At 38.9% G+C, this 72,089-nt stretch overlaps 1 protein-coding gene and 1 long non-coding RNA gene across 2 annotated transcripts in view; one reads left to right on the top strand and one right to left on the bottom strand.

Moving 5' to 3' along the window:
- The window catches only part of LOC310895883, a 3,289-nt gene extending 618 nt beyond the window's left edge, over positions 1 to 2,671 (bottom strand). The window contains exons 1-2 of the long non-coding RNA XR_014581021.1: positions 2,164 to 2,671; positions 1 to 2,094 (exon numbers count right to left, since the gene is read on the bottom strand). The exon at positions 1 to 2,094 is cut by the window's left edge and continues 618 nt beyond it. This is a non-coding gene — a long non-coding RNA (uncharacterized lncRNA). The remainder of the gene's footprint in view (positions 2,095 to 2,163) is intronic.
- A 21,614-nt stretch (positions 2,672 to 24,285) lies between these two features.
- EMC2 (ER membrane protein complex subunit 2) lies at positions 24,286 to 65,600 on the top strand. Its single transcript, XM_083822582.1, has 11 exons — positions 24,286 to 24,445; positions 30,211 to 30,324; positions 33,490 to 33,554; positions 37,357 to 37,442; positions 40,161 to 40,218; positions 52,886 to 52,971; positions 53,138 to 53,197; positions 55,663 to 55,744; positions 56,872 to 56,982; positions 60,169 to 60,273; positions 65,192 to 65,600. Exons 1-11 carry the CDS (start codon positions 24,358 to 24,360, stop codon positions 65,276 to 65,278), a joined length of 942 nt encoding a protein of 313 aa, XP_083678708.1. The 5' UTR covers positions 24,286 to 24,357; the 3' UTR covers positions 65,279 to 65,600.
- Positions 65,601 to 72,089: the final 6,489 nt, after the last annotated feature.

Genomic DNA, 72,089 nt, shown 5'->3' with positions numbered 1-72,089 from the left:
GGGCTTCATATTTCTGGATTTTTTGTTGGTTTCTACTCCATTTAAAATCTTTGTGTTATATGAAGGATGTTGAAAAGTAAAAGAATAAATCATATTCTGTGGAAGTGGACAGACTCGATTCACTCATGCTGGGATCATGTATGGTAACAGATGAAGGTATTGCAGTCAGCCTTTTTAAACATCTTCCAAGCACAGGCAACCCAGGGAGCACAGCAGCACGTGCACTACATAAGGGTTAATTCAGCCTGGCTCAGCCGGAGCGGTAATTACAGGCGACGAAGTTACACAGGCTGTGGCTGCTGATGAGATACGCCTTTCCTGGGGTGTGCTGGAAGTCACAAGGCCAAAGGCCAAGTGACTTCACTCTTCTCAGAAGAGGCCGTGACACACATCCTGGAATGTCGCGTCGAAATTTCAGAAACATCGTACACGGACAGAGGCTTTCTATAAACACCAGTGTGAGCCTGAGGACATTTTTCACTTATGATTGTTGGTTTAATAACCTGGCACATCTCTCAGAGCAATTAGGGACAGGTACTCAGCTATTGCTCATAGATCACCCCAATACAATCACACAGCTTCATGCCTGTCTTTCTACAGCCTTCTTAGATCATCAGACAGGATTTTTTGACCTGTTTAGATAATTCCAAGTTCCAGTCTATAGAAGCTCAAGTCTGATTCTTGATAAATACACACATCTCTCTTTACACGAGGGAGGATCCCTTCTTAGAACTTATGTTTTTAGGATTAAGTTACAGAAAAAACTGCAGTCCATATGTGCAGTGCAAAGTAAGTAAAACCAAACACAGCCCGAAGTGTAATAATATCAGAAGAGCAATAATTTGAAATGAGGTGGCTTGTTACAAACTCCAGTCTATTTGGAGCTGAAGTTCAGCCCAGCTCCTTTCTCCTCAGCCCTGGGAGGCTCAAAGGCTCAATTAGTTACACCTTGCACAGTGCTGTAAGATCCTCACATGGTGCTCTGTAACGTCTTCTTCATGTTTTGTTACAAATTGGTGCTTGTCTGAAGTATAAAAATGAGGGCCAGTGGTAAAGGTAAGAAGGACACCTAGGAGCTTGGGTATTAGGGTCAATACGCAATGCATATATAGTTGTGTCTTCCGTAAAGATCTCAACTTTCAAAGAAAACAAAGTATTGCAGCACGCTATTATGATTAGTGGAGTTACACCACTTTGTACCAATAAAGGGTGATGTCCTTTTTACCTTCTTAATAAAACGACGCACTTCCTTGTAAATTCAAAATCTGACCACTGCTAGGAAAAACAAATGCATTTGGTTTTCCAAAGTCTTTCTGTCAGTAGTATGACAATCACAGTACATAAATAAAAAAAAAAAAAAAAAAAAAAAACAACTTGATCTAGACACTAGGGTGTTACTGAGGATGCAATTCATATATATCTCCATAAGAAATAAAAAAATAAAGAAAAAAGGAAAGTGGAAGAGTACAGGGCTCCATGAAATCCATGAGGATCTTCATTATAATAACTGATTAGCTTTGGAAAGCGCTGCTGTCCATGCAAACGTAAAGGTCTCTGTTGGCCGAGTTGCTGTGTTGTGTTTTTTTAACTTTATTAAAATGACACAGCCTGAACTTTCTTCTGATTAGTAGACTGCTAGTGACTAGTTTGTATAAATCCAGCTTCTGTTCTGCCAGTGCCAAGTGTACTCCTTCGCTGCAGAGTACCCTGAAGCTATAGCCCACCATATTCAAAGCGGCTCTGTGGAGGACAGGCAGCTTCAAAGCAGGACAAGTCTCTGTGAAGGTGTACTGCCCTGGGGCTGTGCTCTGCAGTGGTTTCACTCGTGCAGGGGCTCAGCACTGGTATGCTGGGCACCAGCCGTGGGGCCTGGGGGGCGTTTTCCCGGCACAGCACAAGGAAACCAAACTCTCACTGGGAAAGTATTTCTTAGCTTTGTAGAGTCCGTTCTTACTTTGTTTAGCTGTATATCTTGTTACATTCTTCAGAAATGCGATCATGTCTAAGCAGACTTAGCACGGTATCTTCTGCTGTTTTGCTGCCGTGCGGGACTGATAGGAAAATAGGGTGACACAATTACCTGCGAATGTTCACCTAGAAGGAAAGCAACAGCAAGTCTGTTGAAAAGCAACATTCCCCTAAATACTAAAGCATTTGTTTTACCTTGCTATTAAGCAGGAGCCTGCAAGTGAAGAGCCAAGAAGAATCCTCAGCTCCTGCTAACTGCTAACTAAGCTCCAGTGATTTCAGTAACATCGTACAGCAGCTGAGTGTTCCCAGGTGGGTCCTTTCCCCCTGCTCTGCTACTGACTTACTGTATTGACATTCCCAATTTATTCATTTGCAAAGAAATGGCTGCAGCTGCTTTGACCACCTTGCATTGCTTTCTTTCATGATTAAGCAGCAGTTGGCAAAATATTCGAGCATCGTAGTGGAATAAAGCACTAATAGTCTAGGGCAGCTTTTCTGTGATATGAAAATGAGCACATTAATGCTTCTGTTTCAGATCAGCCGTCCAGTTAAAATGAAAAGAATGTGCACTACCATCCTTCCTCTTAGGACAGTCAAATGTATTCACCTCTGCTTAGAGAAAATAAGGCATGAAATAACCATAAATTGCTTCAGCAAATTGCAGTCTAGACTTGCTGATTTGTTTTAACAACATGAGATATCAAACCCATATGCAAGCATTATTGTAAACTGCTGTTCCTAAATGTCTGTAAACGTATTGTCCTGTAGACTAAGTATCACTGCAGCCAAGTAATTACTTAGGTTTAATGTGGAATTTGTAACAGGAAAGGAGTATTCGCTGTGTCACTTGTAGCAGTCTGGTTTTTCTCCTCCCCTGACATCTTTAGACTGAGTGGTTGGGTCGTCACTATCGTTGGACAGAAACACAGCTCGCAGAAGATGAGAAGGCTGCTTGTGGTTAGGTAACACCAACACAGACAGTCAGCTGTGCACCTCTGAAAGGAAAATGGAACAGGAGTCAGGCTGCATTTAATTTTTAATGCTTTTTTGTGGTTGTCCAAGTTTATCTTTATAATTCATAGTACCCACAAGATGCACTCATTTCCTTCAGAACAGCAGCTGTGGAGGCATGGAGGAAAACCTTCAAGGTTTTCCCACAAATGAGCTTTGCCTACTGCTAGAAGATTGTGAAAGCTGTCACTGGCTACAGCTTGCCTCTTTTCCTTCAATAGCTTGTGGTGTTCAGACAAGCACACGCACATCACGTATAGTGCAGTCACAAATTCATAATAATTCCCAGTGAAAATAAAATGTGAGTGCAACCTTAGCTTTTCATGGGCCATGTGTTTTTACAAACCCTATCATTATAGAACAGATTGGTACAGTTAGTCAAGATTTTCAAGCCTAAGAATTTAAAGCTTAGGGCAAAGACATCTGGTTAGATTGTACCTGTGGCAGTGGTTTCTGGGACTGCGACTTACTGGTTGCATCACTGAGTAGTTAATTTTGGAAATGAGAACTCCTAAATGCACAGAGTATTTGCAATACTTAATTTCTGTAGTGAATTAGTGGCCTGTAGAATAAATGCAAAAAGAAAGCAAAACTTCTATCACACAGAAGTGTCACAAAATGGAAAAATATTGAGTAAACCTATTCCCTAAAAGTTAAATATTGCAAAAGTACATTGTGTGTGTGGAACAACTGAAACTGAAAAAAAAAGGCATTACCCCCGTCGCCACACACTCCCCCTGCAGTGTCGATTTTGTCATAGGTTTTGGTTCGCCTTTGTTCTGAGCACATTGTTCTCCTGGAATGCACATGCAGAAGGAGGAGGCTAAGGTGATGTTGTCACCCCACTGCGGCTTGCCTACATGGACCCACCCCTCAAAATGCTCCCTGTGTGCTCCAGCGTCAGACTAACTGCATTTAGCTCCTGTAGGATTTTCCACCCTCTCCCTTAGGATAAGGGAACAGTTTTGGGCACTGCGATGGGGCATTTGCAGTCTTCTTTATACAATTGCTTTTTCAGTTTCAGCTTTATCAAACTCAGCAGATAAATAATATATGCCCTTCCTATTTCTTATGTGAGATTATGAGTGAGGAGGTGCTTCTTGACAGATGTCCAGTGAATATTTTCAGAAGTGATTTTTCAGTCAGATGAAGCCATTGCAGCTGTCTAGTCAATTTAGCAGTGGCATCTCAGTTTTCAAACTTCAGCCAAGTCTTCTCATAGCTATGGCTATGTTAAGTTAGAACTTCATAAAAGGACAAAAGAGCTCTTTTTCTCTGTTTAAAATTACGTCAGCACAATTTTTATACCTTCGGAAAACTCAAAGGTGATATCTCAGCACAGGAAGGCAAAAGACCAAGAAGTTTTGATAGTCTGAAGAGAAGAATGTAAAATTAAAGTAACGTTCAGATTTAAGTACAGCACAAGTCCTAAGGTCTAGAATTACTACAGAAATACAGAAACAACTTCTCTTGGCATCCATGAGACATCACTGGTGTTTTGGTTCAAGAAAGGATTGTGGCAGATCTTCTCCTACAGAAACAAAAGCCATTCACGTTATTGAATAAAGATGGAAAATGAGAAGAGTAAAAAGACATTAGTGGAATATAAATGCATACTTCTATGACCTAGATTATTAAATGTTTATTACAAACTGTTAAGTTTCAGTTACATTTGCTTGAAGTTCATATCATGAACTGTATGTAAAAATAAAAGCAGTAAATCCACAGACATTACAAACCAAGAGTTACAAACAGTTCTTACGCCACCTCCAGCAGCCTAAGCTATGGTCTTTAGGGATTCCTTCATCTTTGTCAAAAAGTTATAAAAACATTAATTTTCTTGCTTACTATCAGGAAATAGTGCTATGGTAAAACACATTCTATCTAAAAGTTGTCCACTTGATGTAAGCTCTCTGCAAGTGCCTAAATATACCATTCCAGTATTATTTAGTGCATGAACTGTTTTTGACACGTGAGGATCACATCAGAAGAAAACGTGTCCCATAGGATGACTTAAGAAACTGTTTGTGCTGTTATATACCATGTTTTTGTAAGAAAAAATGTGGAATATAAATTGTTTGAGAGGTAAAAAGAGCACACCCTACAGCTCCAGATGACAATCCTAACACTTAGGGCAGTATTAATTAGAGACATATTGTCTTTCTTCTGATTTACTGGAAAAATTATATTGCAGTATATTACAAATTCCTGTAGTTTATAGAAATAGAAATTCACTTTATTAAGAGTAGATCAAGTATTGTAAATTCTGGACAAAACAAATCCCAAACATTATTTGTGGATCTCCTTCGTACACCAGTGAATATCAACTATTTCGTGAGATCAAACTTACTCGTTTGTCATTAGGTTGCAAAATATTTTACCTAATCTGTCAGTAAATATAAACCAAAATAAATACTACACTGAGTAAAATGAAAGATGATACTGAAGCTAACGATGAATTCCATTCATCAGTAGAAACTTTTTCTTTCATTCTGATTTTCAGAGGTAAAATATCTTTAAAGCAACAGCCTGAACCACTCAGCAGAGAAGTGATCCAGTTACAACACTTTATGTATGGTGAGGTTCACAGTAGCTACTTTTTTGACAACTTTTGCACATTTTTATTACAGAAATACTTTGTGGTTCATGTAGTGGAATAAGTTCTTGTTCTTTTTCACTTAATGACCCTGGGGTTTTTACCAGTGATACCTTTGAGAAGAATGTTGTGGTTGAAACTTTCGATTGCTGTACTAATGTATCTCTGGTACTCATTGTAGAACTACTGTGCAATTGAGGGAAAGACAGTAACAACTATTATTTTTAGCAGCCATCTATTTGCAAAGCAAAGTGCTGATGACTAAATAATTTTTTACACATGTACTGGTCCAGATTCTGCTTGTCTTTTGCAATCAAAGCTCTCCTTGATGCTTCTAGGAGAACTGAGAGTACAAGCATAGTCAATTAATTCCCCCATACATTGAAGGCCTTGTTTTTCTTCTTTTCTACCCATTGAATATGAACATACTCTGGAAATAATATGTAGGATTGTCACAGAGCAAAACTCTGTTCACTGAAAGTGAAAAAAATTCCCTTATATTTATACTGGGCTTGTGCAGGCACTAAAATTATTAAAACTTATGAAAACTCCAAAATAATAATAATAATAAACATTTTAAATGATACAGAGATGATCCATATTATCATCTAAAAACCAATAACCAATATAACTGATCACCGCTCCTGCGGTCTCAGCGATTTCTCTCAGTTTACTTGTGCTGGGGGCCCCATTCATGCTTCTAAGCAGTATCCAATAGCTACATCTGAGTTAGCAAATCAGTAAGTGCACACAGTGGTCCCAAGAGCAGGAAGGCAATGGGCTCTACTTTTAAATTGCCATACTTATCCCTGGGACGACTTTGTGCAAGGCCAGCTAGCAATCTTCCAAGTAGTTCCTGGGTGCAACTCAGGAAGAGGCACAGGCCAGAGACCTTGGTAGTTGAGATGTGGCAATCATGTTTTGGAGGATAAGAAAGTTTTAACAGTAGAGATGCAGACCATTCAATGACAGTTTTTTTTCAGTACCCAAGATGGTCCTGCACCCACAAATGTACTTGTATATGCTTATTTGGTGAGCTCCACATCAGAGCACAGCCCCTGAGATCTCACGCAGCGTACATGCACTTCTTCTTCCAAGAATTTCCGGGTACAGAATATGGCTGTCTGAATAGCACTGACCACAAGCATGAGGTTTTTTTGTACCACCACAGAAGTACATGAAGTTTTAATAACCCTCTTAATTCTCACTACAAAGGGTCTTCAGCCAGAAAGCTCTCACACTCTTGGCATCTGGGTTTGAGTGCAGGCCCCATGATTCATTCACTAGAGGCAACTCCATTGTGAAAGCATCTCAGAGATTTTTCTCTCACGACATCCTGAAGTTTGTTGTTATAGTTAGGGGTGATATGGCCATCAGCTCTTATTTCTGTCTTTATGATGCCAGTTCTTCAGAAGACGTCAGGAGTGTAAATGGCAAGAGGGTATAGCTTCTTATGGTTGAGAGGGACTGTTAAAATGTATATATTCAATTTTTATTTTTTTTCCTCTTGCCTATGGAACTAGGCTAAAGACATGTGCACAGTTTCCTTGGGTTTCCACAATAAGCAATTTCAGCAAATACGCTGTGTTCCTCTCTGGTCAAAGTTTCCATCTGCAGCTTACTTTCAGGAGCTGGAAGACAAGCAGTTGTGTTGCAAGGAAGGCTGTTGACGTCAAAGCTGTGTCTGAGGCAGGTCTGGTGTGCAGCTTGAGATTAAAACTTCCCTTACACTTTGGTCCTTTGAGAAAAGTCGTAGTTAGAAAAAAAGGCAGTTGATTATTTTATGTGGTTATAGAAGTGTTTGGGTTCCCTGCTAAGTCTGGTTGCACAGCCACTGACAATCATCTGGAGATTTTAAGACCTGGAGATGAGTGAAGCAGAAATTTAAAAAATGACCATATGCAATTCATATTTGTGTCCTTCAAACATGTTAATTTTTACAGATCCTACAGCAGAGTTCTATTTATCCACCTCCAAGGACATATCATGCATTTTTATATTCACTGTTGCCTTTTGCAAAACTTGCAGTTCCATGGAACAGCAAATGAGTAATAAAAATAAATGAAGAGAAACTATTTAATTAAAAAAAAAAAAAAAGACAATAGAATTCATCACTGGACTTAAAGAAAAAAATAATTTTTAATTTTATATTTATAGCACAATCTCATTAAAACTCAGGGAACTTTGTTTTGATTGTGTATTTGCTTGATCTTTTCCCAATGGTATTAATGTAACAAAGTCATTTATCAGTTAGGGCACTAAAAAAAAATAGAAGGCGTGTGAAAATACCTAGTTAGAGATTATGCCCTTAAATTTCCAAGAAAATTGGTTGTAAGTCTATACAGTTTTGTAGTGGCACAATATTCACTTGAATTTTGTGCTAGTGGCCTTTATCAGGAAGCTAGCAAGATGTGACAGAGGGCCCAAGAAGCACTTGCAGATGTATTTCAGAATAAGAAGCATCTTGTTAGGGAATGTAGGAAATACTTCCTCATGCTTATCAGTCCCTAAATGGAAAATGAAAAAAGTATTAGTACAGTAGCTTGCAAAGAAGTATATACTACAGCGCATTATATCAGCACCTCAAACAATTTGTTATTATTTGCAGTCAGGCTGTTATAAAGTCAGGGCTACTTACAGCCTAGGGAGATGGATAAAACAGGGCAGGTACCCCCTGGCTTCTGGCTGTGCACACCAGGTAAGCAGTGCAGAGGCTAAGCACATACAATCTTCTCCATCGGTAACTCGTCAGCTGCCCTCAGGATCAATGCAGAGAAACTCTCTGTTGGACACTTGATAGATAGAAGTCCCTTTTGTTGTAATGACAGGGCCTCACTGTGGAAGAGGCAGAACATTCTCAGTTGTACATTTCCATCCTCAATGGTATGATTATCACTGTTAGTGATTTTCATAGAATAATAGAATGGCTCAGGTTGGAGGGGACCTTAAAGATCATCTAGTTTCAACCCCCTTGCCATAGGCAGGGATGCCACCCACTAGGCGAGGTTGCTCAAGGCCCATCCAACCTGGCCTTGAACACCTCCAGGGATGGGGCATCCACAGCTCCTCTGGGCAACCTGTGCCAGGGCCTCACCACCCTCTGAGTCAAGAATTTCCTCCTAACCTCTAATCTAAATCTCTCCTCTCTTAGTTTAAAGCCATTCCTCCTTGTTCTGTCGTTATCTGATTGGGCAAAAAGTTGCTCTCCATCCTTTTGCTTATAAACAGGATGGAGAGGGGAAAGGATTTGGGAGATGGAGAGAGGGAAAGGTTTGAAGGATTCTGCTGTTGGTAGCGTTATTGTTGTTTTCCTGGGAAAAGTAAGACAGGGAAGAAAAGACAACAGCTGCTAAAGAAGTAAAGGAGATCTGAAAAATGTCAGAGATAATGAAAATATTTGCACACAGCAGTTGTGAGTTGAATGTTATCCTTGAGCATTCAACAGGACCCTGTGCTATATTGGGCCATCTGATTGACCTCAGGGAAGAGAATATCCAGAAATGTGTCTGGACTCCACCATGAAGTATAGCGAGGGATGTAGTGGAAAAGAGGAGAGGAAAAACAAGACTCTTAGGTACATATTGATGAGAAGACCTGAAAAACTGATATCTGGATGGGAACAGTAAAACAGTACAGCCAGAGGGACAACACAGAAGAAAAAGAGAATTATTAATATATTTGCCTCATGGGAGAGTGGAAGGGAGGAAAATAATAATAATAATAATAATAATAATAATAATAAAGAATAGAAAGGAGATCTGGAGATCCTGGCTCAACAAAAAGAGAATAAATACAGTGGAGATAGGAAATGGTGACAATATTTAGGAGAACATCAGAAAGAACAAAAGACAGGATGATAATCAAAAACTGGGAGAATATTAAAAAAAAAAAAAAACAGCACTTAAGACACATACTAAGAAAAGGCAGGTCTGCCTCACAGGGGAGCCCTTGTTAAAAAGTAATAGATGTGCAACAGTAGAGAACAGAAGGGTAGACCAGAAAGGTAAATATGGTGTCAGTTTCAAGCCTGGGAAGAGTAGGTCAGCAGGCAAAAGGATCCTCATGGGACCAGAAAAAGTCTACAATTCATTCTTCACTTTGGGTTAAATGTCATAGTGAATTTCCTGCTAAAATATATGTAAAATGACTGTATCATCTTAAAGAAAATATTCACAGAAGTGCTGTAAATCAAAGAAAAAAAAACAAACTAGTCATGTGGTATGAAGCAAACAACCACAGATCCATCAGAAGAAAATCTCAGAATGTGGACCAAATGTTTGTGAGGCAGGCAGATGGTCAGAGAGAAGCTGAACAACTCTGGGGAATTTTCTAAGATGTTCAAGGCCAAAGATCTAGAGCACAGTGAGAAAAAGTGAGAGATTTGGGAAATATGTTGCCCCAGGCGATCTCCTATTCCACAGTCAACCTACAAAGTCTACCCATTACTCTAGTATCAAACCACATGAACCTCATGGCCTGTGACAGCACAAGATAATGACCCGAAGGCACTCAGGACTAGTGTCTCTTCTTGGAAAAAACATTTTCACAGTGTTCGTAGTAGTACGAGTTTGTGATGCTGTTTTAGAAGTTGTTAAGCTTTGAGAAATAAATCCTGAGATCTGGCTTGCAGAGAAGGGGGCTTAGATTCTGCACTATGGTTATATATCACAGAATCACAGAATCACAGAATGGCTGAGGTTGGAAGGGACCTCTGAAGATCATCTAGTCCAACCCCCCTGCCAAGCAGGATCACCTAGAGCACATGCAGGATGTGCAGGATGGCATCCAGGTGGGTTTGAATATCTCCAGAGAAGGAGACTCCACAACCTCTCTGGAAAACCTGTCCCAGTGCTCTGTCACCCTCACAGTAAAGAAGTGCCCCCTCATATTGAGTCGGAACCTCCTGTGCTTCAGTTTGTGCCCGTTGCCTCTCACCCTGTCACTGGGCACAGATGAAAATAGCTTGGTTCCATTCTTTTGACACCCTCCCCTCAGACATTTATATGCATTGATGAGATTTCCCCTCAGTCTTCACAATACTTGATGCTTGACTTTTCATTGAAGCAACCAGTGAACAAGTGAACATAACAGTTTCTTTAAGAGCCCTGAGGACCACAGAGCAAGCTTATGAGCACCAGCCTGGGAGGCACTGGCAAGATACACCACATGTGTATTTAGAGGAGATAAGACACACAGAACCTTGGACAAGCTGAGATCTTTATTCTCTCCCACTAACAACATTTGCATTAGTGTGCAGGTGCCTCCTGTTATTTTGAGGCATTCCATCTGTTTTTTTCCTGCCAGGACTTAAGAAGCCAAATACACACAAAGTGCATCCACCCACTGCACAGCATTACAGCCAGTAATGGTTGCAGAATGGTGGTGGATTATTTACTGAGAAGGCTGGAGGCAAGAAGGCATGGTCTCCAGAGTCATTTGGATGCCAATATTACAAACACTATACATATGATGATGACCTGCGTTACCTTTGGCAACATATGGGAAACTGGAGGCTTTTTTTTTTTTCTTTTTTGAATAATACCTGGATACTGATGAACTCATTAGCTGATCTGAAAATCTGGAAAGGACTCCCCAGAGCAATGCAGGTCCTATTTCAATAGACTAGGGAAATTAGGAAAGCCACACTGGAACTTTAGTGTATAATGATTACAAATTTTTCAGGATCACTTTATGGTCAATAGCATTTTTATAGCACCTTTGTTATTGAAATTCTTTACATTTTTGTTTTTCTGCTTACTTTTTCTGCCTTCACAGAAATGCATGCGAAGGACAAAAAGTGTTTTACAAAAAGCAACAACACCTGTTTTATTACGTGAAATGTAACACATACACCTTTTTCTCCTCTGCGTCTATATGCCAAATAAATCTAGCCCATATGGCATTCAATGTATGTGTTCACGTTCATGCCACACATAGTTACCCTTTCAAGAAGTCACCTGCTAACTTCAGTGCTATTCTGCAGACTGAAAGCGCTCCTACCATTGCAATACTGCACTGAAGAAGATGCTGATCCACAGGGCAGATGTTATCCCTGGTAAGTTCTAAGTCTCAAAGTATATAAAACACTGATTTTGCTGCTGAATTAAGTATTGACTTAATTGGAGTTTTCTGCCTGCAATTTTGAGATCATGAAACTTGATTTCTGAGGCTTCTACATATTGCTTGGTGGTTTGTAATATTTCAGTAATGTCTTGAGGCTTTCTGTTTCATTGCAATTGCATTTATAGCAATAAATAGTTCAACAAACACGGAATTTTATTAAACTGGCAAATACATGTGATAAAGAAAGTTAAACAAGCCCACAGTCAGCTGTGCCAAAAGCAAACAAGTGTTTTCTTTTAAATGCTAAAATAATGTGCAAATGAGACTCAGCACAACTGAAACACAGAATAATTCCAAAACTGAAGTGTGTATAAAATTAAAGTTCAAGAGAAGAATGGTCACACCATCAGGCTGCAGTTCCACAACAGAAGGGATTCATCATTCCACAGTTAAGGAAATCCTTAGCCATTTTTTCCTATCCTTGTCTACAGTGCATTGCTTCTTCAATATGTTTGACATAACAGAGAGACCAGATCCCTGGTCCCAAGCCGGACCAAATGATACTCCTTTTTTAAAGCTCTTGTTAGGTTAGTTTTCACCTGGCTATAGTAACTGGATGAGAAGCAGCAAACAGTTGCCCCAGCACAGCTGCAGGCCTTCTGCATTCTCAGAGATGAGACAACAGGACTGGATGTAGGCAGGCAACATCTGCCAGCCTGGACTATCAAAAGAGGATAGTAGTCAGACAGGCGAACCAGGTTGCCAGAAAGCTTCCCAACCTGGTTCGCCCCTCTGACTACTATCCTCTTTTGATAGTCCAGGCTGGCAGGGATAATATTGAAGAGAGAAGCCTGAAGGCTATCAAACGGGACTTTAGGGGACTGGGATCGTTAGTGGATGGAGCGGGAGTACAGGTGGTGTTTTCATCTATCCCTACAGTGGCAGGGAGGGGTACAGAGAGGACACGGAAAGCCCACCTGATTAACACATGGCTCAGAGGCTGGTGCCAACACAGAAATTTTGGTTTTTTTTGACCATGGGGCGCTTTACTTGGCACCCGGCCTGATGGCTGCAGGCGGGTCCCTATCTCTAAGGGGAAAACGGATCCTAGCCCAGGAGCTGGCAGAGCTCATTGAGAGGGCTTTAAACTAGGTAAGAAGGGGAACGGGGCTGAAATAAGGCTTGTTGCAGCTGTGCCAGGGGGAACAATGGCAAGGCCGGGGGAGAAGGCAATGGCCCAACTGAAGTGCATCTCCGCTAATGCACGCAGCTTGGGTAACAAACAAGAGGAGCTGGAAGCCATTGTGCAGCAGGCAGGCTATGACTTGGTTGCCATCACAGAAACGTGGTGGGACCACTCTCATGACTGGAGTGCTGCAATGTCTGGCTACAGGCTCTTCAGAAGGGACAGGCAGCACAGAAGGGGTGGTGGTGTGGCTCTCTATATTAGAGAGTGTTTTGATGTTGTGGAACTTGAGGCTGGGAATGATAAGGTTGAGTCCCTGTGGGTTAGGATCAGCGGGAAGGCCAACAAGGAAAGCATCCTGGTGGGGGTCTGTTACAGACCACCAAACCAGGATGAGGAGACGGATGAGGAGTTCTACAGGCAGCTGGCAAAAGCTGCGAAATCGTCAGCGCTTGTTCTCGTGGGGGACTTCAACTTCCCAGACATATTCTGGAAGCACAACACAGCCCAGAGAAAAGCAGTCTAGGAGGTTTCTGGAGAGTGTGGAAGATAGCTTCCTGACACAGCTGGTTAGAGAGCCTACCAGGGCAGGTGCCCCGCTAGACCTTCTGTTCACAAACAGTGACGGACTGGTGGGAGATGTGGTGATCGGGAGCTGTCTTGGGCAGAGTGACCACGAAATGGTAGAGTTCTCTATTCTTGGTGAAGTCAGGAAGGGGACCAGTAAAACCACTGTATTGGGCTTCCGGAGGGCTGACTTTGAGCTGTACAGGACACTGGTTGGCAGAGTCCCTTGGGAGGAGGTTCTGAAGGGCAGAGGAGTCCAGGAAGGGTGGGCACTCTTCAAGAAGGTAATCTTAATGGCTCAGGAGCGGTCTGTCCCCATGTGCCCAAAGACCAGCCGGCGCAGAAGAAGACCGGCCTGGCTGAACAGAGAGTTGTGGCTCGAGCTTAGGAGAAAAAAGAGGGTTTATAATCTTTGGAGAAGAGGGCGGGCCACTCAGGAGGACTACAAGGATGTAGCGAGGCTGTGCAGGGACAAAATTAGAAAGGCCAAAGCTCATCTGGAGCTCAATCTGGCTACTGCTGTTAAAGATAACAAAAAATGTTTTTACAAATACATCAACGCAAAAAGGAGGACTAAGGAGAATCTCCATCCTTTACTGGATGTGGGGGGAAACTTAGTTACAAAAGATGAGGAAAAGGCTGAGGTGCTTAATGCCTTCTTTACCTCAGTCTTTAGCAGCAAGACCAGTTGTTCTCTGGATACCTGGTACCCTGAGCTGGCGGAAGGGGATGGGGAGCAGGATGTGGCCCTCACTATCCACGAGGAAATGGTTGGCGACCTGCTACAGCACTTGGATGTGCGCAAGTTGATGGGGCCAGATGGGATCCACCCAAGGGTACTGAGAGAACTGGTGGAGGAGCTGGCCAAGCCACTTTCCATCATTTATCGGCAGTCCTGGCTATCAGGGGAGGTCCCAGTCGATGGGCGGCTAGCAAACGTGACGCCCAACTACAAGAAGGGCCGGAGGGTAGACCCGGGGAACTATAGGCCTGTTATTCTGACCTCAGTGCCAAGGAAGCTCATGGAGCAGATTATCTTGAGTGTCATCACGCGGCACTTGCAGGGCAACCAGGCGATCAGGCCCAGTCAGCATGGGTTTATGAAAGGCAGGTCCTGCTTGACGAACCTGATCTCCTTCTATGACAAAGTGACGCACTTAGTGGACGAGGGAAAGGCTGTGGATGTGGTTTACCTTGACTTCAGTAAGGCTTTTGACACCGTTTCCCACAACATTCTCCTCAAGAAACTGGCTGCTCGTGGCTTGGACTGGCGTATGCTTTGTTGGGTTAAAAACTGTCTGGATGGCCGGGCCCAAAGAGTTGTGGTGAATGGAGCCAAATCCAGTTGGAGGCTGGTCACTAGTGGAGTCCCCCAGGGCTCAGTGCTGGGGACAGTCCTCTTTAATATCTTTATCGATGATCTGGATGAGGGGATCGAGTGCACCCTCAGTAAGTTTGCAGATGACACCAAGTTAGGTGCGTGTGTCGATCTGTTCGAGGGAAGGAAGGCTCTGCAGGAGGATCTGGATAGGCTGGAGCGATGGGCTGAGGTCAACTGTATGAAGTTCAACAAGGCCAAGTGCCGGGTCCTGCACCTGGGGCGCAACAACCCCAAGCAGAGCTACAGGCTGGGAGATGAGTGGTTGGAAAGCTGCCTGGCAGAGAAGGACCTGGGAATACTGGTTGATAGGCAGCTGAATATGAGCCAGCAGTGTGCCCAGGTGGCCAAGAAGGCCAACAGCATCCTGGCTTGTATAAGAAACAGTGTGGCCAGCAGGACTAGGGAAGTGATTGTGCCCCTGTACTCGGCTCTGGTGAGGCCGCACCTCAAGTACTGTGTTTTGGGCCCCTCACTACAAGAAGGACATGGAGGTGGTCGAGCGAGTCCAGAGGAGGGCAATGAAGCTGGTGAGGGGTCTGGAGAACAAGTCTTACGAGGAGCAGCTGAGGGAGCTGGGATTGTTCAGCCTGGAGAAGAGGAGGCTCAGGGGCGACCTTATCGCTCTCTATAGGTACCTTAAAGGAGGCTGTAGCGAGGTAGGAGTTGGTCTCTTCTCCCACGTGCCTGGTGACAGGACGAGGGGGAATGGGCTCAAGTTGTACCAGGGGAGGTTTCAGTTGGATATTAGGAAGAACTTCTTTACTGAAAGGGTTGTTAGGCATTGGAATGGGCTGCCCAGAGAAGTGGTTGAGTCACCATCCCTGGAGGTCTTTAAGAAACATTTAGATGTTGAACTTAGTGATATGATTTAGTGGAGGACTTGTTAGTGTTAGGTCAGAGGTTGGACTGGGTGATCTTGGAGGTCTCTTCCAACCTAGACGATTCTGTGATTCTGTGATCTCCCGTAAGCCTTGTAGCCTAATCTTAAGTATAGCACGAGTTTGTCCCCCCTGGAAGTACTGTCTTTCCCCTTTGCTTTCTTTCCCTTCCCATCCTTTTTCCAGTGAACTTGAGTGAAAGAAGAGAGGACGGCCTTGGCCTCTCAGTTGCTGAGATTGTTCAGCTCCCACGGAATGACCACCAGTGCTCACCCTCTGTCCATCTGCAGCAGCAGTGGCATATTCATGCTGATCAGCAGGCAACTTAACCCCGTAAAACCCCAGGTGCTTTCAGTGCAAATTAAAAATAGTCCATTAACTGTGTTTGCTTTTTGTTTTTCTTTTAGTTAAGTGCATATATTTCTCTTTCTTCCCTCTTATATAGTATCTTCAACATTACAAAGCTACAGTTTGCATTTTATGGTTTTATCGTGCTCACAGATATCCATGAAAGGTGATTAAGAGGTGAACATTGGAAGGCAAAGCAACTCTAGTCATATCAGATGGTAAGTTTTTTTCCTTTTCATACCAAAAATATAGGAAATCATACAAACATGAAATCCATCCCCTAATGGTCTGTTCTTAATGCCCTTCAGTGACAGAATCTAAAATCTGCCCAGTCTTTTACCACAATTAATTATATTTACCAATTTTAACTTGGTGATATGTCTTAGTGGTAGCAATTTTCCAGTATGTGGAACATGGTTGTGTTTTAAATCTGTTATGTCTAGCCAGGGCTCCATTGCTCTCTTTCAAGCTGATCATCTAGTTAGGAACATACACGTTTCACAGGTTCCTGGCTGGCAGAGCATGGTGGCACTTTACACCCGTGAAGAACTTCCTTCAAAAAGTCTTTTGCAAGTCTGGTGACTGCAATATATCTACTTGAAAAAAGGGAATTTATTATATTATTTTGCCCAGAGCAGCTGTGGATGCCCCATCCCTGGAAGTGTTCAAGACCAGGCTGGATGGGGCTTTGGGCAACCTGGTGTGGTGGGAGGTGCCCCTGCCTATGGCAGGGGGGTTGAAACTGGGTGGTCTTTAAGGTCCCTTCCAACCCAAACCATTCTCTGACTCTACGATTATTGCCTTTACCAACCAATTAGTAGATGTACAAAAACTTGCAAATGTCACCTCTTAACCGCAGTGAAAGAACATTGGCACTTCCTGAACATCACCAAGGGGAAGGGAGAGGGAGAAGGGAGGTGACTCGCAGGAACTTTGTTTGGGAAATTTAATGACTCGCTCTTGTGTCAGAGAGATGCTAAAAGCATTGTTTTCTCTTTCTCATTTTCAGTGGCTGTAGCAAGGCTCAGTTATTCCTCTAGGGAGAATCCAATATTCCTCAAATCCAATATTCCAAGACTCTCAATATTCCTCTAGGGAGAATCCATGTAACTAAACATAAGCATTCAGAGTGAAGACATTTGCATCTGAGCTAATCCTCTTGATTCCCCTTATACTTAATGGAAAAAAAGGGTTGCTTTTAGGCTGTGATTTAGATTAGGCCTTGGACACCTACTTTAGGTTGAGAGGCACCCTGAAAATTTGCTCTACTACTTACAAACGGACCCTGAGATAAATAGCTTGTATATAGACATCTGTATGTATATAAAGTCAAGTGAAATGAATACTACTACTGCTGACTTTTAATGTGAACAGTTTCCATAAAACGACTCATATGACTTGCAGGCAAAATCACAGCCTTGTTTTGATTATATTTTTTTCTGAAGCTGCAGTCCATTAACACTCACTCATGCAGATTGTAATGATGTATTGTATATTCTTTTTTAAATCTTATGTAACAGCTCCAGTGTGTAACAATGTCATGGTAATTAGAATCACAGTTTAGATTATTATGAGGCATTTTCTGCCTGGCTTGTGCTTTTAAACTGTTATTTCTCTCATTTGGCAGCCATACTGCCAGGGATGTGGCAAAGCAGGGGAGATGTTAGGGTAGTGGGAAAAATGTTGTGCAAATCATCCATGAACGTTTCTAACCCAAATCAAAGCTAGCGACACCCCAGGAAAGACAGAATCCTCCTTAGCTTTGTTTTCATTATCAGTCCATGAGAAAATTTCCCAACATTTTTTCACCAAAATCAAAGAAGGCAGAAACTGAGACTGCAGGGCTGCTAGGGATGCAGCTGAAGTTGCACTGCTGAAAGGATTTGCACAGAACCGCCCAGGCCACCTAACTGGGCAGGTTCGGAGATCCACATGTGTAAGTGCCAAAGCTCTGCCATTGCAGTACCCACGTTCTAGTATTGATCTTCAACGCTTTGCTTCTGTCCCCCAGAAGAAGCCCCACGCTGAAGAACTGGATGAAGCAATCAGAAGATTAGCACTCAGAGGACTGGCAAGTATCTAACTCAGCTCTTTGTAGTGAAGTATGTAGTCAAGGCATTCCTGGCCCTCTAATGAATTTCCTATGATTTCTCATTGAGCTGTTTCATATGGCTGGTGTGTTCATGGCTCTGCAGCCATGATAAACAGGCAGCTGAGGAGGCTGCTGCAAATACTGTTGTGCGTTACAGCTGCTTTGACTGCAATGGTGGTGGTCACTGTACCTCCTCCAGCACTCCCCATCCTTCAGGTACGGACAGTACTTTTCTAAACACCAGCTTCAAGTGTGACAGCAATTGGTTGGACTGGTAAAGCAGCAGCTAACCGGTGGCATGGAAACTCATAAAGGTTGCCCAAACAGCCTGGTACACATTGTTAGGAAAATAAGGCGTTGAATGATGAATAACAAGATGTACGTTACCACTAAGCTTCAAAGAAGTCAAGGGAGGACAAGAGCTGAAACATCTAGAAAAATTAACACTGACATTTTACACCCCACAAACCTTCCCTAATCACAGCAGGACCTGGCATCGAGCAGCACATAAGACAAACATGGCTCAATACTGAACAGCCTTTACAGTGATACGGTTAGAAACAGGGAAAAGGACCTTCAAATTGGACAATTAGGTAGTTTATGCATGAATAAGAGATGTGTCCTTCATTCCACTTTTGAGTTTAAGTAAGTTACACCAGCTTTCTCTATTTTGATTTTCTCATCTGAGCATAGGACACCTTTCCAGTGTGTTCTGAAACAGACAGAAAATTATAATTTCTCTCAGAGTGAGAACATGCCTATCTCATGGCATGGCATGGATTTTACTTCTGATTCTGCTGAAGTGAGAATGGATTAGCTATTGCTGACAGGCTCTCACCACCATTTTGTCATGGCAGATATGATAATCAGCCCTTGTTTCCACTCTGGCTTACCTTTTTTTTTTTTTTTTTAAGGGTAGAAACAGAAACCATTGTATCCATGAATAAAACATGCTGCCCTACAGACAGATTATTTCCCCTCGAAGGCTAAAGATTGTCCTTACAAAAGTATCTTAGAAACATAGTGGAAATAATGAGACATAGCTGGATACAAGAAAAAAACTGGAAAACTGAACAAAATTAATAAATAAGGATTGGGGGAAAGCACAGGAGAATTCCTTGTGAGACAGACAAGAGGTTCAGAAATGAGAAGAAGTTTTAAATGGTCAGGATGTCAGGAGGGTGTTAAAAAAACATTCAGAGAGCAGACTCATTCTGAGATCCCAGGGAGAGCGCTGCAATTCCCTTAACTTCAGTACAATTTATTTCAAGTCAGACAAGAAAGACCCCAAATGTCCGTGACACACTATTGCAGCTATGAGGAGATCAGTAACTGGGCTGGGAGCTGGAGAGACGAAGGCAGGAGGGAACATCCGACCCTCCTCAGCCGCAGGCCTACAGGCATACAGCTGCCTGCAGGCCCCACCACCGTGGATGGAGGTCCCTGAGCCCCGCTCAGCTGCAGACCCCGACCCTGAGCCCCCCCTTGGCTCTTCCCCACCTGCTCCCACCACAGCCGGCAGCTCCGGAGCACTGCAGTGTTCCCTGCCCTGGGAGAGGCACTCTCACAAAGCAGACAAGGCATCAGGTTATACAGGAGAGCCAGCCTGCATCCCACGTCCCCCACCTCCCCGATGGCATTAGGTCCTCCAGTCACCGCAGCACATCCCTCCCTCCCGCGCCCAGCACCTTTGGTGGGGAGAACTGGGACAGCTCTCCCCATCGGGCTGGCCCCGTTCTTCCTGTTCGTTAGGACCAAAACTAGGGCAGCAGCCTCGTGGGGCCCAGGCACCAGCCCTGCCCTCCCGAGAGCTCCCGCCGGCAGCCACTCGTTACTGCCGATTTTTTATTTCTAGCCATACGAGTTAACAGCTCCCAACACTTCCCACCCAATTTAAGCTTCCGCAACTTATTACTATTAATGGATGCTTACACTTAATTAATGCCCACAGGATCTAGTTAAGACTATACAAAAATTCTTAATTAAGCATGCAGAGAGTTGTCTTTGGGACAGCGATTTCAAGCTTGAGTATACTGAGCTAGTAAATTCTAAAAATTAAGCTCATGTTACCTTATCATATGAACTCAGAAACTTGGATCTGCAGTGTTCACTGCCAATGGTAAAACCAGTCTCAGGAGGCTCTCAGGATATAGCTTAGAGAACCATGTTTTGGAGGAAATACTGTTTGACTTGCTTAAGGATTGCTAGTGTTGTCAATTCATCAAGTTGATTTATATTTCTCGTTTTCCCCAGCTTTCCCAAACTGTCTCCTCTTTGTCTTTTTTCATGGCGTGCTGAATGATGTAATTCTGGGAGTGTTCTCTGTTTGTGAGTGTCAATAGCTAGGAAGATTGATCTCTTAAGCATAAAAACCTCCTGTGGTTATGGTCTCTTCTTGTACTTTACTTTGGTAGTCAGAAAGAATTCATTTTAAATTGACCATAAATACTAAGGCTGAACTAGAAATTCACAATGTTACAGTTCTGATATATATATTCCAAATATATAATAATACTTCATTCTAGTTAAAATAAGGAAAAAAAAATCAAGATGACATACAAAATTTTTATTTGAATTTCTCATTCATGGTGATGGTGTGATAAAACTAAAAAGCACGCTAAAATGTCCTTTTCTCTATATCGCCTTGTAGAGTAATCCACTTGCAGGAAGTTCGTTAATTTATTTTCTTACCTATTTTTCTTTCATGTTGGGAAATTTTAAACTAGATGTATGGTACTGTCTAAAGTTCCAAATTTAATAAATAAGTGTCAGGTAGGATCAGGTTCAAAGGCAGCTGCATTAAATACAGAGTCCTTAATTCATATGATCATATGATTCAAATGGCTTGAATTTCCTATATTATTCATCCACTAGTTTATTTTCTGGGATTCATCTTTACCATCACTACACAAGTTAATAATATCTCTAAGTTCTCTCTTTGAGAGAGAAGCCTGAGAGAGAAGCCTGTCCACACTCTTGAACTACTGTTCAAAAAAAGGAATCATTTGGTTGGCATCAAAGACAAAGTAAAATATGTACTTTATCAATTCCCAGCTTCCATGGATCCTATACATGTACATTTTTTCTTGTGCCACAGATGTCCCAGAGTTGTCTTCTCTTACCTGTCGTTTACTTGAAGGATGCCACCATTGTTACAATACAGAATTAACCTTGATATTACTAGCTAAAATAGGTTCTAGATCCTTTAGGTACTGAGCCCAAATATCTCTATATGCCCTGTATCTCATACACAGGATGGAGACTTCCATGCTTTTCTACATTGATAAACTGTGAATTCAATTACTATGTTCTTCTTCCTTGGTATGTGTCACCTCTCCGAACTGTAATTCTGACTGAATTATGATTGATCTGACTGACGGATTTCAAAATAAAAGAGACAGTTTTTTTTTTTTTTAATAAGAAGTTGAGAAAAAAAAGATGCATTTTTAATTTTTAAATTGGTAATATGTAATATTAGCTGTGATACATACAACAAGCTTATTGTGAGCTTCCTGCATTTTTTAATCGGTCACCTCAAAACACCTTTAACATTATTATGTGAAATTTGGATCACTACTTTTCCTGTTGTTTCTTGCAGAAGTGGCACAAGAGCAGAACATGTCAGATCCAGAAAACAGATTTCACATGACTATTGCCTTTTCAGAGCATTTTAAGCTTTATTAGCAAAACGCTTTCAACTTTGAATTAAGTGATGGAGCTCATTGGCATTACAAAACAGTTTTCAAAACCGCTGTTTTCATTTCCAAGAAGAAAAATCTTAATACCAAAAACATTTCTGTTTCCAACTATAACACTATCTGGCATAAATGGATATCACAACCATAATTCCCCGCTCTTAGTGAGTATGAAAGGTTCTCTCTTCCACAGTAAGAAGAGAGGAATGCAGTGGAAGGGTCAGTTTTATACTTAGCAGAACACAACGTGTGTGTTTTTAGGCAAGTTGCTCAAGACTACATCCAAAAAATGCAGTAGGCAACACTTACAGTGCATAACTACAGGATCCAGTCTCCTCTTACAATGCAGGTGGAGGGCTGCATGTCTTAGGAAGCAATCCAAAATAACTGGAGAGCTGTCTAAATCTAGCTAACAGAGAGGTCAGAATTATCTCTGAGAACAGTAACTGGACCAAGCGCTTGTGAGGCACAATTTCCTATGTCTTGCTGAGACAGAAAGTTTTGGGCAGGTGCAGAAGCACAAAGCTCAATGTCCAGGGAAGTGAGTCAGAACCCCTCGCAAACACTTCAAACACACATTTCTCAAATTTCAGTACATTCAGCATCAGGTGGCAGCTGACAAGGCTTTTAAAGGGATCAAAAATTTTGATTTGTATGCTTAAAAGTTTTGTCTGTCTCCCACATTATGCATTACTGCTAGCTCAGCAATCCTGAAGCACTGCCCTCTGCAAGCTAATTTCTCAGTTTACCTCAGTTATGTCTGTGTTACGCTGTAATGTGCAGAGCAGGTGTGTACTAAATCCTTTATGGACCTGGCACTAAACCTTTCTGTATTCAATTCCTCTATCTGTAAAACAGGAGCAAGATTTATCTACCCTACAGGAATACTATGAGAATAAATACATATATGTTTTCTGAAGTGTTCACAGACACAGGCATTGTAGAATTAGTTGGAAAGACTGCATTGTTGTACAAGGTCTAAATGGTGGTCTTCCAATTCAGTGATTTAGAAGAATATTAAAGAACACCTCTGAGGGAAGAAAAATCAGGTATATGCAGTCTTTCTAGACGATCATTTGAATTCTAGTTTCTAGTTTAGATTTTTCAGCTGTCAAAGACATTACACATAATTACACTGTAGCTGGTGTTAGGAATTAGTAGTTTACTGTAGTTCAAAGTAAGCAACATAATAAATACAGAAACACTTTTTTTTTTTTTTTTTTTTTTTTCCGGATAGTAGGGCACATTTACTGATGGAGCTAGGGATGGATTTTATCATGGAGTCTGATGCCTTTCCTAGAAGAGCTCTTGTCAGAGCTGAAAGTGAATGAGAAACAAGTAAGTTTCTAGTGATACTTTCTGAAATAAATAAATAAATAAATCCTTTGACATACCTGAGGTTAAAACATTTTTGAACATCCTTTTAGTTTATATTGCTCTGGAAGTGGAGTTACATTTATTTCTTATGCTGTGCTGAAATCAAGAGCTTACATTACTGCAAAGACCTCCATCCACATAGTCTGTGGCCTGCACAAGTTACAGAGCTGAAGGATAGAGAGGGACAGAGGTGGCCTGATGCAGCACATCACAGCCCGTGGGTCACCGGCAGACCTCTGTCTGCAACTTATCTCAGGACTCCTCTGAGTCAGCACCTGAAATTTGTCATCTGGGTGGTTTATAAAACAGCAAGTGGTTTGAGGAATGAACAGAAACCCACCATTCATTGTCTTCTCCAAAACCAGCCCTGGGAGCATGAAACGAACTAGTAGTTAATAAGCTTAAAGCAAACAAAAGCGGGTGCCTCCTCCTGCAGCATGTGTTTAAATTGTAAAGCTTTGTGCCACCTGAACCGGATGTTGAAAGCATCTACAGATTAAAAAATGAGGCAAATTTATTTACAGACAGTAATGGCATCTGATTCAGGGTGTCCCAGGCTAACATTTGCTGAGACCAGGGGAGCACTGCTTTACAGTTGCCCTGTCCTGTAATTTTCCTTAGCATCAGCTTTGGACATTGCAGGAAACAAGATACTGGACTGGGTGGGCTTTCGATCTAGCTCAGTATGGCTTTGTGTTTGAGCTTGCTGGACAGTAGGATTGGTGACATCTGGGGCTGACCCATGGATTTTGGTGCCCTGATGAAGAGGCCTCGATGAGCTGGTCACTCCATTTGCCTGGCGGGCCTGCATGGAAGCTGTGCTAATAATGGCCAGGGATAGCAGAGCTGTTCGCCGTGTTTCTGTGAGACACAGCGGCTCTGCTGGCGCCTGGCAGCTCCTGAGGACACAGGGGGACACAGGGCCTTGGGGGGACACACGGCCAAATGGCGGACGGGAAGAAAAAAAGATAAACACCAAAACCACGAGAGGCCAAGCGCCCTCTTTTTATTAACTCTCTGCCCAGAACGGCTCTTCTGGGGATCGCCCTACAGCCTCCTGCCGACCCTTGGTGCGACGCTCGGGCGAGCAGAAATCCCCCAGCGCCGTCCCTCAGGCGGGGTCCCGCCGGCGGCCGCCCCCTCGCCCCGCCCGGCCTCGCCCCGCCGCGGGCGGCCGCCGCCATCGCCGCCAATGAGGGCCGGGGCCGTCACGGCGCCGCGTCACGGGGCGGCCGCCAAGATGGCGAAGGTCTCGGAGATGTACGACGTGACCTGGGAAGGTACCGCCGCGAACCGGGAGCCGGGGGCGGGCGGCTCGGGAGGCCGGGGCGGCTCTGGCAGGGGGCGTTGTGGCCGGAGGAGGATCTCGGCATCCCTCGGGGGGCCGGCTTGGAGCACGGCAGCACCGGGGGGGAGCCGCGGGGGGCCGGGGTGTCCCCGCGGGGCGTGCTGGCCCCGGTGGCCGGGCACGCCTGAGGGGGTCGCGGGGCCCCCCTGTGCTTGAAGGACCCCCTGTCCGCCCTGGGGGGCATCGCCGCTGTTTCCCCCTCGTGCACCTGCAAGAAAATAAACAACAACTGAACCGGGTCAGCAGTTTGTGTCAGTTCGCTTTTCTTATTTTTTGAGCTCTAACCAAATTTAATTACTCGTTCAGGTTTGTGTTTAAGCTCTGCTGGCCCAGGGCGCTGCAGATCACAGCAGGATACCGGCCAGGCTGTTGGTGGTGCCACCAGAGGCACCTGGATCCAGGCCCTGCTGGCTGGTGCCACTGTCTCTTCCCACGACGTGTTCCTCACCTCTCATGTTATTCAAAAATTCTATAAACACCAGCTAAACTTTATTTCCCTACCATATTTTAAGCTATGCTTCATGGCCATTATCAGTTTGGTAAGAGCAGTTCAGAAAAACTTAATTTTGTTCCTGGTCATCAAGCTACACACGGGCTACTTTTGGTGCATTGTCCTAAGCTCCTCTACAAGGAGCTGCAGCTCTGAACCATTGCAACTGCTGCTCAGGTTGTTCTCCTTCCAAGGTTCCTGGTGGATGTGACTGCTGTTGGCCAGAAACTGATTTTTTTTCTCAATTGCTCTGCCCTTGTTTGTGCGAGGGGGAAGCCGGTGGTTCAATTTGAAAGAAAAGGCTTCTCTGTTTCTTCCATTGCCCTAAACCTGTTGCGATAAAGTATGTCAATACTTGATCAATTTGCTGTTGTACCTGTGGTCAACCCTTTTTCTTTTAGTTAAAGCCTCAGAAGTGGTAAATTAGTTTAAGTCAGGGTTTAGGATGAAACAGCAAGAGTCTTTAAATCTAAGAAACCCACTATTGGCTTGAATGCCTGAAATTTATCTCATATTTTGATAGATCTTGAAGATGAACATCAAGTTTTTGAAAAGCCTGCTTCACAGATTTTTATAGCTCTGCTATCCATTTGATCATAATGATTTTTTTATGGCAGTAGTTATTATGGTTTACCTTAAATTGTGAGTGGCTCATCTCATAAACAGCACATGTTCAAATGCAAGTCCATATAGCACTGGAGCCCATTAGTCTCCCATCAGGAAAAAGTTAATCCTTCTATACAGTTTTGTCCATAAAGGAATAACCTTTAGTTAAGTAGTCCAATGAGTTGCAAATATTATATGGTAGAGAAGATAATGCATTGTTAGGGAGAAGCAGTGTGATCTTTTTTGTTTGTTTGTTTATTGTCAATCTACGAAAAACTAATTGAGCAACTGGGGGAAAAAAGTTAATAATTCTCAGCATAGATTATTGGTTGGGTTGGTTTTGTAGAATGGGGAAAGAGGAGGAACATGGGATGTATTTTAGCAGATGTCAGTAGCCAGCACCTTTTTCTAGAAGACTGCAAAGTAAAACAAAAGGGAATTTGAAATGTTTGGTTTTCAGGTCAAATTGCATTAATCTCAGAAAATATTTTGTCTGGTATAGAAAAGAGATGCTTAAGGATGAAAAAGAGGGCTTCCTTGCCAGCGTGCATGGTGGTTTGTTTGTAGCTAGTTTTCTCTTTGATGCTCACTTGCATTACCTTGATGTCCTTAGGCTAGTTAGCACTTTGGAAAAAGATGGCTTGCCAGTTCTTTTATGTGTCTTGTGAGAAGGTAATAACAGTTGTGAAGCTCAACTGAAATAGAGACTCGTGGGGAGGCCACTGCATGGGAAGGAAAATTGTGTGGAGTATTACTAGCTTTATTGTTAGGATTTCCCAAAAGTTGCTCTGAAAACAGCTTGTGAAAAAAACTTTTTCCGTTTTTCCTTTGCCTGAATATAAACTGTTTCAAGTATAAAATCAGATGTTTATATTTTTTCCTCTCATTTTTAAAGTGTCAGTGATTGGGAAGAGAAGTAGGATGTTTTGCGGACCAGTAATGTGCACTGGCTGTACACATGTTCTCTGTAATTAGCCTTGCCTTGTTTTGGCTGAGGGTATTACAGAGTCAACGTGGCTTTAATGTAACGGTCACAGAATCACAGAATGGCCGAGGTTGGAAGGGACCTCTGAAGATCATCTGGTCCAACTCCCCTGCCAAGCAGGATCACCTAGGGCACATTGCACAGGATGGCATCCAGGCAGGCTTTGGATATCTCCAGAGGAGTCTTCCAAGTCAGACTGCAGGTCAGGTGTAGGATGCTCAAGCCTTTTGAGCATCTTGACCTTGAAGACCTGTGTTGGTACAAGGGTCTACGTCTGTTTCAGAAGCACATGTTTGAGTCACCATCCCTGGAAGTCTTTAAAAGATGTTTAGATTTAGAGCTTAGTGATATGGTTTAGCAGAGGACTTGTTAGTGTTAGGTCAGAGGCTGGACTAGGTGATCTTGGAGGTCTCTTCCGACCTAGATGATTCTGTGAAATGGTGGTGTTTTTTTCCTCTTTCTTACTTGATTATGCATCTCTTAACAAGTGAACAAATTCTTGCAACAGGCTGCACAAAGACTCTTCTCAGAGAAGGCTTTCTCTCTCCTCCATGTGTATTTCAACAGATCCCCAGTACAAAGAGGTTTTTCATTCATGGGATGATCCCGGTAGTGTTGTGACCTAGTCCCTAAGTAAGAATCCGAACAAAGTGCTTGATTTTGCAACCAGGTTTATGGTTGGTATTTATCTGAAAAGTGTCCTTCATATATTATAAGTCCTTAAACAGGATGGCTTTAATTACATGTTGCTCAGAGATGAAACAGGGATTACGGGGTTAGAGAAGAAGAATGAATGTGAGGCATGTGAATTACATTGTGTACCTTGCTTCATTTTTCACTTGTGTTCTTTGTGGCAAAGTTGGGTGTTCAACAGTGATTAAATTGTACTTTAGGTAAGTGCAGTGTGGGCCTGCATCATATATATTTTACAGCTTATTTATTTGAGGCTGAAGTAATAGCTTTTTTTTTTTTTTTTGGTCATTGTTGCTAATTATCCCATGGAAAATGGCATTATCGTTCCTGTCTCCTTTTTATGTACAGGAATTAGAAACTCCATGGAGTGGCAGAGAGCCAAGAACTGCAGGCCTGGCAGAGCAGCCTGATGCTGTAGGTTATCTTGTCAGTGCTAACTGGTGATGTGCAGCCTTCTGTAAGCCCTCTTAAGCCAGATAAAGTTTGGTGGAGACCGTTCATAAATATTCAACATGATTTCAGTAACACAGTAAAGATGAATTTGGACCATGAGTGGAAGTTTTCAGAAAAATACACCTTTGTAAAGTTGTTTTAGAAGCTGGTTTTGTAGCACAGAAGTTCTTTCTGGAGACCCTGAGGTGCTCTCAGGGCAGCTCTTGTTGCAGTCAGTCCATCATTCTTCACCGAATACCAAAAACAAGAGGGGGGCGGAAAGACAGCTGGTTTATGCTTTAAACTACATTTCTTTTAATATAAATTGGAAACAAGCTAAAAGAGTATTTTGCAATCTTTTGAGTAGTTCTTCTGGTGACTGTTGCTTGAGTATGGAAGACCAGGTCTTCCATACTGAGGATTTAAAACCTTTGGTCCAACTAAACAAAGTATGAGTCCTTATAGAAGGATTACTTAGTATCTGGCCAAATTAACTGACACCTTAACAGAAACAAAAATAAAATAATGGTTACTTCGTTTGGCTTCCTGCATGCACGTTTTTAGGGAACAACAGATTTCATAGCAAGTGTGCTTCTTCCTTTGAACTTAAAATGTTTTGGTTCATATAGGCAGAGCTTGCTGACTTAGAGAGAGCCTAAACCAGGTTCATTAGTTGCTCAAGACCAACCCACATACATGACGGAGGAGTAATTGTAATTAAAGCTAGACATTTCTTAATCCCAGAGTGCTATCGTCCAACCCTGTATTACGTACCATGTGTACATTTGCCTCCAAGACTGAAATTATTATTGCCTGACTCTTTTGATAGCTTTTGTATTAAAAAATTGACAACATTCTAAAAAGTCCTGATAAGTTTTATTATAGTTTTTAGTATTTTCTTCTACCTTTAATTTAGAATTCAATACTTCTAAAACTAATGAGCCTTTTGATGGATTCACATGAATGAGAACATCTAGTTTTACTTCATTTTTTCAGTCATCATCTGATATATTATGCTCTTTTTTTTTCCATTGTGGTAAATTCAGTAACTGGTTGAGGAATGGTAGATGTACATTCTGTTAGTACATAATTTAGACACTATTCCATTTGGAACTGCACTGGAATGGAGGCATTGATAATTTCCAAGTACATGTGTAGTTAGGAATCAGATGGCTGATTTGCTTTTATGCGTGTAGCTTGTCAGGTTTTGTGACTGTTCGTGTTCTCTCACATTCTTGCTGTCTAACTTTGAATTTCCAGGGACCATCATGTGTCTAGAACAGTTTAACTTTGCTCATGCATATGAAACGTAACCCTGTGGTGGTTTTGGTCAAGTTTCAAAACACAAAAAGTAGCACAATAACAGTGTTATGAGTGATCCGAGATGACTTCAGGTAGATGGAAGAAAAGTCAGTGCTGAATTTTTGGCTGTCAGTTATGTTAACTGTGTGTTTTGAAGTGCAAGAAAAGCTGTCAGTGTTTAGATCTACCATTGTGTTTGTTTTTCCAGCTGTTGTAAAGTTAAATAAAATACTGGCAGTGGTTTTCGTGGTACCTTCCTAGGAGTAAAACCACTACTTAATAGCAAAAACTGTTTTCCTTGAGTGCCCCCAAAATGTGTTCTTGTGTATGGGACACATACGTGCATAGAAGTGTAAATACGTGCACAAAGTCATTCTTAGCAATTTTCTGATCCAAAGGATGAATAAAACCTAGGCTGGGTGGTGCTCTGTGGATGACCTTGAGTATGTCTGTGGACTCGGAGATCCAGTTCATAGTTAACGTACTCTTGGAACTGGAAGCAAACAAAAACCCTAAAGCTACAGGAAACTGCCTTTATCTTATCTAGATGAGCAATGAGAGTTTTCACCTCTGAGCACTTCCCTGGCATAGAAATACTTTGTTTCCACGTCTGTCTTGCAGCTCCCATTGGTACGAGCGTGCAGATTCTTTGGAATAGAATTTTATAACATTTTTCCTACACTGATAAAAATGAGCAGTGATTGAGTTCTCATCGTTTTTCTCATTCTTTCTTCAAGTGAAAGTATATGGAGCAGAAGTGCAATTTTGGTTATGGTGTGTAAATGTAAGTGTAATACTACTTGGAAGAAAACTCCTGAAGCTTGTGTTTCCTAACACTGAGTAACGTCCATTAAATTGTATTATTTATTGGATAACCAGGTGTCAGTTTTGTGTGTGTGTTTGTATTTTTTTCTAGTGCATATTTTATTAACTAAATAGCCTGCAAACTTAGAAGTTGAATTGATTATTTATATTACAGCATAAGCAAGGTTTGAGGTACAGTTCCAGAGGTCTAGTACATCTACCTGTTCTCTAGTAGTTTTCTTCTAATAGTGGAAGTCACTTTTTTAGACCTATTGCTCTCTAAACCATTCTTCATATGCATATTTTCAAGAAATAAATTTCAAATTCCATTACTACCTGGAAATTGCAATATTTTCTTCTGATTTCTTTTCCTCTTTACCCTCAGATATGCGTGATAAAATGAGAAAATGGAGGGAAGAAAACTACCGAAACAGTGAACAGATAGTGGATGTTGGAGAAGAGTTAATTAATGAATATGCCTCTAAGCTTGGAGATGACAGTAAGGAAACATTATTTTTTACAGCATCCATTGCTTTTGGATTTTATGCACTTGTCTGCTTTTGTTTTTCTCTTTTCAGACTCTGTATTATACCTCTGTGTTGCCTTTGTGTATCTGCTGGTGTTGGTAAAATATATATTAACTTTTTATTATATCAGGTTGCCAAAATTCCCAGATTATATTTGTTTCCCAAATATGGGGTGCAGTGAAAACAGATGGAAAAATTACCTGCTAGAACACTTAGTTTGCTATACTATTAGTTAGTTCATTATGTGAAGTAATGTAATTCTATGTAGCTGTCATTTGACTGATTTTCTGTTCTTCAACAGCACAGCAAACATCTGAAAGGATAATTTTATAACAGAGAAAGCTATTCCTTAATCAAGTCACACAAACTGCAGAAATTAATACTAAGGCCATTTTTATTATATCATTATGTTTGTGATTTTATAGTTGAAGATTAACTCTGCATTTTCACTATGCATGCAATTATTATTTTCACATTATTTTAACTGCGTTATACTAACTTCATAGACAGGAGGAGACAGAAACTTGGCATGTGATATTTCGTACTGCAAAAGAATTGTTTGGAAACATGTCACAACCGTACAATAGCACTCTGTACTATAAGCATAATGTAAAACAAAGTATAACAAAGTGTCACACAGGCAGGTTTTTATTTTAATGCTCATTCTTTTTTCTTTATTCTCCCTTCTTTATAGTTCAGATAATTTTATATAGACTTTCTTTTAATACGTTTTTATTTTAGTTCTTGAATTTTTCTTAATTGCTGTTGTATAGTGGATTTTTGCAGCCACAATAATACAATGTATTCACTAATATAAGTGATAGTATTCTAATAACTTTGTTCGGCTTTAGTAAGTTAACTTTAGTTTTGGATACCTAACTGCATGCAGTGTTCCAGAAGTCACATAGTTACTTCAGAAAAACATTTTGCTTCATTAATTTATTAAGTGAGGCGTTTTTTGGTGTTGGCTTCGTGGTTCTACAGGTAGGATTACTTTCATGTCAGTATTTTGCTCTGGTTCTGCCATGCAGAACCTCTGGGCAGTAATTCTGTTGTGAAGCTCTTTCACTTCTCAGGAACTTAGCCACGGCCAATGTTATACGCTTTAAATAAATATATGTGGATAATCTACCCAAAGAATCAATCACGTGTTGTATATATCATGTAAAAGACTGCATAGCAGTGAAGCATGAAGTGCATTTGGAGGTTCAGTACCTGAAGACAATGTTCTGTGCTTGTCTTACACTGTAACTGTGAGGAATGCACTTGCTGGTAGGCGGCAGGATGGGCTTAATACAGTCACCTGCAGAAGAATTGTCATCATGTCCCTCTGCTATAGAAAAAAAATGAAAACTAACTTTGGTTTTACTTTCTCATTACAATGTTGTTAATAATTTATGAGAATTGTTGTTTATTGAGGGGTTATTGAGGATTTTGGTATTCCTCTCAGATCTTACCAGTGCCCTTCTGAAACACTGTCCTAAGTAACACAAGCAAAGTCACTACTTGTCATTCCTTTCTTGTCAGTGTTGAATATGACCTTTTCATGATGTACGTGTCTTGTTGTTTCATAAACCTGACATTCAGGATTCATTAGATTAACTAGCTGCAGTATTTCTAAGTTTCTTAACAAATGCATAAAAGTATCTGTAAGTTATTTACATAATTGGGTTGCTTTTTTTAAAAAAAAAGTACTGTCAGAATAGCAACTTTGTGCAGTTTAAAAAACAAAACAGCAGCAGCAACAAGACCTACAGCTCACATAGAATTCTTTATTGGATAGCTATGAAAGGTGAATGAGTTATATGTGATGGATGTCTTGTTGCTTAAAGTATTCTCAAAAAAAACCCTGGATATTACAGTGCTTAATTCCAGAATGCATACAGAAGGCAAAATAGTAGATGCGGTGGGGTAGATTTATTTCAATATCATTGTAACTTGCGTCCTCAGGCAGAAGGCATCCAATGTAATTGGAAAAGAAAAAAAAATATTTTATCATTAGTGAAGAGTTTTAAAAATAAAAATAGCTAAATGAATATTGAGCCTAAAGGGCGAGGGTTTTATTATTCACTTTATAATTTTCGTGAAAAGTAGGGATTCACATGGACAATCAGTAGACCAAAGTTACAGAGCTAGATTTCAAAGTAGAAGAGTAAAACCCTTGGCTTTGTATTAATTTTTATTAAGCTTAAGTAATAAAATTTTAATACACATTAGAAAAACACATACCTACCCCTGAAATGGTTATTTAAACTTCTTACTACAAATGTTCTTCTGTGAAATATTTGACATTGACATGTATTAGGGATAGAGTATCAAAGCAGAGGTTTGCTCTAATGAGGAGAGCTGTTCATAAGCTATAAATGTACTCTTGTATTTTGATTTTTTTTAACTTAACACAAAATTTAAATCCTGTATATATGTTATCTGTATTTTGTCTGTATGTATGTATTTTTACATTCATGAAAAAATTATATACGTTATATAGTAAAAAGAGAATATATGTCTTACAGATAGTTCCATTGAGGAAGAAAGGTTACAGGCAACTTAATGCAGTCAGTACTTGTAGCACCTGTGTTACATATTTCCTTCTGCCATAGCATGACTTTTCTATCGCTTCTGTAGCTGTATTGTTAAGTTCTATACATTCAAGAACTCAGTAGGCCTAGAACAGAACTAATATAATCTGTCATTGATTTAGAGACATTTTTCAACTCCAGAAAGAAGACAGTATTTATAGGACTTTTGGCAGTTAAGAAAAAATTGTTTTCATTCTAGACTGAAATGGCTATTCTCCAGGTCTGATCAGAGAGCATGTCCTAATGGGGATCTGTTTAAAAGATTGCAGCTATAATGTTAGGAATAGCAGAGGATTAGAGCTTTTGCCTTTCAAGATGTCAAAAGGTACTTTATGTTACTGAAAGCAATAAAACTGCTTAAATGCATTTTTAATTAATTCCAGCAGTTTCTTTAAATGTCCCTGTTTCAGTAGTGATCCACAGGAGTAGTAGGGGAAAAATAAACAGACAGAATTCGTTAACCTTATTTATACTGTAGGTGTTTCCCATAACCTTAAAAAACAAAAACTACAAAACACAACAACAATTATCTAAATTTCATATCTCTTTTGTGTCCAGTTTGGATAATATATGAACAGGTGATGATTGCTGCCCTGGACTGCAGTCGAGATGATTTGGCATTGGTAAGTTTTCCAGTTGACTTTTCTCCCAAACCTTAAGTTTTTTTCCTGGGTATTTCTTCCAGGTAGCTCTTTGGACAGTTATAGGATATTCTGAACTTCATAGCTTGGACTTGTAGAGTATCAATAAACAGACTGCTGGGAAGAAACCACCTCCACCCACCTTCTATAATGCGTGACTTTTGTTTAGACAGATCGTGTCTCTTCCAATAGCCATGAAAATATTTACAGCTACTCTGGCATGGGCTACATGTCAAGAATAATACCGAAGTTGCCATATTGTACAGAGTGTGTTTGTTTATTAAAAACCTCTCCAATTATATTGTTTCTTTAATGTGTTGAGGTAAAATGCCCTGTCACACACATCAAATTATATGTCATGCTGGCTATCCTTGCTGACAAATTCATTGCCTTATTGGAGCAAGCCCAGCAGATGGCCACCAAGATGAATAAGGAGCTGGACTTCATAATGTATACAGGAAGGCCGAGAGATATGTGTTTAAGTCCTTAGAAGGTGAAGAGGAGATCTTACTGTGATCTTCAAATCTCTGACTGCATATATAATATGTAGTGGAAAGTTATAAAGAAAGCAGAGACAGACTTGTAGAGGTGCATCAGCGGACAACTGCGATAGACATACGCAGCAACAGAGGAAATTCCAATTTCCAGCATCAGGAAAAAAGCTTGTGACAATGAGGATGGTGAACACTTCAGGACACATGGCACAGAGAAGCAGTATTATTTCCTTCTTTGGAGATGCTCAGAAATGTTGTGATATGGCCTGAACCACCTTCTGGCTCTGTCACGAGTGGGGATTTAGCACAGGTGACCTCCAAAGGCCCTTTCTAATTCAAATTATTCAGTGGTTTTAATATAAATATTGGTAATGGGTATTTGGTTTTAGTAATTTTGTATGCAAATTTATTTGAATTATACAAGTAGCAATTCAGATAAAATGAGCTTGCTTAGAACTCTTAACTAATGAAAAATTACACCACCATCACTACCACCACCCCAAAAAAAAAATACCACGACCTTAGCTGCTCCTTTAAAGGAAGGAACTGAAAAAGGCAAAAAAAAAAATGCTTTGCAGTCAAATTTTAATAATTTTTTCATACGTCCTTCACAAATGACTGAGAAAAAATCATGGGCTTGTCTTGTGCCCTGAAAGCCAACAACATTGAGCTCATTCAAAGTAAAAAGAAAGATATTTTCAGAAGTTCAGGTCCTTCCTGGGAATTACTCTTCTAGTGCCTTATTCTCCCTCAGACAGCAAGACACCACATGAAGTCTTTGAGCTTCATGTGGTGTCATTTGGGTGAAATTTAATGGCCTGTGATATACAAGGGGTCAGACTAGAGGATGTAACTGGGAGAAGGACAATTTGAAAGTAGGCAGAACTAGACAAGTTGATCTCATTTTTCATATGTGTATGGTAAAATGGAGTACACTGGAAAACACAGCACAACTCATTGAACTTGTTGTGAACCCACTGAACTTCCCTTTCTTTTGTGTCCCAAAAGAAAACATTTGTAGTATATAACTGTCTGTTTAAACAAAAACAAACAGACTTACTGTTTAAATAAATGTGTTTCTGTGTTCTGATTTATATCTAAAACAGTTTTAGTCTTTATTTTCAGGGTCTTTTTAGGAAGACTTTCATGAAATTGTTGAGGCAGCCAGTGTTGAAAGATCGGTTTTGAAACATTATTTGTTTTTACTCACCCTGGAAGGGATTTTGAATTTCAGTTTCTATGCCCTCTAAGGTATATTGCTCAAGATCAGGGAGTGCAGCATTTTATATGCAGCTCAGAAAGGAAGTTAAAAGCTTAGAGGGAAACTGAGATACTTTTTCTTTTTTTCTTTGATAGATTTATAATAAGTAGTTAATTCAAGCAAGTCAACATCATATGCGGCTTTCTGCTGCAGCTGTTGCCCCACTGTAGACAAGCAGCTTTGGAACTTCTGTTTTTTAGAAAAAGCTTTTGACAGCTGTGATGAGTTTTGCTTAGGGGAACGGGTCTCATCTGCTCCAAATGAGGAGGCTGAGATGGATTTCACAAAGTTATTTATCTGGCCTTTTTTTTTTTTCTTCTTTTTATGACTTGTCCTCTTTGTCATGCACATGATGACAATGTATAATGCATGCAGCTACTGCAATTACCTGGTTCTTTTTTAAGCATGTGTTTTAGGGAAATTACTTACTGCTGGCAGACACCTGCACTAGCAGTGTTTTACATGCTGAAGTTCAGGTTTATATTTCTTTACTTTTGTCAGACTTTTAAAGTTAAAAACCTATGTGACTGAAAAAAATCAGGGAGAAAATTAACTGCTAGTTAAAGTTTCATATATAAATTAGATTTGCCATTGTAACTGCTGGGTTTCTGAGAGAAACTGAAAAGTAGTCAGTTAACATAGTGCAGAACCAGTCCTCTCTGTAAGAATTGATAATCTCTTATTAAAAAATGCAGTATTTCAAAAATAGATATTATCATAAATGATTATGGTTTAAATGATTACAGGTTAAATTTCAAAAGACGACATTCAGCGCTTCTGAGTTCAGAACAATCTGAAGGTAGACCTAATGTAATTTATTCAGATAGAGGGCTTTTTTTTTGCTTTCAAAAGTATTGCAGCAAGTTTTTTTGAGATTGTCTCACAGCTTTTCATGTCTCATTATTGCTTCTGATGCCTTTCTTAATCTACACGAGTTTATTTTGGCCTTGTGACTTCTGTATTTAGTTGGATAGTGATGCTGTAGTCAGTTCTAATATGAACAGTTCTAGTTTCACAGTGCTCCTGCTACTTCATCAGCTTTTCTTATGCTGTTGATGTCTTTCTTCTAGGTGCAAGTCTATCTGCCGATTGTGGGGCACAATCTGCTAATTTTTACCAATTTGCTTGACTGTCCATATTTTTTCCTTTAACCAGTGGATGTGATGATGGAACAGATTATGTGGATAGGCCCTAGCCAGAACCTTAGATCTCAGGAACAGGTTTATAAGCTCAGTTGCATAAATTAAATGCTATTGAAAAGAAGGGTTGTGTGTGAAGCTTTTTATGTAATTCAAACCACTGGCCTTTTGAAGTGCTTGGGGTCTATTGTCTTTTACCAAAGAGTAATGAGTCACCTACAAACTTTGCACTGCTATCTAGCCACATTTGTAATATGGTTAGAGTCAGTTTGCTCTGGGGAAGTTGTGACTCAGTCCCTCTACCAAACATCTTATTTTTTTTTATCCAGGCCAGGTGTCTCATTGATTTCAGGAGGTAGAAGTTATGCCTCCTCTGCCAGTGGGCTCAGTTCAAGCCAGTGACAAACATTTTCTTTGGATTTCAAAGTTTTATTTAAAAAATAAACACAGAGCATAGTATTAGCATAGTTTATTCTGAGTTACCCTTTTATTAAAGAATTATCGCATGAGCTCTTACCATTTTTTTTCTTTTTTCTTTTTTTTTTTTTCAATTTCTTGTGTTAATATGAGGCAACTAAGTAGACTGCAGTGTTTAATAGTATATGAACAGTTTTAGTAGAAGAGTTTAATTTTCTGGGCAAATGACTATTTCCAGGAAGCCTTGATGACTTAACAAACTGTATGGAAAATATTTCTTAGAATTAGTCTTCTTACAGACAAAGTTTCAGTTACTGAACTTCTCTTTATCAATTATTTTTATTATTTCAAAAATTGATATTTGCTTTTAATCATTGCAGGCTGTTGAATTCATCAGTCAAGGACTTATTTCCTTTCCTGCTTCGGTGTAGATAACTATGTTCACAATAGTATTTTTGATTTTATTTGTACAGTTTTGTCTTCAGGAACTAAGGAGGCAGTTTCCTGGGAGCCACAGAGTTAAGCGATTAACTGGAATGAGATTTGAAGCTATGGAAAGGTAAAACCTGGATTAAAAAAAATGTAATTTCTGTATGGAAAGGTGCATGCTATTTCTTAAAAAGGAATTCAGGCATAATAAGCACATGGCAAAGCAATACTGTCCATTTTCTTTAAAGAAAATAATGGTGTGCACGATCATATTATGTTCAGACATTTTTATTGCATTTTTGCTTGTACTATACAATGTTACATTTTTGCAATCTTTCATCAGATTTCATAGATTAAAAAGATCTATTACTTGACAGTTTAAGCTATTATACACTAAAACACTAGGCATTTTTTTGGCAAGGCCTGTGAGGTGTACATTTCATCTTACAGGTTTGGAGCAGCATGTGAAAATGAGTGACAGCTCTTTTATTTTTATTTATTTATTTATTTATTTATTTATTTGCTTCATTGTACTACCAATTACTGCAAAATAGAGGTTTTGTTGTTTGTTTATTTTCTGAGTGTGAATAAATCCAGTGGAATTTAATAAGAATTAAATCTATAGACTTCTTCATAGAAACAATTCAAAAAAAACACCTCCACCAAACCTGGAATAGAATGGCAGAAACTTAAAGTTAGAGTGACCTTTTTGAAATATCCTATAGAATGGTTATAACATACAAAATTTAATAGGAATTTCTATGAACAGCTGAGAACTTAGTTTTCCGAGAGGAATGACGTCCAGGCTTGAGGTTGACCACTTTTGTCTGCCTTCCTCCTTTGATTATTTCCTTAATACCAACATGTTGTTCTCAGGCACTTGTTTTGGGTTTTGCAGAGTATGGCCAAAAGTATGAGCAAGAGTCTTAGCTTCCTGTGCCTTTGAACTCCAGCAAATCTGTTCCATGCCACATTCTGCATACAGAATTAATGAGATTTTGAGCTTTTGGCCCATCTTGGTATGAGGGAATTGGAATTTAAAAGTAAACTCCTAAATGCTTTATTATAATTTATTTATTTAGCAGATGTTTCTTGCAAAATGAACTTTGAAAATGTAGTTTGATATGAGCCACTAGTGAAGGTCCATTGCTTGGAACAAAAAGAGAGGATAACTGGGCTCCACTGCCATAGGAGCAGTGTTGGTGCAACTAAATGTTCCACATTTCATACTCTCTACACATCTTCCTGAAGAATGTCCATTAAAACTTAGCTTTCTTTCTGCCTACAAGGGGGATGGCTGGACCAGATGATCTTGGAGGTCTTTTCCATTAATGGAAATGGTCTTTTCCAGGTCTTTTCCTTAATGATTCTGTTTCTATGAATACAGTGAGAGATTGGCAGCACAGTTTCCCCCATTCCCAAAACCTCTCCAAAAGTGCAAAAGATAATAATTATGTTCAGGCTTAGGTGACTATGTTGAAGACATTACTGAGTGAGAGTAGGTCTTTGTAAGAGATGATAGCTGCAAAACACCGTGTGTTGTTTCAGCTGTGAAGTGGGGGTTGAGCTGCAATTTTCCAAAAGTGCATGTGAAAATTCTTGACAGAATGTTGCTGTCAGTTTAGGTCCTCGAGACTGGACTATCAGGGCAGCAGAGGTATTAACGAAAGTCGAGGTTTCATCTCCACGGGTTTTCTCTAGAACTCGGAGGAGAAAGAAGGGCTTTAGCTCTAGGTTGTCTCGTACGGGAACCCATTTGTAGGTATTCTGACCTGTGCCCTGGAGAGGCCTGCCTGTCCCCAGGGACTGCAAGGGAAGCCTAGGGAGGCCTAGGCAGCAGTGATCGTGCACTTCTCATTAAATTCTGAGTGACTCCAGGAGTTGTTAAGATCATTCCTTCCTCAGCAGAAAGAAGAGATAGGAAGGAACAATCTTGTAGACGTTGATCGAGAGAGTACCATTCTGGAACTTGACTGGAATCGACTGGGTTAAGCTGGGATTATGGCCGTTTTGTTCAGCCTTGTAAAATACATTGGATGCAATAGCAGCTAATGGGAAACAAGAGTATAACATTTTACAGGATTTGCCTCTAAGTTGTTCTACACCTTATGGTAACTGGACTGGAGAAGTATTGTTGTGCAGTGCCCAGTACTGTACTCATAGCTGGCTGTGCAAACTGCGGCAGTGCTCAGGAAATGGTGTGAGTACGAGTACGTAAATGGGTGCACGAGGTGAGGAGGGGATGTGTAGCAAAATCAGCAGTACCTCTGAAAAACTGCTTGTCAAACTACTTGTCTACATGAAGGGATGAAGTATGCCCTAGTTACGTGGTGATAGAGCAATAGCTGTATAGTCAAATGTGTTTTGAATTGAATTGTTTCATTTGTCCAGATTGAGTTCTGTACAGGGCTAGCTAAACAAGCAAATTAAAGCTTAGATTTTTAAAATCATGACAGAAAAGACTTGTATGAAGTTTTAAATTATAATAATGAGGTGACAAATCATTATTTTGGATGGCCTTTGAAGTTTTGGGGTTTCTGCTTCTTGGGAAAGGAGAAGGAGAGAGTTGGGATGTGGTGTTTGGACCTGTTGGGTACAGAAGAAGAGAACAGATGAGAGAGTAAGACAACTTTGGTGTAGAACCTGTAAGCTGTTGCTGAAACAGTATTCCATGAATGAATTGCCATTTATTTTGTTTTTAACTTGGTGACATAAAATATTGCAGTTCATATTCAGCACTCACTCAAGAGAAATTCTGCATGATTATAATTTGCATAAATATAGGATAGTCAGAAAGTCAAAGAGTTCTGTCTTAACAGAAATAAATGTGAATGGTTTCTTTGAACAGGTATGATGATGCCATACAGTTATATGATCGAATTTTACAAGAAGATTCAACTAATACAGTAAGTTCAAGAGATTTTTCTGAACTGCAGTGGTTTGTTTGATAACATTTTGATGATGGTCTCACTGTGGAGATGAGTTTGCATGTATTACTGTATTTGTTTCCTTTAGTTTCCTAGTGTAATAACCTTGTATGTTATGTTTGTTAGAACAAATGAGATTCTCTTCAAGAAGAGAAGGTATGATTTAATCTTTTCTTTAACACTGAATTTAGAAGACACAAGGTTATAACTGTTAACCTTTCCAGCAAGCTTAATAGGACTTATATTGGGCCTTTCAGCTTTTCCATTTTCCCTGAATATTTAGTATTTAAAGGACCAATATAGTCCACCATGTGTCCTCTGTCTTCCTAAAGCTTAATCTTACTTGAAGATTAAGTACGAATGCACTCAGGTAGTGCTTGAATACTAGAGTTATTTTGATTTATTACCTGGAACGCTTCATTAGCTTTTGAAACAAAACGCCATAAAGCTGGCCAGCTGTATAAAGCAAAATCTGAGGCAGACTACACTTTTTTTAAGGATTTTTTGTGTACTGGTTGTGTAAGCCACCTTGAGTTATTACATGCAAAAATAAAAGTCCAACTTGTAGCTGTGTATTTAAACAACTTATTTTTTGTCTGTTTTTGGTTTTCCCAGCAAGGATAAAATTAGAAATATGAAGAAAATACAGAGTTCCATAATTTTTGTATCATACGGTGCAATGTCAGTTAACAATTATTACTATTCATTGTCCATTTGAGGCATATGTTTGTCTGTGTTACTTGGTCTTGAGGAACTGGACCTGTGACTTCTATGTAAATATAATAATTTAGCTATTGTCAATGCTTTGGCAGTCTCGTGTAAACCTTCACTGGTGCTTTTTGAACCTCAGCATTTCTGCACTTGGTTTATTTGATGAGGTCTGTTATTAAGGAATAGAAACATGTAACTGGGGTAGCTAAGGTATGCCAGAACTGGATATAAAGCGTCAGAACTTATATGAAGTAAACCATTTAAAGTAAATAAATAAATATATTTTAAGAAAACACATCTTGAAATGTTAATACCAAGTTGAACACTCAGACAGCAGTCGTAGATTAAAGTCTTTGTCTTTGAGCAGTGATTTAGCCATTTTTGGTGTGCAGATAAAATGAACTATTGCAGCTCTTCACTCTTATTTTTTCTTTCCCTAAAGCAGTTTTTCTTGAACTTTGCTTTGGAAGACAAATACAGGTGATCTGCAGTTGTTCTTTGAAAGTCTGTAGTGTTTTTGAGTAGAAGTTTGAGCACAAGCTGTGTAGTTGACTGCTGTTAATTTTGACATGTTTTAGAAGTGTATGACCAAAGGCTTTCAGAGACGCTAAGTCTTCAAAGTTTTGTTAAAATAAGATGGAAACCATCTACACAAGAATAGATCACTTAGGTGCACATTTTATGACCTTCTGCTGAAGCCACTGGAAAATGGAGCACCATATTACAATGACATCCATAGACCACAGAACTTTGAAGGGTGCATTTTTGGCACTTTTACTTTTCACCTGACTCAACATGGCTAATGTTATCTGAGTAAGTGGCTTGTAGGATATTTTTATAAAACAAAATAATATATTTAAATAAGTAACATGCCTGATTTGGATTTCCTCCATAAGAAAATCATAAAGACCCATAAAACAGTTGCATCATTTATTAGATTTCTGAAAATCTTAGACCAGAAGCAAAGAGTGTTGAAGTCAGTGCAAAAGTTCCTTGCTATATAACTGTAGGATATGTTGGCTCAGTCTTGCATGTCAAAAGTGAAAATTAAGTAGAAAGTTTTGATAAATTGACATGAGTAGATTTCTTTGTGTCTTTTACCTGTTAATTATTTCCATGCACACATATGGCTGCTGTAGGAAAATAAGTATTTCAAGATTTTAAAAAAGAAGCTGTTGCTCAGTTTGTCTTGGCAGTCACCTTACTGTATAGCAATTTCTTCTGGTGTGCTGACACATGGAGTTGCTTATATATATTAAACATTTTGGCAAGTGCTGTGAGTGAAACATAGACATTTGTTCACACGAATCGTGTAAAAATCATACTTTGCATCAACTGACAATTTCAACTACAGAGTAGAATGGTAAAAGCTTTTTCAGAAAATCTTGTATTTTAAACACTTAGCAGGCTTTTCTGTTACGTTAAGTGAACCTTGAACTCCAATTACATAATGGATGCTTACGCTTTCAGATCAGGTTTTGTTGTATGAAACTCTGAAATTAAGAGTAATTATTCTATTTTGTTTCTCAGGATAGAATTGTAAGTAGCCTTTGTTTTTAAAAGATGGTCATCTCTCTGTGTTTTACCTCACTCAAGGCTTACTTGCTGAAAAAGATGACTCATTTGACAATAGAGCAATGTTAATGCTGTCATTTCAGAGATCACATTTCATTCATCAAAACTTGTAGGCATTGAGTAACAGTCTGTCCCTTCTAAAGAGATTAACATTCGTGAATGAAACGTGACTTTGTGAAAACCGCAAGTTGCGTGCATTTTAATACAGTAGGAATGGCAACCTTTTCCTTTCCTGTCCATTTGCGTTGAAATGCAAGCATATTCAAGCTGTAGCTGTTTTTAAGGCTGCATAACATTTTCCATTTTAGGCCCTTTTTTATTAATTAAAATTTAATTTAGTATCCAATTGAAAATCTTTATACTGATGCCAAACAGTGACTGAGTTGTTTGTAGACAAACATACTTAGCCTGTTTCTCAGAACAAAATAAGGGGAGCATTGTTTTTTAGCAGAAAGGAAGGACTTCTGTTTGTTTGTTTTTGCTGATAATTTATTTCATTGAGAAGACCTCATCCTGCTTTGGAGTAAAACGTTGGATACCAACAGGAAAAGAGCACTTGGTAGAATGCGACTTGTATTATACTATGAAAAAACACCCAAATTGGCTTAGTTACAGGCATTTGAAAGTCTTCATTTCATGTACTCAGTAGAGACTGATGGAATTTTTATTAAATACATCTTCTAAAAATCCCAATTGTATTGAGCATGATCTATCCCAGGCTACGGAAACTAAGCAGGACTTCTAGAAGTTGTTCCTCATGGCTGTAGCACTGTGGGAAAGGGGCAGAAAGTAGGGAGAAGGAGGGAGGCTCCTTTCTTTCCCGAGTTGGACCCCAGCAGTGAGTAGGAGAAGGAAAAAACATTCAGAAGGAACTGAATAAAAAGTGAGGAAAGCAGAATTGTGAGGGCTAAAGAGAGAGGGACAGGTTAGGTGGTTAGTTAAGAAGAGAGGTCAGGTCAGATGTAGGGGAACAGATGGCTTGAAGGGTGGGTAGGAGATAAGAACAGATTTGTATTGGCATTTGTGTCTTGGACTACCTCTTCCCCGTTTTTTTTTTAAATAAAAATCACATTTTGCCTTGAGGCAGCATATTTTCTGCTGTCAATAAACAGCTTTGAGACCTACTTGTGCAAGTTGTCTTTATTCCCTATAGTACCTGGTGTATATTAGTTCTGTCAGTAACTGTTTTAGCTCTAGTCATGAAGCCATATACCATTTGAACGTTGCAAGTAACAAAACTTGCAGTTCTGCAGGATGGAATATCTGTTATTTCACTAAAGAGAACACAGGTATAGTATACGTCATACCTCCTGAAGATAATCTGCACACCCTTGAAATGACCAGTAGTCTTTTGAAGTGTGTAGTGAAGTTGAGCTGTATTGGTTAAGAAAATAAAGGCTAAAATTTGATATGATTTCATAATACGAAATTTAAAGCCAGATTCAATCTCTAGGTGTTTTTAATTTGTAACTTCATTTTCACAATGTTCTCAATATCTTTATTAGTGTTATGGATACTACAGTAGCATTTGTGTTCTGGATAAATTGCTTTTGTAAAATTTGATAGGAAATTTGCTTGGAATTGATATATTCATATTTTCTAACTGATGCTTAAGTCGTAATTTCTTGGGATGAGGCTCTTACAGAAGAAGTAGTGTCTTGAGCATTTTTTTTCCTCTCATTTGTCCTACAGCATCCATGTGAGATGAAACAGTACTGTCATTTTACATGTGGAGAGCAGATGAAAGCACAGCTCTGCAAAATTTTTTAGGGCTCAGTTTCAAAGTAGACAGCTCTCCGATTTTGCCATTAATTTCAATTCTGTAATGGATATTAAATGAGTAATTTTAAAACTATGTGTATATGTCTGTATCAGATTAAGTTGAATGCCTTTTTGCATTACTTTACCCTGGCAAAGATTTCTCCTTTTGGGGAGCAATTTAAATGAAGACCCATCTATTTGTAACTAAATAGCTAAATATTCTTGTGAACTGGGCTCTTCTCGATATGGCCTGTCCAGGAGTTCAAAGAAGGCTGATAAGAAACGAAATCGAGTTCATATGTCCAAGAATTGGGCTGGTGTCTAAACTGCTCCACTGTCATCCTCGTACAGCTGCAGTTTGTCCCGATTCTTCAACTCAACCATCAAGAAGATTGCAGAGCACTTAGTCAGCAAAAGGGGAAAGTGAGATAAGACACAGTTCTGTCTTCTAATCCACGGAAAATCTGAAGTCTTTATTGGTGTAATTCTTCTGCTGTTTCTCTAGAGACACTTTTTCAGCTAAGCTTTTAATACAATGAGACACTGTATATGCTTGCTTAGCTTAGGGCATGTGAATAATCTCATTAACTTCATGGGTCTAGTAATTGTGTTTCACTGAACGAAGAATTAAAAATGGAATTTTCAGAACATGATAGTGAACTACTTTAAGAACCCAGAAACACCGTGGCTTCACCCAGAACAGCTCTGTTTTTAGGAATGAACACAAGTGAGTGCATAGAGTCGTATGAATTAACACTTCTCTGTACTATTTTGAGATTATTTTTCCAGTCAAGCCATCTAGAGATGGGAATCCAGACACTAGAAACAAAAGAGTCAAGTTTTAGGAACGTATATCATGTAAATAAACAGGAATTATATATCATTAAATCTGAGCTTGTTCTTTCTACCATTTTCTACCCTTGCATGTTACTACTACCTAGTACCTTGACTTGATAGGGCAAGGGGGAATCGTTTCAAACTAAAAGAGGGGAGATTAGATTAGATGTTAGGAGGGAATTCTTCACTCAGAGGGTGGTGAGGCACTGGCACAGGCTGCCCAGAGAAGCTGTGGATGCCCCATCCCTGGAGGTGCTCAAGGCCAGGCTGGATGGGGCTTTGGGCAACCTGGTCTGGTGGGAGGTGTCCCTGCCCGTGGCAGGAGGTTGGAACTGGGTGGTATTTAAGGTCCCTTCCAACCCAAGCTGTTCAATGATTCTGTAATGTAGGTAACTTACTTGTTTTCCAGTTCCTTTATCAAACAAGATGAGGATAACGAGCACTGTTTGGTCACTGTCTATCTATTTATCATCTGAATAGTGATAATTCTTTTCAACTCCAGCAGTAGCCATACATTCATTTTGAACAGACAGAGACCTCTCTGAAGCTCTTGCAGATTTGTACATTGATCTACTAGAGTCTTTTAAGTTTCAAAAAAGTAAAGTTGCTTACCAAATGAAATCCCTACTAATAAAAGAAATTTGTGAAGCGATGTGAATGTTTCATTAAATATGTTGCTAGTCCTTCCAGGAAAGATTCCACTAGTCCTACGCTTAGGTTTGTATGGTGGTAGGTTTAAGGGGGATTGACAAAGAAAGTTTGGCACTGTGCCTGACACAGGATGGAGTTAGTGAGAGGTATGAAGAGCTGCAGCTGCTTCTTCGGATAGTCCCCAAGGAGATCTGGTGATTAAGCTGGGGTGCACTATATGGATCCTGAAGAAATGTGTTCATCTGCTGACACTTCTGACACACATCATCGACCTTTGTGAGACTTACTTTGCTTCTTGATGAATCATATCAACGAAGTGAGATAGCAGCAGGGTATCTTCTAGCATTTTTCCTATGTTTTACTTTTGTGGTTGTAGCATTTTTTTTAATGTTGGTGGGGATTTTGTCCCTTGAAATTAAGTATCTGAAAACAGAAGAAGGACTATACTGAAATTGTGCCAAATGTGCATTTAGCTTGTCCTGTTCTGACAGTGACCAATAGCAGATACTGGAAGAAGTGTATAAGAACAGGGCAGTCATGCAGTGTACTCTAGTCTGCCCTGCCAGTTTCTATTAATCTTCATGTTATGGTTTTCCTGTGCCAGAATTGGTAGCGGTATATTTTATAGCTCTTCATTGCATTGATTTTTTTTGAGATGCTTTTTGAACTTGTATAAATTCATAATAATTATGGTGTCTACAATATCACTCAATGATGAAGCCTCATCATTTAGTCATGGATTGGGCACATCTTCAATTTTTTTTTTTTTAACCTTCAACCTAACAATTTCATTTAATACCCCTAATTTTTCCGTTATGGTAAACAGTTGTTTAGTTGTTTTCTGTTCACTTCATTCATTCTTTATGATTTTATGGATCTTTTGCATTTTTCTTCCCTCTAAGCTGAGGGAAGAGAAAGTCCTAACCTGTGTAGCAGTTCTTTTTGCCATTTTGTACCCTGAACCCCTGCTGCTGTTCCCAGCATCCTTTCTGATTTTTGTTCTATATTTAGATGAGGAAGGAGAGCACAGATCTGCAGTTAGTATTCAAAAAGCAAGATCGTTATGGAATTGTGCAATGACAAAAATGATACTACTGATGTGTTCTGCTCTGTAGTCTTTTCTGATAATTCCAGCATCACTGTTGAGGGGGGTTTGGGCAAATTATTTTGTTTGTTTATTTATGACCTGTTGTGAACATTGAACTGATGTTTTATAGAGCTGTTTATTGCAACTTTTCTGACTGTCCAAATACAGAGAACTTCTCTGCATACGTTAAATTAGTATTGTTTTACCCTGTATATATCCCTTTAAGTGACTTAAATTTCAAGGGCCGTTTTTTCACACTGGCATTCTCTGTTGTGAATGTTTTTCTTTGCAGTTGACTTTTATACTTGAATAACTCATTATGATCAATTAACTTGAGCACATCTCTGTTAATTCCCTTGTTAGATCACTTATGACAATGCTGAGCAATAACTTTTAGTACAGGTAACTCTGGGATTCTCAGTGAAGAGAACTGACTAGTAGACAATCTTTTTCTGTTTTATATAGTCTAGCTGTTTATTTATCCACACAAAGACCTTCCCTTCTTATCCTGTGGCACTTTAGTTTCCTCCAGAGCTTCCAGCGAGAGATCTTTTTGAAATTCTTTTTGAAGTCAAAGTTGACTTTTAAATGGATCTTTATTAATCCAGACCATTGGTGACTCTCTCAAAGACCTCCAGTAGATCTGGGAAGCCTTACTTTTGTTTGCCTTAACTGCTCACTCTTTGATATATAACACTTTTCGTGTTTTTCAATTCCAGGCATGAGTTTTTAGCCTTTATAGCATCCACCAATTTTCTGTCTGCTGGTGGCAGACATGGGTTTATTGGATTCCTCTCTGGAACCCTGTAAAAAATTGTGTTGACCATTGCTACTTACACTCGACGTTATCCCTAAAGTAGCGGTTTCAAGTCAGTAGCTCTGTGCCTGCATAGATTCATTTGCAAGATTTGGCCTGATTTAACTGTCTTCCTTGGTTAACTTTAAAAAAATAAATAATAAATAAAAAATCTGGTAACAGTATATTTGTTGTGGTGGTTGTACGCAAATTATGTGGTATTTTTTGACGTCCATGTAATTCCTTCCCTTTATCTTTGTTGTAGTTGTTTACACTTTTGATTTGCATACTCCAATTTGAAGGAAATTATTTTAATGTGTCAAACTCAGACCAAATGACCCTTTTCTAAGTTATTAAATCCTTAACAAAAACAAAACTATGCGTTTATTTTAAGTTGCAATATATAACTTGTTTAACATTGCAGCAGTGAAACAAATAGGAAATTGCTCCTTTCTTAGACGTGTCAGTCCTTGACAATTCTCCTCCCTAGTACCTTATTTGCAACCACGAAATTAGACGGATCTTAAACTCTCTGTTGGTATATTTTACTAACCAAATGCAGAAGTTGATAAATGTTCAAATCCTCACTTCACTTTGAGTCTACTTAATGCTAATTAAAAAGAATCATGACAAATGGAGGATTAGTTCTTGTGCCAGATTGGGGATTATTAGTCTTTAAAAGAAATAGCTTGGAAAGGTTCACTGTTTAATAAATGTGACATACTAAAGTACCTTAGTCCAGATGATACTGATTACGGTATAAGTGTTTCTTTAAGATGGCATATATCTTTCCATTAAGAATGCTGGATTTACAGAATCAGCCAATAACTATTCCAGTATTTTGTTTTAAACCCTGGAAAATTGATAGGGGGAATTCCATGCCATAGGTTCTGCACGGTCAAACGCTGCATATCTTGTTGCAGCGTAGAAATTTCTTTTTTTTTTCTTTTTTAATTTAAGGTGGAAGGAGATTGAGTTCATTTTCGTATCAGACTAGTTCTTAAGAGTCTTATTGTTGTGAAGTGGAGAACTGAGATGTAAGGTTTGAATGTTATTTTGCTATCTTTTTAAACATAATTGTTGCAACTGTTTTAGTACACTACATAGATTTCAAAATAATCTCAAATCTGGTAGTTGAAAATAGGCCTCGTGACTATCAGTGGACTTGAAGTTAATGATTGCACAGGTTTGTACTCTGCGTTCCGCAGTCTTTTAGTCTCTTGCAGTAGGTCAAAATGAGCTGAGAAAGGCTCAGAAACGAGCTTATATTTTGAAATGTGAGACTTACACTAAACAAAGTCCTGAAACATTAATAAAACATATGACGTGACCTTTTTTTCAAACCACCTGATATTAAGGCAGGTAACGAATGGCATGTATGAAAATCTTCTGCAGTACTGCTGGGAGTCTGCCTTTTTTCTTAAAAGTGACTAGTTTTTGTCTGGTGGAGTGGTTGTTAGCACTGGTAGTGGTTCTGCGCAGTAAAACAGTTGGTTTAATTTGATGGAAATAAAGAAGAAAATGATGCTATGTTTGTCATTATGTAGCCTACTCTCCTCAAGATGCTCAGGAAGCATCCAGCACGTGAGGCCCAGATCACTGAGGAGGAAACTGATGCACACAGGGACCTGGATAGGGTCAGAGACAGCATAAATTAAAAAAAAAAAAAAAAAAAAAGTTTATAACACACAAAATTGCCCAGGTCTGGTTTTAGTTTTTAGGCCTTTTCATACTTGTTTTTCTTAAAGCAGGGACTATTGGAATCATATTGATTTCAGTCTTTATTTAAACAAAATAACTGATAGTTTTTATGGTCTTTTAAGAAAAGCTAGAAAGTGAGATAGAGGAATAGTTTGTGAATACAGATAAAAGCAATGCTATTTTGTTTCTAGGTCTTTATTTTTTAGAACAGTCTTATGACTCCTAGGAGTCACAGATCCAAATACTTTAAATCTCTTCTGCTGAACATCTATGTGAATGTCTCTTGGCAATGTTTTCAGAACATTTTTATATTAATTTTATTTATGTGATTGAAAAATGCTGTAAATTACTTTTTAAAAACCAAAACAAAAAACAACTCTACAGCATCTTTGATTTCTTCCCAGCAATTTTAAATACCTTCAAAAATTCTCTGTCACTCCAAAACACGTTGTGCATCCATTTCCCAGATTTTTCCTTTGAATGTCAGCACTGTTTTGAATGTCAGTGTGTCTTAGTTTACAAAGAGTTCTCCTTAAATAAATTAACTTATCCCAGGAGTTTTGAAGGTGTGTTTGTGGTTGAAGTGAGTGCAGATTTGAAGCCCAGATGCTGTTTTATTTTTGATAAGGGGAATTAAATGGGAAGTTTTAAATACTACTTTTCTCAACTATGAAATAAAAAATGTTACTTTGAGGAAATATTGCGTGCAGTTTAGAAGCAAATAAACTCAATCAAATGTGCATATAATTAATTTCACTCTCAAGTGCTACCATCAGGTTTTGGTAATTATGTCTAATCCTTGTATCCTCAATATTTGATTACACTACACGACATGCTTGTTATAGGTAAACATCAGTTTAAGTTTGTGACTAGAAATAATTGTAGCTTTTTATAAATTAACATCTTGAAGCTCCAGTGATTTACATTATTTGGGAGTGCTGTGGTCAAGAAATAAAGCACCCATGGGGAGAATCTGTTTGCAGACGCTTTTGGAGGACTTTGTTTGCATGCGATTGAAGGAGTTTCGTTAGAAATGAAGAGGGAGGATGGCTTACATGTAGTCTGTGCCTGGTTGTCATTGCAAATTAAGTTGTTGGATGCGTTGATTGATTTTATATATTAAACAGATGATTTCAGTTCTCACGCAGGTTATTTTTGACAATTCCAGTCTTACGGTTTTTTTTTTCTTATAATTTTGCAAATAACAACTGAATTTTCAATTTACAAGCTACATTTTGAAGTAGCTAGTCTGTCACCTGCAAAAGAAACTTGTGTCTTCGTAAGCTGTAATTGCACGCCGTGCTCCTTTGGCTGCGTACACTGTTATCCCCACTTTTCCCTGCTTTCAGGTTTCCTGCTCAGCGAGCAGGTCACCGAGCTGTGTAATCCCAGCCTTGGGCAGGCAGCTCAGCGCTGCCCCAGCGTTTCCCCCAGGGCAGGGATAATGACCTGCTTTATGAAATGCTTGGAGACCCCTTCATAAAACATGGTAGGGAGCAATGTAGTTGGTTTTTTTTTTTTGTCTTTTAGTTTTTGGGGTTTTTTTTGGTTTAGTAGTAGTTGCAATTTGATAAACATGTGACATGATTCTTGTAAGATTAAAAAAAAAAAGTGTAATCCTGCTGTTATCTTTATTTTAAAAGCTTTCAAGAAAATAAGCAGTGTATATTATTGTTAGAGTGATAGATGTGGTCAGCAGTTAAAATTTCCCGAGCCGGTTATGGATTTTAGCCAAACGTCTCCCAGTAAAAGCAGGAAGATGAATGTAATTTCACAGGTTGCAGTCTGACAAAGCAGCGCTGGATAACGGAGTGACTGTGGGTAAACCCGCCGTGCTGCCTGTGTCCTCATTTGTCTCCTGATCCTGCCTACGGATTTTCTCTCTACCTCCGCACTGTGTTTAAGCAGAAGAGTGAAATACTTTTAGCTCGAGTCATTTTCACTGTGTTTAAGCAGAAGAGTGAAATACTTTTAGCTCGAGTCATTTTCACTGCATTCGCGCTGAATATGTGTTTGTGAGGGAGGTGAAGGGGACGAGCTTGAAGGAAAGAATGAGCTGACAGTTAGCATTAAAAGCACTTCTAGTTATGCTGGTTTCTTGTGTTACTAACCAGCTTGAACTAGTTTACGTAAATGATGCGCTCCAGTGCTCTTCCAGGAGAAATTAACATTGTCAAACGATGACTAAAAGATAAATTACGTAAAAGAACAGTCATGTTTAAAATACCGTAAAAATACAGAAACCCCTACAGGGTTAACGTGACTGTTGCCTTAGGAAGGTACATCGTGAAGAAACCAATTTCAGAGCTATCTTGATGTCAAAGATTAAAATGTTTTGAGTTTTTGTGGAAGAGGTGTCTGTTCCCGTGCAGTCAAGGCTTCTGTAAGGCTGTACCCAGCTGTGTAACCACTTCATACGGTACGAAGTGAGCTGAGAGGTACGAGGGGAATGAGCAATGGCACAGGAAAAGCATACAGATTTTTCGTGAGTATTATCTCATGGAGCAATAGCCCAGATGGCGTTCGTTCTTCGGGGCACTTTGTGCTGGAATTCGTTCTTCCTTCTGTTCTGTCAGACCCCCGGTCTGATGACTTTCAGGCTGGTGGAGGTGTGGTGCTGTCAAATTGTGTCAGACTGCTAGCAAGACGGATGTCTGTTGTTTTGAATTACACCTGAAGTGCACCTTGATTTAAAACTCCTAGAGGTAGGGAGTTTTAGAGAGTCAGGAATTTTTTTCTGCCTTTAGAGAACTGTAACTAGAAAACTTCAGAAACTGGAATTTTGGACTGAAATTTAGAATAATCATCTATTAAAACTCTGTAGCCTTTCTTTTGGTGTTCTGTAACAACTTATATGGAGTTTGAAATATGAATGCAGTATAATTCTTAACTCTTTGTTTTTATATTTTTTATGTTGAAACACATTTTCTACCTACGTATTGGAGTACTCTTAGCTTTTGCCATTGAAATGGCTGCTTTATGTTCCCTTAACATTGAAAAGCCTACTTTGTGCTTCAGGAGTGGTGAGAAGCTTGCTTATGAGGTTGGTGCATGTTCAACAGGAATTAAAAGATGGCATTCAGCACTTTGACAAGAATCTTTAAAAGTGGCTGAAAGCCATAAAGTGGCAACCAAGGTGCATCTGTGGGATTCTCTAAAGCCCAGTCCCCATCTCTCCTCTGTAGTCATGGACCTCGTGAATGGCAAGGTGGGGGTCTTTGGAATGGCTGAAGATTAGCGTCCCCTGCTGTTTTGTAATTATCGGAATCTGGACAGTCATTTATTTGAATGAAATAATGCATACAGTTGGTACTTCCAAAGAAAGGCATACATAATGTGATTGTAAGAAGAGGTTTTCAATCTCTCAGTGGGATGTCATAGGGTATGTTTATAAACTCCAACCTAGCAGTTGCTCTGCAGTGGAATTCCGCTGGTATTGAGATAATAATTTGCACAGTCAAATTGCTTTCTTTACAAAAACCCAGGGAATTATGAGACCTTAATCCTTTATTAATGTCAACCCATAGGCAGCAAGAAAGCGTAAGATTGCCATTCGAAAAGCCCAGGGGAAAAATCTTGAGGCCATCCGAGAGCTGAATGAGTATCTGGAACAGTGAGTGTCTCACAAGAATACGGATTGTGTTTTGCTATTCTGATAAATCTTTTTAATTAAAATGGAATTTGCATTTGATTTACGCTTTGCTTCCAGGCTGGTCATTTACAGAATCTCTTCACACATTCTTTTTGCTTTTTTTCCTCTCTTGCCTTTTTCTGTACAGATTTGTTGGAGACCAGGAAGCTTGGCATGAACTTGCAGAACTTTACATCAATGAGCATGAGTAAGTTGTTTGCTAAGTCCACATAAAAACTGTTAAATTGAAATGCTCTCTGTACAAATCAAAGACCTCGGTGATTGTTTTGAAGGACTAGTGTTAGAAAGTATAGTCTCATTTCCAATATCAGCTTTGTCAGGAAATAATTAACACAGAATCAGCCTTATCTGACTACTAGTGCTTTAACAAGATATTTGATTTTTAAACAGAAACAATTTACTTAATTACCTGTATGTCTCAGTCGTTTTTTTAAATCCACTATTTTAAAAGAAATGTTTTAAGTGTGGCAATGAGCAGTATGCATTTTCTATAATTTTTCATTCAAGTGATGTTTTTTACTAGTTATAGATTTTAAATTCTTTACCTCTAAAAACAATTCATCACATCATTTGTATGTAACATTCTTATTTTCTCTTAGCCTACCTCTACAAGAACTTCTAGTAACCTTTAAAAATAAATAAATAAAACATGGATCCAGAGTTAGAGGAATTTGGTCGCCTGGGTACAAAACCCAGTGCAATCAAGAATGCTGAATGTTGTAGTAACTTGCTTATTGGATATTTAATGTTTTTGTTAGCTTTTTTTATTGCTGTAGTGACAGGAGGAAATCCCAGTGTGAGAGGATTAGCTCAAAGCCTTAGTGCAAGTTTTCTAATATCACGGCATTAATTCTAACCCCCACCCAAAGGCGTATTTCCCCCCCACTTTAGTTCTTCAGCCCAGCCTAAATTATATCACATTGTTTCCTTCCTTCCTTTCTAGAGAGTAGTAAAAGAATCAAATTCTCAAGAAATAGCCATTCTCACTGCGATGAAAAATTTGTTCCCCATTGTCTCTCCTTCCACCCCATTCTCAAAAATAATTATTAAACTCTTTCAAATGCTGACTTTTGGATTAATCTAGAATTTTGATGTCCAAGATTTCCATTTCTCCTGAGAAATTCACCAACTTTTCCAAGAAAATAGAAATTTAATATTATGTATACATATATATTTAGAAATATATTTAAGCTGTCAAATCTGTTGGAGCTGGAATATGGCTATAATGGAATAAACGGAATGCGTATTCCTTTACAGCTTTTGTCAGCTTTTTTTTTGTGTGTGTAATCTTTATTACAAAATCATATAATAAAGCCTGAGAAGGAAATTGGTTTTGCTCGTATTTGCCTTGGTTTGTAATAAAAAAAAAAAAAGTTGAACTTTCTCCAATTTATTGAAAAAGTTGACTCTGCTCACTGTAGTTTTATTTTATGAGCATCATGTATTATTACAATGATTTTGATTTGGAGAAAAAATGCAGTCTTGGTTAAAAAAGCAACTAAATATTAATTTTAGAAATAAAGGAAATATTTCATCACTTGTTTTATCAGTCTCACAAATTCTGTCTTGCTTGTGAAATCACCGTGCTGATACTGTTGTTAATAAACACACCTACATTTACAAGGTTTATATAGTCCTCATTCTGTCCTGATAGGAGGACTGCGGCTTCTGTTTTGGAGAGTGGAGCTACTATTCTTTTATCTCCAAATGAGATATCTCGTTTGAGATATATATCTGACCATTACAACGTTCATAGGAAAAAGAAAAAAAAAAGTGTATTTTAAGGAATAAGACTTGGCTGATTATGTGGTTTAATATTCTCATTGTTGCTAGATTGCTTTTACTCTGATATTAAGTATCTACCAACACTGGCATTATAAACTTTGTCTCTCTGTATTTTAGACTCCTGTCATTTAAGGTCTGTGTGCTATTACATATCTGTAGAAGATGCAAATTCTGCAGGAAACCCTATTAGTCAAAATATTGTGAAGCTAGGATTTTTATTAACTCGAACAAAGTTGTTATAAGCTTGTCTTGTAATTCTTTCTGAAAGCTTTCATATAAAGAACGAGTACTAGCCTCTTCTTTTGCAACGATAAGTTGTTGCCAGTTTGGACTGGTATAATGCTATTTTCTTGCATGTATTTGGACTGTCTGAGTTTTAGAACTTATATGTTTTTTGATCACATTTCTGTGGTTGACTGTTGGTAGATAGACAACCAACAGTGTAAATGCTCTGATCTATAGCTTGCTATATCAATCATCATGTAGCTGAATTTTCTTGTAGAGAAAAAAAACATGGACTATGTTGTAGTCTGTGTTAGGTGTCTTCTAGTACATAATACCTGATGCTACTCATTACTTTTGTTAATAAGAATGGCACTTATTAATAAAAATGGCTAAATTTTTATGCTTTCTATAAGCTGTTCCATATATACTTAGACAATTACATTTTGTATATTTTTCACTGTTTATAATGTAAAAAATAGTGATTTGTGGTTTCAAACATCATTTAAAAATAAAGCATTTCTTTTGATTGTAAATCATGGACTTGTGAAAAAAGTAAGGCTTCTTTTATTGCACTGTAGAGAAACTGAGGGAGAGAGCTGTGTATTGTTTTGTTTTTATATGCCACTGTTTTTATGTTCTCAGCTATGCAAAGGCAGCCTTCTGCTTAGAGGAGCTTATGATGACTAATCCGCACAACCACTTGTATTGTCAGCAATATGCTGAAGTAAGTATTTTCAGAAAAATCAATTATGTTTAAATGTATTCTGCTTTTATGTTGCTGAAGTGGTGAAAACAGAATAAAAATAGTTTCTTTAATTTTCCCTAGGAGATGTAAGAGAGTGCACAGAGAACGTTAACTTCTCAAAGAGCTTGTACGTTAAAAAAAAAAATGTTTTGTTGCTCAATGTGACTAATGTATAAATAGAGTAAGGGCAGGAACTATTGAGGATAAAAATTCCTGTTAAATGAGCAATTCTTGTTGAAATGTTTATGTACTTTTCAAATGAGAAGTAAAATTTTTCCACAGTAATGGAAGGCTATATATCATATCTGGGAAGTTATGATGTATTACCTATTGTTGTGGAGCCAGGTCTTGGAATCCTTCAAGTAAGAATTATTTTCTTGAAAGAGCACTGGGCAGAAAGAGGACACTGAAGTTTTAGCTCAAGGTTTTTAGTCATTTGTATTCATTTTTTCAGATGTATGATATTTTATTTCCTAAACTATACTTTAACTGCGTGGAATTAATTGGATTTGTTTTGTTAAAATGGATAAAATTGAATTAACAACAAAAGTTGAAAGTCTAAATAGTTTTGTGGTAGAAAATCTGTGAAGCATGTCTTCTAATAGCTATCTTTCTTCTCGTTGTTTTAATAACAGGCAAAACGGGTAGAAAATAGTGGAGTGATCTTTAAATTTTGTACATTATTTTGCAGTTGAATAGCTAATGAAAGACACTTGTTTTCTGTACTGGTGTATCAGATGCTGAAGGAACTTAGAGTTAATATGGATTTATAGCAGTCAGAATTTAGCTTTAGGTTGAGAGTTTGTCATAATTTCATAAGAGACTATCCCAATATTGTAAGTATGAATAGGTGCAAAATAATCACTTTTTATTCTTTTAGTAACTGATTAAATTAACACTGACTTTTTTCTCTATAGTTAAATATTTTTGTGTTTATTGAAAAGAGTTAACATTTCTCACAGGCCAGTATTTTGCCTTTGGTAGAACTTATCTGAAATATTTGTGTGAAACAAACTTGACAAGAAATTTCATAATATCTTTGAATCAAGAGCGAATGCTAGAGGCATGGATGACATGCAGCTTTCAAGAGCCTATCATTTTTACAGGTTAAATACACTCAAGGGGGGCTTGAAAACCTTGAGCTATCAAGAAAGTATTTTGCACAAGCACTGAAGCTTAACAACAGAAATATGAGAGCTTTGTTTGGACTTTACATGGTGAGCTTGATTATATATTTTCCATGTTATCATTTTGAATATCTTTATGCTTGTATATTTTCTTTTACTATTTGCTGGGCTTTCTTCCTTTTGGTTTAACTTAGTGGTTTAGTTTATTAACACTGTCATTAAATATTGAGTATGGATAATTTTATGCCAGTGATCAAAAAGTAGTAAAAAGACATTGAAGTTGTCACCCCTATTCCAGTATGTGCATCTTGCTTCCCATATCCCGGATAGGGTAATGATACTTTATTAATCAGTTTTCAAAATGTTTTATTAAGAAGTTTAGACTGTAATTTCCAGTTGCTTTTGAATGTGCTTTCCTATAGAAGCAAGGTCTCTCCTTCATGTACTTCCCATATCTAAATTCAAACACTGTCTTTTTCTTTTTTTTTTAACTTCTTGTTTTCACCATGGATATTCTCACATAATTTGACTATCGATGTAGACATTTTCCAGGGTTAACTGTCAAGGTTAACAACATTTTCCAAGGTTAACTGTCTTTAGCTATCAAGCTATCTTTCAGGTCAGCTTTATCAAAGATTAATTTATTTTAAAATATTTTTAATCATTATTATTTGTTAAAATTTCCTTTACCTCAAGCTGTTTGGGGTGTTAGTGCTCCCAGAGGCTTCAGTCACATAGTATTGATAGGTGACTTACACTAATGCATCTTCAGACAGTTTGGATGGCTGTAAATCCCCACATTTAGGAGTTCAGTTGTGCTCCACTGTAATTTCATCACGAGATGCCACCTTGCTTGTGTTATTTATAAAGTGCATTGAGATTGGGTATTTTCTGCAACTACAAGAAGCTGATCTTTGCAGTTGTAGTCTGTCTCCTTAGTTGAAGTGCTTTTAAGCTGTAAGTTTTGCCCATGTTTTCCAAATAATTATGATAATTAACACATGAAGGTAACTTCTTGAAAAAGGATTTGCAGTTACACTCTTCTCTGCAGGATGTTGAACTGCCGAAGAGTAGTACTGTACTATGATAACTTAAAAAAAAAAAAAAAAAAACTGTTGTTTTTGTTTTTCTCAGTCCAATTTCTAAATAGAACTTCCTAGAATTTCAAATTGAATCTGTAGTCTGCACAGAACTATTGACAAGAATGTGACTGGCCATTAGTATAGTAATTAGAGTCAAAGAATCATCTAGGTTGGAAAATACCTTCAAGATCATGAAGTCCAACCACTGACCATCTGTGTCCCATCACCAAACCATGTCCCTTGGTGCCACATCCATACATTTCTTAAATACCTCCAGGGGCAGGGATTCCACCACTTCCTGGGCAACCTGTCTAATGCTCGACTGCCCTTTCTGTGAAGAAATTGTTACTAATGCCCAGTCTAAACCTCCCCTGGTGCAACTTGAGACTGTTGCCTTGCTTCCTATCGGTTGTCACCTGCGGAAAGGGACTGACTCCCTCCTTGCTGCAACTTACCTTCAGGTAGTTGTAGAGGGCAATGAGGTTTGCCCTCAGCCTCCTCTTCAGACTAAACAACCCCAATTCCCTCAGCTGCTTCTCGTAAGACTTGTTTTTAGCCCCCCTGATAGCTGCAGTTGCTCTGCTCTGTACATGCTCAGACATCTCAATATCCCACATACAGTGAGGGGCCCCAAACTGAACACAGTATTCGAGGTGAGGTCTCACCGGTGCTGAATTCAGAGAGGCAATCACTTCTCTTGTCCTGCTGGCTGCACTATTTCTTATGTAGGCCAGAATGCCATCAGCTTTCTTGGCCACTTCATGTTCAGCTGGCTTTCAGCCTGCATCCCCATGTCCTTTTCTGCTGGGAAGCCTTCCAGCCACTCTTCCCCAAGCCTACACCTCTGCATGGGGTCGTTACGATCCAGGTGCAGGACCTGGCACTTACCCTTGTTGAACGTCATGCAATTGGACTTGTCCTCTGTCAGATCTTAATGTCCTGCCTGTTATTTTCAGTCTGTAAGGTAGACTTAGAGCCTGTTATTTCCACGATGATCTGACAGTCCACTTTGAGCTAATATGACCCAAGAATTTGAGAAAATTGGTTTTGTCACTGCCTGAAAGTTGTACAAACAAACCCTGGTTTGCACAATGTAAGTACACCACTGACTGGTCAGTTTCTTCAGGTTCGTGGAGCTGGCTGACAGATTTCACTAGGAGATGTTTGCAAGTTCAGCTTGCCATTGCTATTTCTGTATCTTCCCTTTGGCTTCTAGTTTCTTTTTAATGTTGTTTCTAGACTTTAGGATCAGCTTTTCTTGTGGCTGCTACTTCAGTTCTTGACAGACATGCCCAGCATCTGTAGTCCCTGAAGACAGTCTTTAACCATGGTAAATTTTCCAAAAAGACTTCTGGCTGCGTCTGCTGAGGAAACTGGTAATGCTTCCTCAAAGTCAGGAAACTGTAGAGAATTATGCCTCAGCTTAGGGCCGTGACTGTATACTAGATTGCAAATTTAATTCATGCAGACTTGACTTCAGAAAGAACATTCATGAGTTTGTAGAGGCTTCTTCTTCCACTCCTTTCACTCCTGGAAGTAGTTGCAGCAATAGGGGAAAATTGTTTGAATTCTAAATGTAGTACTCAAGTAGACATTGGCTTCATGCTCTTTTCTTGAGATCTCTATAGGTTTTCATTGATGAATGTAAGGTTCTTTGCACTCGAGTACTTTTGCACTCAGAATGGCAAAGATTCCTTACAAAGTGGATTTATTTGTATAAGTGGAAATGTCTCCAAGATGAGTTAAGTTCTTAAGTAATTCTTCCAAGTGAAGATGGGCATAGTTTTTGTATAAAACCTACTTTTAAAACTTTTCAAATGTCACAAGAAAAAAATGGCAGTCTGGACACACAAATGATGCATTTTTAATCTTCTCTGATAAGAAATCAAATAGGAAAAACTAATTTGTAACTCTTACTTTAGGAAAAGCAAATTGGGTTGGCTGATTATGTCCAGGTTCTGTTCTTAACTCAGTACACAACTGAACTTAAGTCTACTTTAGCCTTAATTAGAACAAACAATAGCTTAAATAGTTTATGTAATTCTTAATTGGATGCAGTTTACCAGTTACCAGTTTTTCTGTTTCTGCTGTTACTGGGGCTCTGTATGCAAAGGTGCTAAGTACTCTCAGTTTATTTCATGTACATATATTTTGTAGCTATACTGCTTTTATTTTTTTATGCTTTCATTTCTAGTCTGCAAGCCATATTGCATCCAACCCAAAAGCAAGCGCAAAAATGAAAAAAGATAATATGAAATATGCCAGCTGGGCAGCTAATCAAATAAACAGAGCATACCAGGTTAGTACATAATTGGTTTCTGATACTCTCGACATACTCTGTAGTTTTGTCTGCACTTTTATCAACTACCATTCAACAGGTTAGATGTGATGTGTGTATGTCAACATAACTTGCTTTGATTTATTGAATTCTACTTGTGTCTCATTTCCCATAAATAAGGAGGACTATTTTTGACTTCAGTATGTCTGACATTCCAGTAAGCACAATATCGATGGAAAACACAAGTCCTGCAGGATTTATGAGAGAAAACAAACAAACAAAGCAAACCTTGAAGAGCAGAATACACAATAGACTCACTATTGACAGAACAAGATAGGTTTTAAAAGATATGTGAATTTGGGGTGAAAACTATTATTCCATGTTTTACATGTTAATAAAATGATCTGCTTAGATTGGAGGGGCCTTGAACACATGTTTTAAATGAGTATTATGACTAAGGTTTCCAGTTCAAAGCACCAGTAGAGACCCATTAGTGTTTCTGGGAAATGGCCTCCTTCAGGGTGCATCAGAATGGGAATGTAAAGTCAGTATTGGCTGTGGGTTGGTGGCATACCACGATTAAGACTTAGAAATATGCATCTCCAGGTTCTAATTATAATGAAAGTTTAATTAGGATAGTTTGCAGTCACTTGACTCACAGCCATATAAGCTTGCCTTTTCTTTTTTTTTCCTCCACATAGCTTTTTCTGTTAGCATCACTATCTCTAATATGACTACTTCTGTTGTTGCTGTTCTTTATTTTTACTGGAAAGTGCAATGCCATTGTTTCTGTGAAATTGTTTTGGAACCTATGTTAAGCACTTTTGGTTGATGCTTACCAGAACAGATCATGTTAACACAACTATGTATTTAAAACAAATGTCATAACTTCTTTGAGACTTCATACTCTTGTGATGCATTGCACACTTTAGCAGCTCTTTTTAGCTGTTTGGAACATGAAGTGACAAACACCATATCAGACTGGAATCATAGGGGGAGTTCAGCTATGCAGAAAGTGTATCTGTTCAACCTAGGATTTGGCAAGCAACTGGTGTGAACACCCCTTTCATCTTCAGAGGAGTACAATAAGAAGCTCTAGTGACTACAGCTGGACAGGACTTCCTCAGCCCAACCCTATTGAGCTTGTTACTCTGACATGACTGCAGAAAGGTTTGGCCACTCTAGTGTTTGTCAGAGGCTTACAACATCCAACTGCTACAGCAAATGGTGTTTGGTGATGTAGTAGGTGGCAGTTTCCCCTATGAGTCAGTACTGATTTGTTGCTCCCTTAGTGTGTTGAGTGCTTGGAAATTGTCATCTTTTGGACCTAAGGATGAAACCTCAGTGGCTGGTGCCAGTGGAAGCCCTCACAGCCTTCCTCCATTAGTGGACGATTGTCTAGCCAGGTTTTAAGCTAGATACCCATATTATCACTATAAATCTTCTGCACTTTCCAAGCATTATCCAAAGTTCTTTGCAAAGTGAAATAAGAGCCTTAAGAGCCTATTGAGTTTGGCATTGACATGTTTTATTAGTTGGACCTTCTTACACTGTTAAATGCAATTTTTCCTTTAGTCATGTTCTAGAGAATAAGATGCATTTTGAATCCTGACATGGGTGCCAAGTCAAATTATGTGCATTTGTGACTTTAAAATATGAAGATATTCAAAAAGTTAGTTTCGAGCAATTGTCTTGCAATGGGATCTTTCCCCATTTTCAGTCTGGATTTTGAACTTCAAGTACAAACAGCGTGCTTAGTAATTTTGGAAACCTGCTCTATTTTTTCAAATCCAACACTGGCTATAGTTGCATTTTTTTTATTTTTCATACAGTTTACTTTAAATATTTTTGCTGGTTCTTTTATGCTCTCACAGGTAATTTTCTTTGGCTCATGATTTTTGCTTTTTCTGTGCATTCCTGTTTGAAATCAGAGGAACATTTTAGTTTATTGTCATTTTAAAAGAGAGTATTTGAGTGTAAAAAGAAAATACTACTTTCTATTACTTTTCACTACTTTCAGCAGTGTCAGACTACAGAGCAGTTTCTTTACAGAAAGATGTGGTCATAAAGAACAGTCCAATTAAGTTTTTGGATTTGGGTTGGATTTTTTTTTTAAGATCATCAAATACCTGTGCTTTATCTGGTTAATATTATTATCTTGATGTTAAATATGTAACCATTTGTGCTGATTCCTACTTCTCATCTGTGCCTAATCTGGGAGAAATGTAATTTTATGAAGGAAGTCAGAAAGGTTTTGTAGCTAGAGCTGCTACTCTTGGAGCTGGAATTCCTGGCTGCTAACGCATGCTCTTAAAAAAAAAAAAAAAAAAAAAGAAAAAAAGTCATCATCATTCTCTAGGCCGCTTAACTTTAAAAAGCAAACAAAATTAAACTTTAATTTGAAATGTTACAGGAGTACTGATTATTTGAAGAGTTGTTAAAAGTTCAGGCTTAGTTTTGTGTTATTTTATCACTGGGAAACTCTGGATTATTCAGTCGGTGCCAATCCTGTGCAGAAGCCTTTCACTGTCCTGGCTGAGGACACGAGTCACACGGTTCCTTTAACCTCGACACAAACTATGGCTACCTCTAGTGCTCCTCAATTAGGTAATTGGTTTAGCATGTCCTCTGGTAGAAGTGTTTCAGCAGAGGCAGGGAAGTTTGATTAATGCTCACAAAAATCTTTAATGTGATCCTACTCACAGTAATTTTCCAGATACATGCTTCTTGGGTATATTGCTAAATTCTTCTGTGTTAGCAATCCACATGTTATTTATGGTTGGAGAGGTGATTTTGTTACAAACCATTTGGGAAACAGAAAATTAAATCATGATTTTAAGAAATGGATTCCGGCTCAATCAGTCAAATTGCTGTGTAATGGCAGAATAGACAAAATAATTGTTCGTCAGGGCAAATTTGAAGTGATTAGATTTCCAAGTATACTTCTGTTTGTTATGACGCAGAGTTTGGTTTTGCTTGTGTAGCTTGAAGCACACGTCAATATCATGAACGCAGCCGCTCCTGAAACTAACAAGTAACATTTTTAAGCTAATGTCTTGTGTCAGTTTTGCTTTCAGTGTCCCTAAAGACAAGGAAAAAAAGTAAAATTCTTATTTTCAAGCTTTCCTCTGCCTGCTTTCTGTGTGTTCTGCCAAATGTACTGTTTGACCACAGTCTATTTAGGCTTCTGTGCTTTTTTATTGAGTCTCTGAAATGCTTTGAGTTGGAACAATTCTTCTGTCGAGGATTTTGAGTTCTGTTTTTGCATTTGCTTGTTTGTATGAAGGGGTTTTGACCTCCCCAAGTATCTTGTTCTTGTTTAGTATGAAGAAAAAGAAGATGCTGTATTAAGTTCAGATTCAAGCAGAGGTTTCTTCTCTCACCTGGGAGAATGCTATGAAAGCTTTGATTTTCCCCTGAAGTTGACTGTTGCAGGGCATTATAGAAACTGCAACCTGGAGAATAGATTTGTACATGCTGCTAGAGTAAAACAGAGAATGTCAGTTCATCTTCTGAAAACAAGAAGTATGACAATAGGGAGTTTTCAATATGTGCCCAAACTGCTGTTGTCACAATAGCTGTTTCATTCTCCTAATTATTTAATTTGAAATAGCTTTTCCTTTACTGTACCAAAGCTGTTTCTTTAAGAACCCGGTACTGATTGGGAATCCCAATGTTAGATTGTAGCCTAGGGGTCAAAAGCAGGTTAACAGGACCTGCAGCTTGTTGCTGGTGTGATATTACCTGGGTCTGATGACTTAATCTTTCTTAACAGGTCATGAAGAGTTTGCTAAATTAAGTTAATTACAAGAGAGGAGGGACACATTATAAATCAAAGACTAACTATGCAAGGCAGCAGTGGTATTTGAAATAAAAAAAAAAAAACAAACACGAAATTGAAAATTTATTGAGTGTTTAGATGTTAAGAATTAGGTAGAGAATTGGCTATTTTACTAACTGAAGGTTATAGTTGCTGCTTCTGTAATTCCTTTACCACTTCCCCAACCCCAAATGCAAAACTTGTTTTTTAATGCAGGTGTATTAAAATGTTTGAGAGTTTCATTTGTCTGAAGACCAACCTAGTCAATAAATCCCCTTTGTTAGATGGGGCTGATGAGCGACGGGAGCTGTCAGTGCAGTTAGAAAGCCCCTTTTGAAGTCAGCATGGAGTAATCGACATCTCCTACTTTTCTTCCCCTTCCTTTCCCAAATTTGGCTGCATGTATCTTAGGGAATGTAAAGCCATAGCACTGGAAAGTAGTATCTATTGAGCTGTATTTTTCTTTGTTATCAAGACAGGCTTTATTTCAAATGCTCTCTGAAATAGATGTTATAGCAGTAGGTTACAATCAAACACAAGGTCATTACTCGCAGTTACTTTGAACCATAAAATGTAATTATATGATGACTTCATTGTTCTGTAGTAGATTTTGGTAAGTAGAGCTTTCTCTGTCGTGCTGGAATAAAAATAGAAAATAGATGAGCTTCTTGATTAGCTATCAAATCCAAGTCTTGCTACTGTTTAAATCATGAATATAATCTATATTGAATCACATCAAAAATTCAAGTCAAAATTTGTGTTAAAGGTTACAGAGCAAACAAAACAACAGGATGATCTCTGTCATTAGATAAGTGTTACTGTTACAAATGGAGTATTTGTTAGTACTCAGTATCCAAATTCAGAGCAAATGATTGAAATTAAGGATTTTGTTATATTTTTTCATGACTTACTAGGGGAAGGATAACATAGCTAGTGTTGTAGTAAAAACACTGTGTTTTAATGAAACATTAAAGAGGCCATGCTTTTGAGCTTGTAGTAAATATAGTTAATAATTTTAGAGCTGTTTTTGTCATACTTATTTTTTGGAACCATTTCTTGCACAGGATCTATGCACAGAAGTTTATTATATATGAAAAAAAATATTTTTTTTCTTTCCAGTTTGCAGGTCGCAGTAAGAAAGAAAGTAAATACTCTTTGAAGGCAGTGGAAGACATGTTGGAGACCCTGCAAATCACTCAGTCTTAGGTTGGCACAAAGACATGCAATATTAAATTCACAGATTCCCTGATCAAACTTTAATGAGCTATGGGTTATGTTACTCAAATGCTGTTAAAAATTAATTTTGTATTGATTAATGTGGCTATCTAAAATAATGTTTTATGAGAAGTAAATGACTATTTATTGCTGCTATGAGAAATGTGATAAATACCCACTGAAGTGAATGAATTACCAACGAAGACAGCATAAAGAAGTGTAATGAGTTGCACATCAGTATCAAGATTTTTGTATGTACAGTACCTGCTTTTAAGCCATAATTTGTAGAAATAAACTTGTTAAATGACTAAAAGATACACAGTGATTTATTGGACTTGCCAATGGAAGTTACAAATTTATATATGTAGAATAATAACATCTGTTAGAAGTTTTTATCATATTTAAGTATTTAAGAGTTAAATATGTAAAGTAAAGCATGCTACAGATGTAAATTTTCTGGAGACTGTTTACCATATTATCAAGAAGAGGTTATCCTGCATGAATACACTTTATTAGAGGAAGAAGTTAATGATTTTATTAATGAATTGGCATCTGGTATTGTATTGTAGAAATGGAGATAATTTTTTGTAGACTTTGTTTCAGGGGGTGTCTTGAACTGGCTTAAGGCCAAAGACATTGATCTCTGTGGCTTTGCAGGCAAATGGTTCCATGTCCACTTAATTCTCCAATCAGTATATGCATAGGCACTTTTTTTTTTTTTACTCCTTCTATGTGTCCTTTGTTGTACGTGTGTTGCACATCATGAATTTAGAAACCATCTGAATAAAGGGCTGCATGCTGATCTGTACTGATTTTGTACCCACAGTATGGCTGCCTGCTCACTCCGGTGCAAGCTATGGTATGTGAGCTTCTCTGCAGTAACCGAGTGTTACTGCGCTGTAAGGATGAGACACTTTGTTCTACTGCCTTGTACTTACTGGAGGATGCAAGTATTTTTACAGACATTAGCGTGAAGGATCTAGTGCGCTCCAAGTCTGTATCATGTTTGTCTTATAGGAGCTTGCTTATTTACTCAGAAAACTAGCCAGCCACCCTCACCCATGGATTTTGCAGTTCTGATCGTTCTCGCTGGTGTTCATATGTATGCTGTGGCAATTCAGTTGCACAGCTGTCGTTTCATTTATCACTGCTTCAGTCATATTACATGACAGCAACATACCCTTGACAAATTCTAATAAAAATATTGTGGTGTCATTTTCATGATTGTTGTCACCATCCAAGCTGAATGGGTGTCAGATTTTATACTGCCTGCTCTGTGTCAACAGGTAGGTTAAAGTCAGCGCGTTGATGACCTTGGGCTTGAGGTAATAAAGCTGAATTCTTGCTCAAAAACAAAGCAACAACAAAAACCTCTGTGGATTCAAAGCTTGAAAATATGTGTAACTGGTTGTTGCACGAATCCATGTCTTTAGGAAACATACAATCTCGTTCCCATTATCCATGAAATACGTTACTATGAGCAGTGAATATGATGGTGTGACAGAATGGGTGCTATGCAATGAGTAAATTATGTGTAGAATCTCAAATTAACTCAATTCGGTACTATTGAAACATAAAACTGCTAATCCTGCATAGTATGGTATTAAGTTACCCAGTTCTAACTTGGGGAAGTGGTGCAGATGCTTTTATGACATCAATTCGCTAACTGACCTGAAAACAGTGTTTGCAGATAGATTATGTATATTTCAGGTGGAAAACCAAGTAAGTCTCATAGGTGAATCTATATGTATTTTTTTTCAGATTTATAGTCTTTTATTGTATGAGTGTGCCATCTAGAGTTTTAAATCCTCATTAGTCTTGTTTTTATTTTACCTACATCTCCAATAACTTGGTTTCATTCTAAAATTAAAAATGGTGGGAAGATGTACTGTAGACTAAAATTACTTGGACTAAAGAACAGTTCAGCAATCAGAATTCATTCTGTACAGTGGGATTTTGCCTCATATACCCTTCCTCAATGTAAATCTATGCTTTATTATGTCTAAATTGTGACATTATTTCCAAATGTTTTTTACTGAAAGTAGTACTCTAGATATGGTAGCACAAAGAAGCTTGAGTAGGTTGATCTTTTGAGTTTGTAGTACAGTAGAGGATGCATATTGTAAAGCTTCATCTTGTTGAAAATTACCACATTGATTTGTAGAAAGCTGTTCATGCAGTTCAAGTATTTTACTGTGTGGAATTTGCAGTAATGAACAGCTCACCTATATTTAGTCAGTTATACAATGAATTTGAATTATGCAGCAGAGGTGTGTAACTCCAAGGTATTTTAAAAAATAGCAGAGCAGAATTCATCTGTGCTCCTGAAAAGTCACATATAGTGCTTTATTCAGGGACAACCTATAGCAAGGAATTTAAGTGTGAGACTTGGGCATATAATAAATCTGTTTCTCTGTAAAGTTTGTTGTTTTCAGTGATTTGGTGACAAATTTCATCTCATTGCTTAGAACCTCCTTGTTTTCCCTAGTGCTTAGCATCCTTTTGAAACTGCTTCTTAGCACTCTGATTTGTGCTTGTATCTTGGCATAATTCCCACGTAGTTGAGCTTACAAATTGACCTAGCAAATATTTCTGACAAATCTGTATTTACTTCAAAGATAAAGTAAATTACTCTTACGAAAATCCACGGGCGGCCTGTGATACAACTATTGAATTGCAGCAATGGGGGATTCATTATTTTTTTCTGTACTTGAAGAAGAAGAAAAAAAAAAAAAGGAATTCCTGCGTCTGCAGGGGAAGTAACTGTGTGAAATGCCCTGCAGTCTGAGCAAGCAACGGGTACAGAGGAGAAGCTCTGATAGAATGTGATCTTTTCAAAATTCATTTTCCACTTCTAGTAAATGATTTTATAATCCGTTGCTGACGCTGTCTTGCGTTAGAGAGTATGTTTTCAAAGAATGGGTTACTTAGTTAACAAATGAACTTGATTATGTTCTGTATTGTACTTTGACAGCAACAAATGCTGCATAAAAAATTACCAAGTATGCCATCTCCTCTTTCCAAAATAAAAGGCTGTGCTTTCATATTGTCTCAGTTGACAGAAAAAATTTGAGGCCTTTGCAATGCTGAAAGTGTAGCAATGACTTGTATCTTTATTTTGTGCATCTGTGCTTTCATAACAGGCTTGATGAGGAGGGCTTAGTGTTATCTGTTAAAGTAAAGGTCATCGAAGAGCCTGCAAATCCTCTGATTCTGCCTTTGTAATACAAGTTACTGCTGAATTTTAAGAACCTTTTGTCCAAATGTTATACAATGCATATTCTCTAGTCGCAGAAAGCACATCTTGTTTAGAATATATCCCTAAATCTCTTCAGTTCAGTGCCCAGAATGTCTTGCAGTTGCTATTGGAAACTCTGTTATTAGTCAACGGAGGACTTCCTTTTGGCAGCATTGTATTTGTGATGGCATCCATGTTTGCTAGTCACTGCATTTACTGTGGAACTTGTATTTCAGCCAGCTTTAGAAGGGAGGGGAAAAGGAAAGCAAATTAAACTTGACTTACTGGCATGAAATTGTTAGCTTCTTGTTACTTGCACAGTCATCTTCCAAGAACACCAACTGTAGCCGTAGTCAGGTTTGCAATAATAATTCTTCTTCTTGTAACTCAAGAGCTTCCATGTATTCAGCTGTGAAACCAACACTCCATTGAAATCTAAAACATACAGATTTCAGTTAGACAGTGCTGTGCAATGTGCTCTTACCCTGAAGCTCGGGGACAGGACAGTTCTCCTACCCTTACTCACATTGGTATTGGAGAGGGGAGCATTAGAACAGTTCTTTGATGTTGGGACTTTTTCCTCTAGAAAACTACTACTGCTTAAGCAGTGTTTCCAGACCTGTTCTTACTCGCATTGCTCAGTGCTTGAATGGAATTGTAGGACTAGTAGTTGTTTAATTACAGATATTTGAGTCTTTGTGGAGAAAAAAGTATCCGAAATTAGTCCTCAGTCTTATCTCTCTGATGCTTAGAGATCTGTATCTTCTTGATAAGCACCAGCTGGAAGTTGGATTTAATCCAGAAAATAGTTTTCGGAAATAAGGAGACAGTAATCTACCTGCCTCTTCAAAAACATAACTGGCAGAGTTGTTTTTCTGATACTGAATGTGAAATGAAAAATCTTTATCAGTATACTTCGTAGGTAAACTTAGTTTGTTGTGTGATGACAAAGTCCTCCCTTCTGTATAAAGTGGTGCAATCCTCTAAATGCCTGTCTAGGATGCAGAAAGGGCAGTGCAAATGCCTGTTCAACCTCTATGCCACAGTAGGACTTTCTGTGGCAAGTCTCAAAGAGAACACCATTCATCTGCACGTAGGATCCCACAGGAGAGCATTCCTGGTGTGCAGGCTCCAAGCCCACTGAACAGGGCTGAATGAGACTGGACAGCACAGCCCAGAGTCCACAGAGTAGGTGGCCAGAGATCCAGCTGGTGAATCTCCCCCCAGCCTGGCAGGGTTGAATCAGCGTGAATCTGCCCCTGCTAGGGACTGCCCTTTGCACTTCCCTTTTGGGAAGTGCCTCTTGGCTTCTGCACAGCAGGACCCTTGCAGAATTCATGCCGATGTACAACCCTGCTAGTTTCACTGGTGCTAGGTGCAAAATCCTGAGGGTAGAGGTGGGTCAGTTTGCTGGTTTGATCCTGAGTCTGTGAAGATTGTGCACTTTCTTGACTCGGTGCACCTAGAGGTCAAGCACAGCCTTTTGCCTTGGACTGAAAGCGCATCAGACAGCAGACCTGTCCTATTACGTGTCTGCAGTCTGCTCAGTTCGTTGTCGGGGCTTGACAAAGAATGTGAGTGGATTTTATGCTGAACAATGTGCACATGTATAGGAAGATGTGTTACTCGTGCTGTCTGTAGTTTAGTTCTTGCGATCACTGGGACATCTTTTGTGTGGGAGAAAGTGCATAAAGTAAAAAACTAAGTGAAAACATTTCCAGACGGGAAGCCATTTATCCAAGGGCACAGGGATGGCTGAAGAGGCATCTTTTCAGCTTGTGTAAGCATAGGTCCGGTAGTTGTCTTCCCTGCGGAAAATCACAAAGTATGATGCATTTTTGCATTGCATAAACAATGAGAGGTGTAAGGCTGTATCAAGAAAAAAAATGTGAAAAAAATGTCTTTCTCCTCAGCCCTATGTATTTTAACCATTTTCAATATGACCTTGTTGCTGTTCGGGCTCGTCATGCCATTTGGCTAGCACGGAGTCATCTGCCTCAGGGCTGCCAGTGGAGAAAGACACATTGAGAGTGACTGCTCCCTTGGGAAAAACTATTGATGGGCTTCCATCGTTGCAGGTCGTGACCTATTTGCATTGGCAACAGAAATACTACTTGCCCATAGACAGTACTTGCTTAAATAAGACTCCTCTTAGGATTAAGGCCAGTTTTCCCCAAAGAATGAAGGATCTTTTTCTCAAATTTATACGTTTTTTTTTTTTTTTTTTTCCTCTGCAGCAAGTTTTTCAGTTTTGGACATGGTGTTTGGAAGTGAAACTTTAAACCAGGCAGATGTAGTCCTCCAGGGAAGAGACTGCAAAAATTGACACTGAAGCAGTTTCGAAAAAGTGAGCAGCAAGTAAAATTAACCATTACTCGTGTTTATTTAGGTAATTGAGCTTGACACAGTGGTGTGTCTGACAAGGTGGTTTGTGTTTTTTATTCCATTATGTACAGATACAACACTCAAAGCTGTCACTGGCCGTCTGAGATGGTTTGTTTCAGTTTAGGTTTTGGAAACCGGTAAATGTGGATAGATCACGGTGTGGGCAGCACGTAAGAAAGCTACCCAGTAGAACAGTACCTCCTCTCCTGGACAGCCACTGCGGTTTGTTTTATTTCTTAGAATCAAGAATGAAAAACATGAAAAAATATTAATAGGCCTATTGAAAGTCAGTAGATGCTGTGTCCTTATAATTCTCTAATCCCTGTTCTTATTCCTTTATGTTTTTTTTCTTTGAACAGTTATGGGCTGTTTGGGCATGACTTTTTAGCAAGCTTTATTGTAAGCTGGAAATATATTTGAAGGGTTCAGAGAGAGAATGAAAATTCTGAAAATAAAGTAAATACCTTGGTCGTGCTGGCTGAAATTGAGATGAATTGTATATAAAATGAACACAATTTCTGTTCTGAACATACCGAGAACAGTTAGTGAATTGTAACAATATTGTAATTGTAGCCGTGCCAGGCTTTTTGATCAAAACTTCCCAGAAATGTGATGTCTGTATGGAGCCAGAAACTAATAAGCTTTTAAGTAAACTGATTTAGTTAAGTGGAGGCACCGCCCAGACTGAGGAAGGAACCTTTGCTAATACGGATATTTCACTCCTCTTGGGAAGCTCCTATATTCGAGTAATTTTGAGCCTGATTTGCCATATGAAAGAAAGGGCTACGCCTATTATCGGAGTAGTTTCAAGGAACATCAGGGCTTTCCTATACACAAACCATCTACTGAGTGAAGCAGAGATGTAGGTGGTGTCACTTGAGAGCAAATCGATGCATAATGCCATCACTTTGGGAGAGAATCGGATGAAGAAGTCCAGCAAGAGATTTATGGCTGTTTTTCTTCAGGCCCCTTTCTGTAAAGTTGGGGGGGGGGGGGGGGGGAAGCCCTCTGTGAAGAAGGTTCATTTAGGTTGGCTGGTATCTGGGTTTCAGCTGTTTAACTACTTATCAGAAAGGGAATTTTGACAGGTGCCAGTCTAGCAGGCCAGTGAGGGGGTATGTTAGTACAGGATCAGTGTCTCGAGTGGGTTCCAAGCTGAAAGCACCCAGGCCAAGGTGG

This window comes from Anser anser (assembly GCF_964211835.1).
Source record: "Anser anser genome assembly, chromosome: 2".
Taxonomy (NCBI): domain Eukaryota; kingdom Metazoa; phylum Chordata; class Aves; order Anseriformes; family Anatidae; genus Anser; species Anser anser.
The sequence above is the reverse complement of the archived record's forward strand: the minus strand, read 5'-3'. Positions and strand labels throughout refer to the sequence as shown.

Bases quoted from the DNA above. Each gene is read 5' to 3' on its own strand.
- EMC2 (XM_083822582.1), top strand. From the start codon at position 24,358: ATGAGGGCCGGGGCCGTCACGGCGCCGCGTCACGGGGCGGCCGCCAAG. The intron at 40,219-52,885 runs GTAAGTTCAAGA...GTCAACCCATAG, and splicing joins AAGAAGATTCAACTAATACA to GCAGCAAGAAAGCGTAAGAT. The intron at 56,983-60,168 runs GTGAGCTTGATT...TTTCATTTCTAG, and splicing joins CTTTGTTTGGACTTTACATG to TCTGCAAGCCATATTGCATC.